This window comes from Balaenoptera musculus, chromosome 5 (genome assembly GCF_009873245.2).
Source record: "Balaenoptera musculus isolate JJ_BM4_2016_0621 chromosome 5, mBalMus1.pri.v3, whole genome shotgun sequence".
NCBI classification, from domain to species: Eukaryota; Metazoa; Chordata; class Mammalia; order Artiodactyla; family Balaenopteridae; genus Balaenoptera; species Balaenoptera musculus.
This window is the reverse complement of record NC_045789.1, coordinates 66,314,018-66,386,106: the sequence shown is the minus strand read 5'-3', so window position 1 is coordinate 66,386,106 and position 72,089 is coordinate 66,314,018. Positions and strand designations below refer to the sequence as shown.

Here is a 72,089-nt window from a genome sequence, read left to right as displayed (position 1 = left end):
GTCATACGTTTCCCCAGTCCATTCACTCTCCTGTTCCCCCAGAGGACAAGTTCATACCTTCCTCTCTCCCCTTTGTCTCAGCTGATTACTTTGCTTCCTACTTCTCTAAGACATTTGAGAGAACCGGAGAAAACCCCCAGAGACTGCCACAGCCACATCTACCCACCTACCAACAGCTGCATGCCTGTTCTCTGCCTCTTTGCCTGTTACCATAGAAGAATTCAATTCTCTGTGCATCCACATAGACACAGTTACTTTTCTCCCTCTCCAAGCCACTGTAGCTTCTTCTTCTTTTTTTTTTTGACTTATAACAACATGAATTTATTATCTCGGTGTTCAGGAAGACTGAAATCGGTTCCACTGGGCTAAAGTCAAGGTGCCGGCAGGGTTTGTTCTTTAATAACTAGAATCTGTTTCCTTGCCTTTTTCAGTTTCTACTGGCCACCAACATTTCTTGGCTTGTGGCCCCTTCTTCTGTCTTCAAAGTGCATCACAGTAGCTTCTTTATTCTTTGCTCTCAAACATACCTGGTGTACTCCTGCCCTCTGGCCTTTGTACTGGCTTCCCTTTGCCTAGAACATACTGTCTCTAGATACCCAGAGGGCTTACACCCTAACCACTCTAATTTTTGCTCAAGCATCACCTTCTCAAAGAGACCCACCCTGTCTACCCTTGTCTACCCTCTATAAAATTGCAAGCCACTCCCACACTCCCATATCCCCCAACACTGCCTTTGGAACTCTTACCCTGCACTACTATTCTCTTAGCACATAGAACTTCTAACATATCATATGTTTATTTTACTACTTATGGCTTTTGTTTGCCTTCCATCCCCCTACCCTTGCTAGACAACAAGGATCACAACGTCAAAGATCTTTATTCTGTTCATATATCCCAAACATGTTGAATTACATCCACCACAAATAAACCACCGTCTAGTGCCACAGCACTGTATTATGTTCCATTGGGGTACTTGACAGTTTGGTAGCTTTGATCTAAGATCAGATGCTACACATTTACTTTCTTACTCCAGAAGGAAACAGGCTGAAAGCCAGTCAAAGGGATTGGTTTTCATTCATGTATCCACTCATTCATTCAACGTATATTTGTTGAGCACCAACGTACTGAGTCCACACTGAGTGAGGATTGTTGATCTGGATGCAGTCAGTACGCCAAATTTCTCCCTTGATCCCTAAGGAAAAAAAATGCCCCCATCATTTTTGGAACTAAATTCACGGATGAAAGATGATCTTTTCTCTAACTGCATCAGAACTAATGGCCCTCCCCTCTGCCTAGGAAGGGCCTCCTGTCTTAGCCCCTGACCTGGGGCCTCCTTTCCAAGGGAAGCGAAAAGGCTAGATTGTGGGGACCAGGCCCAGTGCATCTGCTGAGTTACATGGCTGATGGCTTGCTCATCCTGAATAGCCTGTGCTGGAATTTGGAAGGAATGTGTGCAGTGCTCAATATGAAGCTCAGTTTGGCTTCAGGGACCATTTTAATTAAATTATCTCTAGAAGAAACACTCAAGCTGTTTAAGCCTAAACAATAGGTACTTGTTCTCATTGCTAATAGGAGCCGCATTGTGCAGAGTTCTCTTGGTGAGCTGAGGACAATATACCACCAGATATTTAAGGCTGGCCCTGTCCTCTTGCTCCTTCTCCCCATTCTCTGTTGCTCTCTCCTCATGCAGAGTGCAGGGGCTTTCAGAGAAGAGGGATGCAGACCCTGTGAGATGTACATGTCCGGAATCTACATAAATGCACTCTAGTGCTTCATTGACTTCCTTAGCTCGTCTATGCTTTGCATTTCAGTTGTGGACAAGTCATACTGTCTTGCTCTACATGGTCTGCATTTCCAGGAAAAAGGGTCCCATTCTTAGTGACCCTTGCTGTTCCCCTAAAGGAATAGGTGTCGCTATTTTTCTATTACATTCTCCCCTGCCCCATTTTCTCCTACTGCTCCCTTGTTTTCAAGAATTCCAGGTTAACTTTTCTTTTAAAATAATATATACCCTGCCTCATTGCAAGACAAACAAACAACAAAAAACAAACAAAAAAAGATTTCATCTGGCTCATTTGTTCTATTCTGTTCTTTTTAAAATTGCAGTGCGAGGAAGTAAAGTAAATCAATACCTCCCCTACCTCAGTCTCTAACAGCCAGCCATGTCCCATAACCTTGTCACTTAGAAAAAGGAGTGTAGGAAGTTGGGGTGGGGGTGGTCCCTGTACCCTCCAAATTCACTCTTCAGAGCTGTGTATTATCTTTCAGGGTGCATCTCTTTGTAGAAAAGCCTTGATATTGTGGGCTTCTGATTCCAATCAAAAGTGAGAATGTTTAAGGCCTTTCTGTGCTGTACTAATAAGCCCTCCTCCCTGAGCCTTCCCTCTTAGAGCTTGATTTACTCTCAGCAGAGCTGTAAATGGCCTCTTCTCTGGTGTCTCTCCCAGAACCCAGTGGACACTGGATGTGGCACACAGCAGAAGCCCTAAAGTCAGTCACTACTGTAGACTGATTGACAATGGCAGTATTAAGTGCCACAAGGGCTGGATTTGCTGGAATAAATGTAAAATAATGACCAGAGCTTGTCAAATTAGCTTCACATAATAATACAACCGGTGTTGGAAGAGATGGCTAAAGCTCAGGCCATGGACTAAACAGGTCCCATTCAGCTTTCACTATCCTAAGTTATTATTTAGCAAGAAGGACTTGGTCAGCAGTATCAGTAGTTAACTTCACTATTCTTGAACTAAAGTGATAAGTAATAAATGACACTCAGGATTACTTTAAACTTGTGTTTGGTATATTCTAATTCATGGGCAAATATTAGAGAAAAGAAGGAAAAAAGGCTTATCTTCCATTGTTACTTAAAGGAATAAAAAATTTTTTGTTGTAATTAAAATCTCATGACTAATTGTTAAAATCTGTTTCTTTTTTTCTTTCTTTTCTTTTCTGGGATGACCCATTCCCAACCTATTTGGTAAAAACTATTGCATTGTTTCGAACATATAGTAAAATTCAAAATCTTTTCAAAATCATTTGTTTACAGATAACAATCAAGTGGGTAGATCAAAAGCAATTGACCAATTTTTAAAGTTTTCCTAATCTGTCTTGGTACCATTTTTATTTTGTACCCTAACATTGTTGACTAGAACACTATCAACATCTACAGGTAAGGAAGCAGAGACCTAGTAAAAGTTAAACAGCAAAAGTGAACACGGTAACAGATTAGATTGAGACAACCCTAAATTCATGAACTGCTAGATTTTATTTTAGCCCATGAGTTGTTTCCTAAGATTAACTATCTTAGGATACAAAAGAGTTTCCATATTTAAAAACAAATTTTGACTAAGGGGAAAGAGATGAGGTAAATAAGAGTAGTAATCTGTTTTCCACCTTTAAATGCTTAGTAAAGTTTACTGGGCACACACACATCCTTACGATAGGAAATACATTTAAATTAAGACTAAATTTCATTGTTTCACTCACTTGAAAAATTAAAAAAAAACAATTTGGAGAAAGATAAACATTATTCTGTGTTTGGAAGACAGAATTGCACCCTTGGGACTATCCTCTAAACTCTGCTTTAGACAAACACAAAAAGGATAGAAATGTTTATGCTGCTTTTCTGTGTTGTTCCTCATAGGATTGTCTATGTGTGGTCTAAAATCAGAGACATATTTTCAAAGTAGACTCAAGCCTTTGTCTCATCTCTCTTTACATCACATAATACTATATTACCTTTTACCAGCTACATCAGGGACGTATATATGTTTATTTAAATCAAGCCAAATACTCAAGTATGTGGGAGATTTCTATGACAGTGTCTCTATTTTTTGTTTTGGCCTATATTGATAATTTACTGATGAACTTCTTTACTGATGTTTATTCAAAGATACTATTGTCCTTCTTTTCATTCTGAAGGAATTTGGAGACTATTTTTAACAGTGTAGGTGAAAAGAGTGACGAACCTTCTCAAAGAAATGAGGTAATGAAATAGAGACACAGATATAGAGAACAAACATATGGTCACCAAGGGGGGAAAGCAGGGGGTGGGATGAACTGGGAGATCGGGATTGACATATATACACTAATATGTATAAAATGGATAACTAATAAGAACCTGCTGTATAGCACAGGGAACTCTAAAAAAGCAAAGCAAAACAAAACAAAACCAAAAAACTCCTGGGGATTAGGGTGTGAATATCTTTAAGGACCATTATTCTGCCTATCACAGGTTCTGACCTTAGGTTCTCAGGCAAAGCAGGGATGCAGACCTAGTTCCAGGTTAAAAAAAAAAAAAGAAAGAAAGAAAAAAAAAGAAAGAAATGAGGTAATGAAGCCATGAACACACAGAGCCATGGGAGAAATGAGGCACGTTTTCCTAGGGTCAAAGTTGTGGGGGTGAAATTTAAACATATATTTTTTATGGATTTTTTCAAAGTAAAAATCTAAAACATAAGAAAAATCTACTCACATAGAAAAGGAGCAGGCCAATAGGGTAGGTCGAAATATATAACATGGTTATATATTTATTTATGTATTCAACAAATTTATTGAGTACTTAGCATGTGACAGGCAATGTTCTTAGTGCTGGGAATATAGTGGTAAGGGCCCCAATTTGTGGGGCTGGTACCCTAATAGAAGACATACCAAATGACAAAACTATGAACAAGATCAACGCAGACAGTGAAAAGTACAGTCAAGAGAATACAGTAGGATACTGACTGGATGGTTGGGAAAGGTTTCACTGATGAAGGGACACTTGTGCTGAGACCTGAATGACAGGAGTTAGTCATTCCAAGCAGAGAAAGACCCCAAAGGAGGACTACACTTCGTCCTTTTGAGTAAGACCGTTCAGCAGTGGGATTGCAGTGGGTGAGACTGGGTGCCGGGTGGTAGGAAATGTCAAAAGGTAGGCAAGAGCCAGATTAGGAAGGAGGCTAAAGAATAGTTAAGAGTCTATCATAATAATTCAGATAAGAACTGACATAAGATAATGGAAGCTTAGACACAAGTGAAAGCAATGGATACAGAGAGAAATGTACTGAGCATGTATTCTCAAGGTAGAGTACGGGGAGTATGGGAAATGGAGGGAAAAGGACAATTGCTGGGTTCTTGTCTTGAATATCTGAGTGAAAGGAGGTGCCATATACTGAGGTTAGGAAGAATGAAAAAAGAAGTTTTGCAGGGCTTCCCTGGTGGCACAGTGGTTGAGAATCTGCCTGCCAATGCAGGGGACACGGGTTCGAGCCCTGGTCTGGGAAGATCCCACATGCCACGGAGCAACCGGGCCCGTGAGCCACAACTACTGAGCCTGCGCTCCGCAACAAGAGAGGCCGCGATAGTGAGAGGCCCACGCACTGCGATGAAGAGTGGCCCCCGCTCGCCGCAAACAGAGAAAGCCCTCGCACAGAAACGAAGACCCAACACAGCCAAAAATAAATAAATAAATAAATAAATTTATAAAAAAAAAAAAAGAAGTTTTCACAGGGAGAAAACCAAGAAAACCAAGAAGTGTGAAATGCCCATTTGTTATTCAAGGAGAGAAGTGTAAAGTCGGCATCTAGATATCTAAATTTATAGCTCAGTGGAAAGGTCAGAGCTGGCAATATAAATTTGCATACAGAGGGTATCTAAAGAGTGGGATTAGATGAGACTGGGTAGAAAAAGAGAAGAGCTGAAGTTAAGTCCTAGACCTGAGCCCTGGAGCACTCCAACATTTAAAGGTGAAGAGGAGCTGGAGCCAATGGATGGAACAAGGACCAAAAAACTGGGAGAGCATACTGTCAGGGAAGACAAGAAGAGGAGGTGTATGAACAGGATGCAGTGGTCAACTGAGTAAATGCTTTTACACAGAGGAGTGACTACTGACTTGGCAAAGTGGAAGTGTTTGGTAATCTTGACAAGAGCAGCTTCAGGGGAGTGGGTAACCAAAACCTAGTAAGGGTCAGTAGAGGTAAGTTGAAATGTGAGGAAGCTTTTGAGAAGCTTTCTGTGAGGTGTGAGAGACATGGCAGAAGGAAATATGAGGTCCAGGGAGGGTTATTATTTGTTTAAAGATAGGAGGTAAAAGAGAATGTTCGTATGCTGATGGAAAGATCCAGTAGTAAGAGAAGGCTGGTGTTGAACATTTGCGGTGGGAAGTGAAGGTATGACAAAGTAATTTTGGAGAGTAAGAGAACAAACGTATTTGTGAAGTATGGTAAGATATTTGGGTGGTGACTATTTGACATTTGTGATAATGAACTGAAAATGAAATGAGCACTGGTTGTAGGTTTTTCTCCAGCCCCATTCAGCTGTTAGGTGCCAGCACAGAGTAGGGGGACAGCTGTGTTTAAAACAAGTTGAGACTCCCAGCTGACTGTGACAGAGGGAGAGTAGCTGAAGGAGCTGATGTAATTACAAAGCAGCAATCGCTAATGATAGGCTTTGATAAATTCAATTCCCAGTGCAATACAAGATGAGTGTTTATTAAATGTTTGATGCATGACACAGGTCTGGAATCAAGCTTTATTTATCACTTTCTAGAAGAACAAGTTACTTATCTTCAGCTTAGGTCAAAGTTTCCTTTGCAGAATAGACATACTAACCTTTATATCCAGAATTTCCTTATAACTTTTGCAACCTGCCTAAAATAGGACCTGGCATTGAGTAACCGCTCAAAATATTTTAGTTTCAGTTCTGCTTCCCAAACACAATTTCTTTTCTCCTCCTCCTTCAGTTATTCAACAACCATTTCTTCAACACTTACTGTGTGCCAGGCATTGCACTTAGTGCTAGAGATAAGACAACACAAGACTAACAGGTTTCATGGTATATAATGGAACACAGATATTATACAAATAACTACACTTGGTAAATAAAGTTCAGTCATGAGAAACACTATAAAGGTTGACCAGTGTTATACTTACATAAAATGAAGATGTTGGAATGGTTATATTTTTAAATTTTTAAACCTTTATAAAAATGTTCAGAGAATCTGTTGTTAGAAGTTTAACATTCTGGGGACTTCCCTAGTGGTGCAGTAGTTAAGAATCCGCCTGCCAATGCAGGGGACACAGGTTCGATCCCTGGTCTGGGAAGATCCCACATGCCACGGAGCAACGAAGCCCATGCGCCACAACTACTGAGCCTGCACTCTAGAGCCCGTGAGCTACAACTACTGAGCCCGCGTGCCACAACTACTGAAGCCCACGCACCTAGAGACCGTGCTCCGCAAGAGAAGCCACCACAATAAGAAGCCCGCGCACCACATCGAAGAGTAGCCCCTCTCGCCGCAACTAGAGAAAGCCCGTGCGCAGCAACGAAGGCCCAACGCAGCCAAAAATAAATAAATTAATTAAAAAAAAAGTTTAACATTCTGATCTGTACTTTTTGAGTATGAAAAATACTAACTCAAAGTAAAAATCTAAAACATAAGAAAAATCTACTCACATAGAAAAGGAGCAGGTCAATAGGGTAGGTCGAAAATAGACCAAACTAAACTAAACTAGGGTCCACTAAATGCTTCAGAGTAACATAAAGGAGTGACTACTGGGTCAGAATGCATTTGAGAGTTGGGTTCAATATTACAATTCCTTAGGAAATAGTTTTTAAGCTTTAAGTTTATGATAGGCATGCTGAGTGATGAGAAGAGAAAAGCAGCCCCCTGGCATCTGGGAACTGGCTTGTTACTATCAGCTAGGTCTTGGTATTCTCTTGTTGAACATAAATCTAATCTCACAGAACATCAATATCAGGCAAGGTCACTCTGTGACCCTGATGAAATAAGACAAACAGGCAAGACCTCTTCATAATTTTGTCTAAGCACAGATAAAAAGCCAAGTCACAGTGCAAAGCACAAAATACCAAATATCCCCCCTTCCACCTAAAACTAGGTGACTGCTGCTTCTTTACCAATTACAGCTTTAACTTCCCTTCATTCTTCCCACCATCTAAACAAGATGCATTAAGATACCCAATCATAAAATGATCCCACTTCCTGAGAGGATGCAATCCAGACCAAACTCTTGCTTCCTTGAACTCTTCCAAATCACCAAACACGAGCCCAAATCTTATAAGGTCTTTTCAGCACCCTCTGATTGTAACAGCTCCGATATCCCATTGTGTGTGCGCTAGTTTCAACAATTAACCCAATTTTGTTCAACTCCTCATGTGTTCCTGGTAATCTTAGGTTGGGTGGCATTGTCAATAGAATATATGCATTACATTATTTAATCCTCACAGCCATTTCTTGAAACAGGTGCTATTATAAATCTATTTTAAAAATGAGAAAACAGAGGCACAAAACTTGAGTAATATTTCCAAGGTCAAATAGCCAGAAAGTGGCAGAGCCAGAATTAAGAGTCCAGGTTTGACTCCAGAGATTCCTTGATAATGTCCCAGGTAATTATCCAGAATTGTCAGAAGGTTAGTCTTTCTGTTAAACAAAAGTCAGATCTGTTTTTCTATATCTTTATTTCTTCCATCTTACCTATTATTTGGTCTTATTGTTAAAATAGTGAGTTCTTCAGTGAGAGATCTGATCGGGTCCAATCACCTAAAAATCCTTCAATAGCTTCAGGTTAGAGTAAAAATTTCAGCATGGTACACATGCCCTTTCTCCCTTTTCTGGCCTTATCTCTTGATGTTTTCCCATAATTCATTAACTTGAGATAATTACTACATACCAGATAGTCTTTCCCTATTTTCCAGTCATGCAGAACCCATTTTTTTTTTTAATTTATTTATTTATTTGGTTGCACCGGGTCTTATTTACTTATTTATTTTTATATTTATTTTTGGCTGTGTTGGGTCTTCGTTTCTGTGCGAGGGCTTTCTCCAGTTGCGGCAAGCGGGGGCCACTCTTCATCGCGGTGCGCGGGCCTCTTCACTATCGCGGCCTCTCTTGTTGCGAAGCACAGGCTCCAGACGCGCAGGCTCAGTAGTTGTGGCTCACGGGCCCAGTTGCTCCGCGGCATGTGGGATCCTCCCAGACCAGGGCTCGAACCCGTGTCCCCTGCACTAGCAGGCAGACTCTCAACCACTGCGCCACCAGGGAAGCCCAGAACCCATTTTTTAATGCAACTTATTTATATCCCTCTCTGTCTTTGCACCTGTCCATTTTCAACTGATCCTTCAAAATCATCATGACTATCTCCTCCGAGGACTTCACTGACCTTCTCACCCAATACAAAATTTATTGCTTCTTTGTAGCCCCACCGTACCACGTAATTCCCTTGATTACTGGCACGTATTATACCACATTACGTGTTTATTTCTCCAGCCTAAACTCTTCAGAAGTAGAGTGATATTATTTCCCTTGATAGCCTTTGCACTTGGCATAATGCTGGGGAATAGGCCAAGCTTAACACATATTCTTTACACCCTTCCCTAACCAAACCAATTTAGAGTATGTCACTATTAAGGAGAACAAGTCAAACGTCTCCAATTTCATTAGTAACATATGTTTAGCTCTGTTACCTGGTACTAAAGAAATCTACATTAATGATTTAGTAATCTGCACATTACCCATGATGGTGGACAACTGGTATTCAGACTATTTTCCTAGATCTATTGTGGATTGGAAGATATTAACTGGATTATTTTTCTCACCCAGGAACAGAAGTTCAACAGGTCTTTACGTTACAGCAGTGTCTTATCTTGGAACTAAACATATATATATATATATATATATATTTTTTTTTTAAAAGGTTGTTTCATTTGAATTTTTTTTTTTTAATTTTATTTATTTATTTTTTGGCTGTGTTGGGTCCTCGTTTCTGTGCGAGGGCTTTCTCCAGTTGCGGCAAGCGGGGGCCACTCTTCATCACGGTGCGCGGGCCTCTCACTGTCGTGGCCTCTCTTGTTGCGGAGCACAGGCTCCAGACGCGCAGGCTCAGCAGTTGTGGCTCACGGGCCCAGTAGCTCCGTGGCATGTGGGATCTTCCCAGACCAGGGCTCGAACCCGTGTTCCCTGCATTGGCAGGCAGACTCTCAACCACTGCGCCACCAGGGAAGCCCTAAACATATATTTTTTATGGAAGTTTTCATCTGCTATTCCAGGATTAGCAGTTAACATGATTTGGGAACATACTGCAGAAATAAATCTCTTTGATAACTAAAAGGAAAATAAATACTAACAAAAATAAAACCAAAAAGACTCACCATAGAACGGTCACTTTGTGGAAGCAAACTGAAGAGAATAGAAACTAGCTACCACTGTCTTTTGTACCTTCTGAATTTTGAATTGATGCAAAAAAAATTGATAAAAGTATTCCTTAAAGCTAAAGTTGTAATTGTTGAAAGTAATGAAAATAAAGTCATATAGCTAGTATAAAATAATTAAGAGGCAACTTATTTACCTACTTAAACGTGATGGACAATCCTATGAAGAAAAGTGTATTAACAGGGCAGCTTTTAAAAGTAGATTTTAAAAGTTGAGCTGGATTCCTTTTTTGTTGAAGGAAAAAGGATTACCATCATCTATTTTAAAATTGTAAAGAATAAAATTGGGGTCAAAACATATGCTTAAAGTGGCACTAAAATGACAATAAATTTTAAAAATTTGTTTTCCCCTTTTGTTTTTAAGAGGTATCTTTGAAATGCCATTTTGTGAGTAAACAGATTTGCTATAATAGTAAATTCTATCCTGTTTGAAATATATTTGACATTCTCTTTATTTCTACAGTGTTTGTTTTAAAAACTTATTACATCTAGCAGTTTCAAAAAGTTCAAAGTCTTAAACACTCTTGTGAAGAAAGCAAGATAACCTTTTTGTAAAAAATCAAAACATAAAAATAAAACTCAAATTTTGAAATCTAAGCATTATTTCAAGGCAGAACTACCACTGACTTTCTATCTCTGGCCAATACTTTGAATTATTTAAAAGCAAACATTATTTTTCTTTTATTCCTTTTGTTTTAAGCTATTTAAATATTACCCCAAAAGCATACTTAAAACAAATTTTAACATACTATTTAAGAATCTAGGTTTCAACATTGCTAACTCCTGTACTTCATCTTCTTAATTAAAAACATTCTCCAGTTGATTTTGAATGGTTTAATAAATTTCATTTGTGACCCTGATACAAATTCATTTCAAGAATGCAATTTTGATGAGTAAATCAGTGTAGTTCGATGGGGAAACAAAGGAGATAACCAAGAAATTGTTCATAGTTACACTTTCATGTTTGAAAATGTGGCATTTAAGAATCAGATCATTTGAAAAAAAAAAATCATAGCACATTTGAAGCATAGTTATAGGGACTCCATACTGCTAGAAGAAGACAGCATAAGAAAGGTAACTGTCAAGAGTTCAGTAATCCTGCAGTATCAATATTCTTCACTAATGGCTGCTTCCTTGAGAACTCCAAAACTATGTAATTTCTGAGAGTGCTCCAAACATTCAATAAATGAAAAAACACATTCATAAAAGTAGTAAACATTTTGTGATTTTTAAAGTATATTTTACAGTTTTCCTTTATCAAAAATATATCTAAAGCTAATTTTTTTTTTAAGCTGCTAAAATTTCAAACTGCGCAAGAACAAGTTCTTAAATGAGAGATTCTGGTCGAAGGGCTTTCAGTCATTAAAAAATTTTAGACATTGTAACTTCCTGCAGTTGAACAGTTAACACACTTTAAATTCATGATACACTACTTTACTCTCAGAAAATATCTTCTTCAATCATGGCCTAAAGCCATAATGTCATTATTATTGATGCCAATAACTAAAAATAGGCCTTTCCTGTCGTTTTTTCAGGCACCTGCTTGTCAATTACTCTCAACTGGCAGCCTGCTGGACAGACAGCTCCCTTGAGCACAATTCCTAGTTCCAACATTTCAATTCATTACATAGTTAGCCACCATTTCCTCTGTAACCCTTTCAGATTCTTTGTAATTTCACAGACTTTCCCAAAGCATAAATTTCCCAAAAACATATTTGAAAGAATGGCAACTGGAGCTGAACTCTATCCTATCTAGTGAAAGTTCATCATCAAATATTACATTTTCATATTGTCATTCACTATCAAGAGAGTTGATTTCTATTCATGTGGATGCAGAACTAGAATGGCAAGTCTGTGGAGAACTGGTTTACTACATAGCTGAGCAATGATGCTCAGAGTACCCTTCATTATCCCGAAGAAGCATTTATTACATAAGGGAACATTACAGAGCTTACGTGCATAGATCCATAGATCAACGTAAAGTACGGCTCACTGAAATTAATGTTACTACACATTACAGTTAGCTTACACTTTAAAATAAAAAGGGAAATTAATGGTAAGGAAACAGAATATAGTTAGCATTACATTATTCACCATTTGCTTGGAAAATGCAATGAGAACACACATGCACACAAATCGGTATTTGTAGACCTGCCTTTGTAATTTAAAATGTTAATGAAATGTAAATTTTTTCTGTGCAAAATTCATGAATGTTCACCTCTAGGCTGCATTGTGTCCAACCTTGCTGGAGTCCTTTTTAAATTTTATTAGTACCAAAAGTCCCTCATTGTCCATTTCTCTTCTATCTCACCACCACCAAGGAAAATACTTCTGACAATCACAAATAGAACGGTGGCAGTAAAACATAAAATAATTTTAACTTAGAAAACAACACACCCCTTGCATTTTTTTGTAAGGAAATCAAGTTTTTGGGTTCCAAGCTATTCATCATGAAGAGAATGTGTTTAATCTGATGTGAAGTTGGCTACCCAGCAGTCTAGTCAGGCTGTAGAATGTTTAACTCAGGGTCTGGTAGGCTGCCAGCCAGCCATTCTAAATGTTTTCACACGGACCAGCTATAAATAATTAAATGTTTAAGTCACAGTTCTCAGGTTGGACAGTAGATAGAGCTAGAATTTCACCACTTAGCGAGATAAGCAATTTTGGGTTGTTTCTCTTCAACAATTTGCCTTTAGGTGCTCTAGGCATAGGTGATAGTCTTTCAGTTGCAAAGAATCAATTTTGATAACGCTTTCTGGATTTCAAATGACAGCTTTTAGGATTTCTTTTAAATTGCTAAGTTTGCAAAAAGGAAGATTCTATTTATATTATTTATTGCAGGAAAGTCTCCCCCACCCCCACCCCCCCCATAAGCTCTGTCACTAAGAATCTGTGAGCACAGATAAATGACAAACTCCTTAGGTCATTATAAGGTTAGAATGGGGAAGAACGATGTCATCATAATTGAGAAAAATCTTTCAAAATATACACGTTCTACTTTCCTCCCAATTCTAATGGGGGTGGTAGGGGGTGGGACGGTACAGACAAGTGTATTTGAAAAAAACAAAAACAAAAAACTCCCCAGTTGATTCCAAGGCACATCCCCATTGGGTACCACTGGGGTTTCTTCCAGCTCTGAGATTCTATCTTTTTAAAAATGGATGTGGTCTATATGGCTAAAGAGCAAGACCCTGTGCTGACAGAATTGGAAAAGAAGACAGTGCTTTCCTACACACATACTTTCTGCAAGGCTCTCCTAGTGCAGATTAATTGTCGATGGGTTTGATAGTATTTAAACACACACCATGTATTTATAGATCATCTAACTCATCTTTGCTCTAAACAGTAGATAGAAGAAATATTGGTCAATCTGGGAAGAATGGTTGACTTCTTACACTTACATTCTTTTACAAAAATACCTTCCAGCAGGTATAGAATGTTACAAACAGAAAACTATGAAGAGCTGGTTTTTCAGAGTTCATAAATCTTAGAATGCCTCTGGTAAACTTTACCTATCTTTGGAAAATAGCTTCATTAGTTTTTGTTACATGTTTGATGCTCAGAGTAAAACTATATTGCTTATGCTTTACGTACACAAACAGGTTTGCCTACCTCTTCAGGTCAGTCTTTTCAAGCATAAGTTTGAAGTAATTTAAGTCAGTTTCAATAGATTAAATTCCAACTTGGAAAAAAAAAAAAAAAGCTCTCAATATATAGTACAGAAATATTTGTGTTACTTGTCTCATTATCTTTTACCTATAATACAATTCTTAAATTTAAGATTATACCATGGAAGAATGGTATCATTAATACAGAAATTGACAAATACAGCCAAAAATACCAGGTTGAAAATATAAATTCATCCCTGTATTTTTCAACTTTAGTCTTTAAGCTGTAGTTAATGTTAAAAGCTTTAAAAAAAAATTACAGGGAAAAAAAACGCAGAAGTACAGTACATGAAGATTTTGGGATATATGACAAAAATTCTTACCACATTTAGTCTGAAAACTGGTATTTTAACCATGAAGCACAGTAGCTGACAAGTATCTTTTGGAGAAAAAAACCTACTGAGGAGACACTATAAATACAGGAATTAAAGATTTCCTTTCCAGATGTTTTTATAAATTTCTTATTTCCCACTGGTGGCAGAATGCCTCTGCAATTTATGCTTTTCGACCAGATCATACAACATTAAAGGACTGATAACTTAGACTTTTATTTTGCTGAAGTAATTAATAAATTATTTTGACAGAAACAAGTCATTCTTCACCTCTAAATAATGCAGGCTTGTTCTTTTAACACTTGAGATGCTTTCCTTGTGATCAATTCTTAATTTATTCAGACTTGTGTAGCAATTTTTTTCATAGTTTCTAATATATTGACATTTCTAATTTAAAATGTCTAAAAATTCTTCAGGTTATATCCGTGCAGTATTTGTGCTTTGATTAAAAGACCAACAGAACAAAACCATATGGGTTAACACCAGACTGTGTGAACAATGTAAACCACTAAAAGGTATGACTGGGCCACAAAGGTATTCTTTGGCACCTTCAGATACTACACTGTAAGTAAATCACTGATTTACTTGTCAAGTAAAACATGTCAAGTTGGATTCTCCTTCCATTCACCGCAGAACATTTGAGTTTTTTAAGAAGACGGTCTTTGGAGTCTAGAATATGATACAAAGTAAGAAGCATATAACTAAAACCTTAAATTTAATCTAGTTAACATCCTTCTCACCTACACACACACCAGCAATACTTGAATATGCTAGTCCTCACAATCATCCATAAGGCTTCCTTTAAAGGATAACTTAAAGTCATAATGTATAGGAGGTCTAGCCTCCGTCATGCTCTAGGAAGGACTCAAGAAGAGATTTCTGGGTGAGACAGAATAATCTCTTTGCCACTTCAGAAGAGTTTCTCACTTTTGAAATGGCCCTATATTAGTCAATGAGGTAATCTATGGTATGCCAGCTTGGGCTCCAAAAAGTGGGTGGTCTTTGCAGAGGGAGGTGCTCACTCACTCTACCTATGGCCCGAGCCAGTTCCTGCAGCTGGACCAAAGGCAGCCCACAGACTACACTCAGCACATTTCTTCATTTCTCACTTGAGTGCCCTTCTTTAGTTCCCTTTCAACTGCCCACTTTATATCGGCTTCATTACACCACCGCTCCATTTGTAATGTAAATTGGGAAACTCGGGGAAGTTTTTCTTTTGGCCTTGTCTATGGAAGAATACGGAGAGGTATTCAAAACGTATTAACACAAATCAATGGCACCAATAAAAGCAAAATCTCCTTAGCAACATAATCTTGATTGCAAAAGGAGAACTGAGAGCATTTAGCAGAACAGTGGCCCACATGGAATACGCATTTGTCTGGAAGAATCCAGCACAAAGCCTAAAAGAGAGATTTTGAAAAAATCCAAAATTAACTCACAGGGAACAGTTACTCTTTTTTTCAAAAGTACACAATTGGCTACATTAAATCTATCATGTGCTTTTGGCTCAGCAACATTGTATCACACCACTTTGCAAACTGAAATTACAACACCATGCATGCTTCACATGAGTTACAGGGTGTTTTTTGTTTGTTTTGTTTTTTGGACTTTTTTTCCTTCGTTGATTTCTTTAGTAAAGCAAACAAAAAAGTCTCAAGAAATATTCATCTCACACACAATGTAAAGAAAACTGAATGGCTATCTAACAATATCTAAGACTGTAGGTACAAAAGGTTGGGCTATCTTTTGGGCTTTCTGTGATGGATTCTAAGATAGTAACTAATGCAAGCAGTAATGGCATTTTTGCTTAGGTCTCCACCTGTGAAAAGGGAAACTTCATTTACTTCTGAGAACTCTTGCATTTTTCTTGTCAGGATGAAAAAAAAAAAATAAGTAGAAGAATAAAAACTCAGAAAATAAGAAATCAATTCTTTTAAAACTACAATATTGAGATGATTCAAGGAAACATAAAAATAATCCACAAACACAAAATTTCCCTTAGTTTTTAAATGTTTCAAATAGAATCAATTGTCATTTTAACTATAGCAATCCAGGTGATGGAGTTTTAAAAGCATCTCTATTGCCTACTGCAGAAATGTCTTAGTGTTAAAAGCATCTCTACTGCCTACTGCAGAAATGTCTTAGTGAATTTCTTAGTTATAATGTCTTAGTTATAATTACTTTATCTTAGAATTGTGTGTGTATATATGCACACACATACACTTTTTTCCACATATATGGAACTGTTTTTTTTAAAGGTTTGCACTGGAACCTGGGTCAATCAAGTAAGATGAAAAAAATAAGAGTCTGTATGACAAACAGTCATTTGATACAATGCAACAGATAAACTTTAGCTAAATGCTAAATGTGTATATTTACAGGGATAGTGATTAGAATTATCTGCTTCCCCCTAAAAACTGAAAAACCAATGCTAAACCTTAATAGCTGTATTGGCTTTAAAAATTTAGGGACAACTTAAATAAGATCTTTGGAGGAAAAAAAAGGTAATACGTAAGTTGTATTTTTTCCTCTTCTTTGTTCCAACTCTAAAGCAAGTTCATGAACACAATAATATAAAATTTTCTTTAGTAAGTTTATTGCTCCTAGTTCCTAAACTCATATTCATAACGTCAAATATTTTATCCCCAGATACTTGTAAAGGTTGTGTCTACAGAAGGAATATGTGTATGTATATTCATTCACATGGTCATTTCAACAGACATTATTAAGTTTGGTCAATTTCTTTTAAAGTGATTTGATCTCTAAATTCCAGACTCCCTTTTCCAACTTCACCTAAATTGGCTTAAAATTTTATTTGACATATTATAGTCTTCAGAGACCAAATGCTGTGAATTAGCCCATATTTCAGTTTTGAGCATGTAATCATGTGTTGAAGTCATGTGTTACAACAGACTCACTTACGAACAATGAAAACTCAACTAGGCAAAGCAAGCAAGCAAAGTAAAAGTTAAAAACAAAACAAAACAAAAATCCCCTAGCTCAAATTAGGTCTCCATTTGTTTACTAGGAAAACCATGTCAGTGAAGGCTTAATTTTGCAAGACTAAATATACTGCAACCTACACTGGAACAAAAACTAAGCCACCTTAAATACAGATTTCCTCACAATTATAAAAGCCAACAAATTTTTATCTAACCAAAAGAAAAATCTCATCTTAACAAAAACAGATGATATTCGTTTGACAATGGCTTTAATTTCTCAATAATGAAAGAAAAATATAATACACACCTTTAAAATTCAACTGCATATTTTACCAAAATTGTATTCATTTTTTTTTTAATGTTACTAGACTTAGCTGAATGTAATTAGAATTACCTGAAAGCATAATTAATAGGGACCTCTTGGGTCTGCATAACTGCTCACCCATCAAAAATTTCTGATGAATTATTGATATTTTATTTGTAAACTATTCCATGCTCATCAAGGACATAGGAACAAATTCCTAAAATCCTTTATTTGGTACTTTTTAAAATTGTTTGTCACACTTAAATTATAAAAAATAAATAGAAGAATACTGTATTCAAGGTAGCCTCCTATCTTCTCAAAGGACATTATATAGCAGGGGAAAACTCTATCTAGAACAATATTTTTCTTTCAAAAAATAATTTCCATTGTAATACATAAAGCTGTGGGCAATTCTTGGCCATTGCATAACTTGCCCCTTTGTAAACCAAACTGTAGGATAACAATGCAGTTATTTCTCTCCAACAGTAGATTTCAGCATATTGCTTTCCAAATCATGTCTACCTTGCTTTCCACTGCCAGTTTTACAATGCTTAACTCTTCTGAGAGGTCAAAATGTCACTAGCCCTAACAAATGTAAAAAGAAAGAGACTTTAAAGGGATTTGACAACTTCAGTTAAAACAAACTCCTGTTTATGAAGACTTCATGGTAATGCAATGAGATTGTAGTAATTACCTAGTTAAACAAGCTGCTATTGGAAGAAAAGGAAGAGGTGGTGGTCTTTTATTTAGTACAAAAGGTTTCTTGAGGAACTAGAATGTGCTTTTCTTCTAAAACATTTTAAATCGATATAGCATTTATATTGAGAAGAACTGGAACCAGTTTTACTAAATTAAGAACCAGTAGGAAAAATAATAAGAGAGAAAAATCTGCAGTTTGAGGGTACATCATGGTCCAGTAGAGGAGAGCAGCCAAAACACCAACCTGTTACTTATCTTCTCTTGAAGGCTGGTCGACATTATGGTTCTTTAAAAAAAAAAAAAAAAGGAATAGATAGCTTATCTGCCAAAATTAAGTATTACCTGGTATAGTTAGTTCACTGAAATATTTCTGAGATAAAGCGCTAAGAAAGCAATATACTATCTATTTTTCATGAGGAGAAAAAAGCAGTCAATTCTCAAATTCAGAGCACCATTTTTATGAAGTAAAGGAAATGTTAAAAAACAAACCAAAAGAAAGGTGTAATTTTACTTTAATATTGGAGGTGTAACTATATTTTAAAAGGTCTTATTAGAAACTTTTCTCAAATATTATATTTAATGTTTACCTGACTTTTAAACAAGCAAAGCATTACTATAAGTATATATAGGGAGTACTCACTCTCTTTAATTTTAAAAGCAAAATTTGATAATAACTCAAGTTTCTGCTGATATTGTAAATAAGTCAGAAAAGCTACTCAGTCATTACTATTAAACATCTAGCTACTTACTTCTATATAGGACTTAATAACAGCAAAATAAATGATTAAAAAATATGAGGTAGTCATAGTATCCTCCTTTTGTGGAGATGAAAAGCAAAGATGCCAAGTAACTTGATGATCTTGCAGAACATCAGAAATCAATTCAAAATCAGGATCAGCAATCTGAATTTCTGTTTTCATTACTGTCTATTAAGGCTACAAACAACCTCTGCTGTTTTAATTTACCATGGGGAGGTGGCAGGGGTAGGGGGCTATTGCTCCCTCTAACAGAAACAAGTACACAAAATTATGACTAATAATGTAAACAATATTTAAGTTTCTCCTAAATTACCATCTAAAAATCTTTGTAAAAGTACAGAACAAGGTAACTCAAGATTTAAAGACAAATCTCCTTCAAATCTCAGCTTATATAAAAGGTATGATCCTAAAAACATAAAGTTGGCTATTATATCCATGGAAAATTAAGAGTTGCTTTATTTATTTAAACACAAACTATTATGGGATAACCAATAGTTTGGTTTGGGATTGGTCTTGAGCCTATTCTTTCCACCCTAATACTAACATAAATCAGCTTTCTTCAGAAATAGTGGTTTGAGAAGCCCCATATGCAACCATTTCTATTACTCCCTTCCTGGAAAGTCCAGACTGATAGGGTCTATTGAAAAGGAAAACACCAATTGTACCATTGTACCAATTGGAAATCTAAGTTAAAAAATTCCCTTTTAAAAATGCAAGTACCACTTTAGCAGAATTCAGTGTGTCAGCCATTCATCACTTAATGTGACTGACTCACTTTAACTGGCTTTCTAAACACCTAGCTAAGAGTGCCAAAAAATTAACATTCTTACTGGGAGCTTTGGGGAAGGAAGATAGAAAGGCAATTTTGAACTATGTCCACACCTGGGTGAAGACTCTGGACATCAGGAGGGCAGCAAAAGGACCCACAGTACTTCAGTGGGATAGGAGAAGGAAATAGAGTCCAGGACTAGATGCTGGAATTCAGTCAAAGACAGTTTCAAACACAAGGTACTTTTGATTTAGTACTACTGACCAAGAGCTGAGCCAAAGCAAATATTTACAGTGAAACATCAGGCAAGCAGCTAATGGTTATAACTGTGAAGCAAATACCATAAAAGTTGAAACACTTTATATACGAAATATTAAACCAGTATAGTTTGAACTCATGCAACTATGGATCCAACTGTACATGTTACTATTTATTATCATTTTTTATAACCAAGATTGATAGGGAATGCTGTCAAGATTTTATATACGGTTAGCCTGTGTCTATTAACATAAAGAAGCAATCAGAAGCTCTCTACATACAACACTGAAAATACAACCATGGAGAAAGTTGTTACAAAACTAGTTTCTCTAGTAAGAAAAGGATATCATTGTTTACTAGTATTCAAGGTTGAACACTTGTTGATTTTAGGCCAAAATTACATGTTTATATTTTAAGTGGATGAAACCTAGTCATTAAAAAGTCTTAAAAAAGCATCTGATGACCATTTGATATAGGTGAAGTTGTGAGAGACCGGCATATCTACCTTTATTAAAAGCTAAATGTGTCACTTCAGTTTTACTGTAGTCATTGGGTTTTGGAGTATATATTTTAACTCAGGTATATAAAAGTCATGTACTAAAGTATAATAAAGTTTGCAAAGTACATTATTTGATAAAGGAATGTTTCTACAAAGGAATACTGGACTAATTGTAAAATGCCAGTAATATATGAACAAAGATCATAAGTAAAATCTAAACATTAGATTTTCTGCTAATACCTTTCCTTGGCCAGTTTTACAAGTACTATGGTTCATGTCTCACAAACTTTAAGTCAGAAAACAGAAACTAAAGATCATCATTTAAAACACTTTCTTTGGACTAATGTTCACATAACACAGGCATCTCTGACATTCCTAATTTCCAGTAAAACATGGGCACTTAAATTCATGATTCAAGAAAGGGTAAACCAGAGGGCTTACACTGGGGGGTACTGATGAAAACCCAAGCGTGAAAATCTAACTCCTCACAGCATCACTGGCTTATGGTAATGCCACATATTAAGCATTCACAGCTCTTCTCTATATATTCATTAGAAATATAAGAGGGCCCATTTCTAGGGAATCTTTAAGCAACTGACATGTTGATACTTCTCAATAAAATTAGGAAAGTTTTAAAAAATCCTATACTTAACATTATCAAGTATGAAAACTATCTTACTGTTACAATATTCTTATGGGAATATAATAATGTCAAAATTACAATTTAAAGAAGAATAACAGGAGAAAAAATTATGCCTAAATAGGTATAGTTCTCCTATAAAGCTGATGAATATGGTGCTTTACAAATTTACAAAATTTTAGATTTGGAAAACTGTGTTGCATAGTCTACACAGTCATCATATTTTTCTGTTCTTTCGGAATCCTGAGGCAGAATTAGCATTCTCCATACAATAATCTGTCACAGGGAAACCACAGAGGAATACTAGAGTTTCCGAACAGCATTACCTTTTAATTTGCACTACTTTAAGGTGATAGGACACACCCAAGACACAAGGTAAATAAAGTGAGAAGTGTATGAATCCTTTGTACTTTGAGCTTTTCATAGGAAAAGTGTTTTATAAATTCAAGTTGGTGTTTTGGGAGGCAAAGGAAACAAATAAATCTCAGACCAAAAAAAAAAAAAAAATGTCCTGGTTTTTAAGACAGTTCCTAATGTCCAATATAGGATATAAGATACTGGCATTCAACTATCCAAATTTACATAGAATTGTAGTACTTTGGAGAAGTATAAATAAATACTTTCTAAAAATACAGGTATATAAATTAATGAAACTGGTATTTAAAAGATTTAATACAAGGAAAAAAAAGTATTATATAGTGGTACCAATTCTTAATACAAATTAAGCATAGTTTATATAATTTCAAAAGTTATTCACATTATTGCTCGATACCACAGTTGTACGGAACAAGTTCTTGACACACACAAAATTTGTATAATTTCAGGTTTATAAAAACAAAAATTTATACATAGGCCATTCAGAAATTTAGAAAGTTTTAAAATGCATGGAGATATGTACAACCAAAAGGAGAAAAAAGTGTATGTCTGTACATATTTGAAAGAAACGAACTGATCTGACTCAAACTTGTATGTCACACTCTCAATCAAAAAAGTATACATAACTGGACTGAAAGCAAACTAGTGGACTAAAACAGTACTAAATATGCCCTTCATTTCTTAGTAATAATCTGTTTTAAATATTAGTGGGGTATTAAACACCAGCTTACTTTATTTAATTCTACAACTTTTGCTTTCTTTCAAAAACTTTTCAGAAACACATATCCATTCTACAGTTGTGTTAGACTGGGACAAATATTTTCCTTAGAAATTTTTTAAAGGAGTATTTCTATACTTTTGTATACAAGATTTGATAAACAATAAAAAATAACCCAAATAAGGCCATTATTAATATCATCTTGATCAAAAATATACAGATTGTAATGCTACTATATTTTGTGATCCTGAGCTCTAGTAACCATTAGATGCATGCATACCATTCAGGGATTTGTCTATTCTAATGAAAATAATTTAATCCTGCCTTACTACTTTTGAAGACAGAAATACCTTCAAAACTTTTTGATACGTCTTCATAATGTTACAGATATTTCTGCTGTAAACAGAGCATTAGGAATTGTATGAGAAAGAATATGTTAGGGTTCAAAAAGCTATGAAAGAAAATTTACTATTTTAAAATAATGACAATAAATTTAAAAAGCAAGAAAAGTAATACAAAGAGGGTGCTTGCTAGAATAGATAAGTAGAGCCTTACAAAGGTCTTTTTCTATATTAAGGAATTAATAAATAAAGGACTGTGTGTACCTTGGTGGTAAAATAAAAAAGGCTGGCCACTTTTTATGCTAAGTTCAAATGTATTTTTTTGATAATACAAAAAAGTAATCCTTGAAAATCAGAATATATAACATAAAAGAGCACAATAACTTAAGTATTAAACATCTGTATGAAATAACTGTTGCGAAGTCTGACAAAAATGCACACTTAGAACATGCGGTTATTTAAAAAAACAAAAACGGAAAAAAACACCACACGATTCTGTAGAACCAATGTTATGTCACCACCAGGAGAGCACCAAGCAAGGCACCATTGGAAAGACAACATACTTGGAAAGTCTCTATAAATAAAGTAAATGCTAATCTGGTCGAAAAATCGGTGTCTTTGGTAAAAATTCTATGAGGATGACCTGTAGAAGGAGAAAAAAAAGTTTTAAAAAAAATTTTACCTTAAAAAAACTTCAGTTATATTCCATCACTTAAAATGATTTTGCTAGTGCCTCTGACAGACAGAAGGAGAATGCATGCATGAATGAAGAGAAAAGGAAGCTAGCATTTACTGAGAACTAACTACATACCAAGTGTTTCATACTATATGGATCTATTTAATCCTAACAATTTTCTGTGAGGTAAGTATTGCCACACTCATTTTATAGATGAGAAAACTGATGATCCGAGAAGTGTAACACCACGGATTGTGGAGTCAGTATTTGAACAAAGGACTGTCTTAACTCCAAAGCCTTGCCCTTTCTACTGCCCTATGGTGGCTGTAGCTGACCCAATATTCACTTCCTCAGGCTTCCTCCCTTTTACCTAGAGTTGGTCTCATTTTACTGTACCAGGATATGTGATCTCTAGAAAAAGAGTTGGTTCTCTTTCTCTTAATTTTTTTAAAAGTCTTTTTTTTTTTAGGTTAGCAAAATTAAAGGTTAAAATTTGTTCCAAAAGACTTTTTACAAGAAAACTAAAGGAAAATCAAGAAATACTAAACACAGTAAGTAACACAGAAAGACACAAGTTAACCAGAGCTGATTTTTATTCTAAACTTGGAACTGTCTTAAATTACAACCAATTCTTCCTCTTGTTCCAACTCTATATGGAATAGATGCTAAACAAAAAATTATTTGATTTGAACAGTTTCCAAGTTTGATGAACTCCTCATTCTTTTTCAGAAACTGTGTCTTGATATGACCTCCACGTTTGGATACTCTTCTACATTTAGCCATCTGGGCCGGAAACCTTCATTTTCACTCTTCAGTTCTGGCTTTTGATCTGTCTCAATAAAGAAGGTATTCCCATACGTGGCTCCAAAATATTCCTCTCCTAGTTGACTTATCCTTTGGTGCCCCCTGGGCCACTCTCCTGACCTGTTATTTGCCTACAAAATATTTATTAGCTTCCTATCCAGCTTCTTTATTTGAGCTAGATTCCTCTGTTTCTCAGTTTCCTCATCTATAAAATAAAGGGATTGGAGAGATGACAAGATTCTTTGTAGCTCTAAAATCTGATGATTAAATTACATTTTACAGTATATACTACGTAATGAATAATAAAAGCTATCTTTGACTATACTTGAATTATTACTAGTTTTTAAAGAATATATCTTACAAACTTTTCCCTTCAGAAGCCACACATAAAAATTAACCACTTGTCTCATTTCTTCTAGATCATACTGCTCTGCCATATCTGAATAAAAAAAAGTTCATATCAAGTTGGTATTTTTCATAGATTTACTCCAATATTCAAAATATAATCGAGGAGAATTACTTCCCTTTAACTAACAAATGAAATTTCTGTAAGTTAAATAAAATTTGAGGTCAAATAGATATACATGGTAGATTATTCACTATCTTAACTTTTCAAAACTATTTTTAGGGGGTTTTTAAAATTATGTTTTTCCCCCATTCAACTATCACAAACATATACATATACATACACATATACACACACACACACTCTCTCCAAGAAAACTTAGAAAAATACATTTTTTAAGCAATTCCTATTTTTTTTTAAACTACTCTTTCACCAGAAGTGTTTATCTAAAAATTTATGATAATTAAAGGAAACTATTTTACAAACAGAGCACATAAGTTCAGAATGTTTTGGAAGGTTAAATGAAATTATTTTATTTTAATTAATAATAGAACATCGTAAAAATAAACATGAACATAATATGCATATTTTATGAATGAATGACATTCTTATAGTTCTATCTGGAAATAATAGTATTGGGAATAACTTTTATGTTTTGCTTTCCAAAGTAAATGTAGAAATGTGCAAAATAAATAAATAAATAAATAAAAAGCTCCATTTTAAGCTTAGTGTTTGGGTTTATAAATATAGCAAATATTTTTTTCACAAAATCCTTTAAATCTCTTACATATCCATCCCTCCTCACAAAGTACATAAACTCTCTCACCATCTATGATGAAAATATAAGACTAGCATTTCCATAGGTCAATCTCAAAACAAGTTATTTGAGTGTGCTTTTATTATTATAAAGAAGTATCAAGTGCCTTTTTATCATCATAAATTAACATGCTTAATATAATAGATAATGATAAAATCTACATTATTTGGTTCACTGAATAGAGCCGTTCTATGAAAGAAGAGACATTTTAAAGATATCTTTTATGTTCAAGGCTAGAAATGGGATTTGATTGTGTGCTAATGAAAGAAAGAGAAAATGCTACAGAGAAAAAAATTTTATGATAATTTCCAACTATTTCCAGTATCTAAGCACTGTTTTCATCAATCTTTTATACATACACACACACACACACACAAAACCTATGATGTCTATACTGTTTCAAAGAATAGATAAAATTTGTCAGAAATGATGTATCAGGTACTTAACTCTTCCTCAGATCTTTTTATTTTTGTATATTACCTTTCCATATTTAAAATAAAACACCCAAGCTCGAGGGAGAATAAATAAAGATTCATAATTTTCTATAGTATTCTGAACTTTTCAAAAGGAGAAAAACTGTTCAAGTAAATCAAGCAGTCCGTAAATTAAATCCCATTCTAAGCTCTAAAATTCATTGTATATACATGCCCATTAGATATCTTTTAAAGAATAAACACAGGATAAGCAACATCTCATCTCTTGTTTACTTTTAAGATAATTTTTACAAAATAATATTCCAATAACACTTTAAAAGACTCTTTAAAGGCCACTGAGGTATGGGCAGTTAAAATCTATAAAGGCTAAAGTTTTCTTAAGCTCCAGCGGCTTGACTGAAAGGTTTTCTTCCATACTTGGAAACCTGATTAGCATTATATAAAAAAGCCATATCTGACTTGCTGCGTAACCAAAGTTGTGGTTATTCTTTATACAGCATCTAAAATTTCACACTCCATCAACACATGTTCAGCCTATTTTATCTTGGCAATTAATTTATTATTTTTCAGAACACAGTGAAGCCTTGTTTTCAAGTCATTCATAACTTTATAAATCAGTCTTGCACATGAAACCATGCATCTGTGAACCGTAGAAAATCCTTGCGCTCAGGAGATTAAGCTCCTGACACCTTTGCTGATTAATAATCATGGAAAGAATAAGATCAGAAGCAAAATAAATGATCATTTAATAGAGAAACTCACAAAACAGCCCTTTAACTTACATATTCCATCATGTTATTCGTTTCACATTTCCTTTTGCTCAGTCTCCAGTGCAAGCACAGCTAGACAAGAAGGAGAGTAAAAGAAGAAAAATGAGCTCTATTTTATTGCAGCACACAGACTAACCCATTTGTCCACCTTTCATATTTTTAGTTCAACAAAAGCATCTGTTTCCATACTGTGCAATTCAGACCCCAACGGTACGAAGCTGCTCCCTGTGGTACTCACCTTGTGGTATAACCTATTGTTTTCCCATTCTAATAACTTCTCAATCGATCTTCGTGTCTGGAAGACAAATGAGAAAAAAGTTTACTCTTGACTGGTTTTAGAAAAACTTTGTTTTGCAGCTGCTTTTTGTGTGAAAAGGAAAGAGGTATAAGACAGTGACTGAGTATAGGGTGGTCTATAACACTATCAATATTCAAGCACTAAATTGTAGCCTGAACAGAAATAGTACTCTATTTTGATAAAGATATGGTTTTGTTTTTTGGCATTGTATTTTTTAACTGTTTCGAACTTACTAGCCTCTGATTAAAACTATCAAAGTCTAAACAGCTAATGCTATCTACCAAATGATACAAATTTAAATCCCCATTTCTTTCAAAAATATCGTTGTAATACTTAAGTAGTAAAACAAGAATACCTTAATATATATATTTTAAAACAAAGGTTATTTACACATTAGTTATCAAAATGAAAAGGGCCTTTATAGTAAATTTAATAAGGAAATAATTAAACGTTAATAAAAAAATCAATTTGCTAACAAATTAAACTAATTTTTACCTCATACTTAAAAATAATGTCCAAATTTAAAAGCTAGTTTATTATTCCACAGATAAAGATTTTCAAACAGAGGCAAAACTGCATTTAAACCAATCATTTTTGTTGGTTTTCAAACAAAATTGGTTTTATTTGAAAATCAAACTCTTTATTCAATACTACTGTTAAAGGAATCAACTAAGAAATTTATATTTAAGATCACTTGATTTTTGCAATATATACTATGCAGCATGAAATGTTTCTTGCTTGGGAGGAATAAAGGGGAGGATAATTCATGGTGCCAGGTGTTAGGATGAGACTGACACGCTGCAGGTGCAAACAGGACAGTGTTGCCACAAGAAGCAACTGCAACTTGCTGCAGCTGCAGCTTCCTTGCAAGGAAAGGAAAAAAGCATACAGCTCCATTAATGTGGCACAACTAAATAAGTAAGTACTAAGCATCAAATATGAAAATCTTCATGTCAAACAAGGACGAGCTAGGTGAAAAACTGTTAGGATCAAGCTGGTTTTGAATACCTGAATGTTACATAACAAAATGTTTAATATTTATTTAAAGTACCTACTACAATCTAGTTACCATATTACCTCTTAGCATGTTAAACATGCTAAAGACACACCACAGTCAGAGGTGCCAATTATAATTCATAACTACTACTTACTGCCTTACATTTTCTAAGCTTATGTCATAAAAATCAGAAAATCAACTAACTCCCTGGATAATAATATGCCAATGACTAATTTATTACATTACTTTTTTTGAACAGTTTTTTGGCAAGAATTTTAAAGGAAAAAAGTGCCCTTGTTAACAATGATCAGCAAACCTCACTTGTTTCTTTGTAAAGATAGCCTTTTAGAGGCAGCTCTCCTTTTAAATGAAAATAGGGCAGCAGTTATGGTCACACTTTTTGTTAATTTAGTTGCCAGTCAGCCCCAAATCAAAAGAAAATAAGGCTGCAGAGTGTAATTAACATTCAGTTCAGTCGTTTTGTCCCTTGTCTAGCCCCCAAGCTTTGTTAAAATTGCCATCTGAATGCTGAAGGCTGTAGGGAAATCGATTTGATTCTAATCGCACCATGAAAAGAACATGATCTAACTGCTTTCAGCCCTCCGTAAATCTGTACTAGGTCTTTAGCACAATGCAACTTCCAATTTAAAAAGCACTGAATGTCTCGTCAATGACTTTGTGAAGAAAAAAGAACAAGGAGCAGACATAAAAATTCCAATAGTTGTTTAAGCATTAAAGTTCATTTGCATCACAGCGAACCTGAAAAGGGCTGACCTCTCAAACCGCCTCTCAGGTCTATGAAGTTGTAGCCTTGACAAGCTCACATTGACAGAGCTCATTGACTCTGAAAGGCTACTCTATCAATGGTGAAAAATGGCAATAGGTTCTACTCTGAGCAGGCATCTGCCTGCCCACCCGCTGCTAAACCAATGGCAAAACCGATTCAAAACCTGAATCTACCTTGTAATCTTCCTTTCTAGGACCTTTTAATAATAGATTAAGATTACTATACAATTTGAGGTTTTACTTTTTACTGATGGTTTAAAAAGGGGGCAGGCGGTATGAAAGAAGTAGGGTAGGGAGAACAAGCTTTCCAAGTCTCTTGTTTCATATTAATGTATAAAAATTAAAAGTTTAACATTACATTCTGCAAATATTCATTACTCACAGAAAAAAGTGTAGTTACCACAATCATCGTTTCATCACAACTTTAAACCTATACTATATTATAACAAGAAGAAATCTCATTATGAATGGATCTCATGGTGTATATGATACATACACACACACAAATTTAGAAACTTAAATATTTACTTTAAATAAATCAACTACCAGCATTTGAATAAAAGATAATTATAAAGTATGAGCCTTAAATTCCAAAATATTTATGTAGGAATTCTGAATTTATCCTTTGCCTCTAATTGGAAGTTTAATGACAAGGTTTGATATAATAATTATATCTTACAATATTTAAGAATTCTAAACCAAACAAACGGTAGTATGTCATATTCTAAGTAAGCATCTAAATATAAAATATTTTTACACACTTGACAGTCTGGAGTAATAGCTGTGAATTAGCACCATCTAATCTTGCTATAAGACTTCTTTCCTGCTTGACAGGTGAAAAAAAAAAAGCACATGCACGTGCAGCTTAATTAATCATTGCACTTGACATCTCAATGATTTACAGTGAGGAGCAGGTGAGAACATACAAAACCAGAAAGGAACCCTTCATCTGAGTGGAACATTTCTAGCACACTAAGGTGACAAGTATATAGATTGTAACAGTCATTAAAAAAAAAAAAAAAAGAAAGAAAAGAAAGAAAGAAAGAAAAGAAACTGTGCCACAAATTATTTGTTAGTAACAACAAAAGCTCAAATTAAATGGGGAAAAAAAAAAGCTTTAACTACTGAGAATGTTTAATACTTTGCAATTATTTTAGTTAACAAAATCAAAATATATTTTCACAATTAAATACAATACCAATTTGGCAGATATTGAAAAAATATATGACACTTCAGCATTTATAAAAGCTATTTAAAGCCTTTAAACATGAAAAGAAAGTACCTTATTATTGCAGTAATCTAGAAATAAAAGTTAAGAGTTTATGTCCACAGGGTTGTCAGATAGCTATTTCTAATGAAATATAAGATTTAACATTGCCAAACTCTGTAATTACTACTGGACAAACAAACTTAACCATATAAAAATCTGTCCTTGATTTTTAAAAGTTTGTATCGATCACCAAATTCAATGTAAATTAACGCAAACTAATATGCATCAGAAAAAAAAACCAATAGTATAGGGTCTGTCAACATGAAGTACCAAAAAAAAAAAATCATCTTTCCGTATTCTAGGCCAGTGGATCTAAAAATAAGTCATCTTAATTTTCTTAAAAGAATTTGGTGCTTGTGAAAAGCACCAGATTGACAGTCATGGGAACTAAAAATCTTCTATTTAACTGAAAGAACAGGGGAAAGGGCAATGCAGGCTTCAGTGCAAGCTTCCCTACAGTGGGCCTTAATCCTTTTCAGAGCTCACACCCTGGGGGTGAGAGGACAGGTTAGTGGTTCTTAACCAATGAATCCTCAGTCCTTCTGCATAAGATGATCAATACGAAATCTAATTTTATCATGGATTCTTATCCTTAATTAAAAGGACCAAGATCACCAACTCATACCATGTAATCAAAACAAGTTTTTTATGAGAATAACATCATGTCAACTAACCTGGTTGGGAAAAGGACTGCTCCAAGCATCTGGATTCCTACCCATCTCCCTCATCACAGAGCTCTCGCTTTAACTTTTTTCTTTTACACATTTCCTCATTTCAGCACCTTGCTAATTATAATTATATTTTTCTCACTGGTGAACTAGTTCTAATATAGCTGTTCAGCAATGTTAAAGTAAAAAATAATAGAGGTTTAAAAACATCATTTCAATTATAAATAGATTTATTTATTAAAAGACTCAACTTGAGTAGTAAGTAGTAATAACAGAAGGATAGAAATTTTGGCTTCTACTCCTTTGGTTCCTTTAAATTTTTGGTAGAATTGTGGAAATAAGTCAAAACATGCAAACTGCAAAAGAGGTAAAATAGCCTGGATAATTCACATAAAAGGCTAATTAAATAATGATTAATCAACAATTAATATTAGGTATGATATAGCCCTATCAATTTCCAAAGAAGCATCTAGAGTAAGCTTACTATAGAAAAATACATATGAAACACCTAGATATAGTTAAGTTACTGCAATTGAAAATTAGGATTTCCTGAAAATTCAAATTTCACTTATTATTAGAAGAAACATTTTTGTAATTTTTTTCTAATATCATACTTTCTAAGGAATATGTTATTATTCCCTATAAACAAATTATGTGCCACTAGATACAAATAAGTCTTTCAGGACAGCAAGAAATCATTTAGAAAATCTTCAATGTATTACTTCCCTACTTTGTTACCACTATTACTTAACAGTATACTCACTACCAACGATTCATTTACTCACAATCAGTTGTTTGAAAAAATGGTTTTTCAAAGAAGTAGTTTTCTAGAACTTGCTAATAAAATCAATAGAAATCTCATAGATTTTAAAGTACTTAAAATCAAAGGAAAAATGTTTAATGTGGAAGCTGTAACAAAATTTCTCTCAATTTTTCTCAAAGAAATGGCATTCTTATCAGTCTTTAGAACAGAAGATGCTAAGATATGTTAACAAAATGTATAAATAGGGTAGCTCACTAATAACTATTTGTAAAAGTTCAACTATTTAAAATTAACTTATTTGAATAGGATTTATTCATAACATCACAGAAGGTCAAAGTGCAATTTCAAATGTTCAATGTCTTATTTAAAACAAGTTTTAGTTTTAAACTCCTAAGTTTATAATGCATTAATTAAGCTTTAGCTAGAATAATGCTTTGAATGTATTCATAATTTTTTAAACTTTTAAGTATTTTCAAATAAGAACTATACTTATCTTTTGACATCTGTGCAAATTCAAATCATTAAAATAAGTGAAACAAAAATGTTCTTAGTTATAAGTCATTAGAAAGAAACCATACAAAATTTTAAATAATTATTTTAACTTAAGAGAAAATTACCTGATTCACCTCTGTCTGTTCTGGATTAATATAAATCTTATACTGCAGTTATGTGTAGAAAATTAAATGGCATATCTCAGTATTAATGATACATGAAAAATCTACATTCACCAAAAGACAAACTAGAATATGATTAGATTCCTCAAAAGGATTTTTAAACAAATTCCCTTCCTGTACTTAAAGGCCGCTTTTAAAAATTTTATGTGAATATTAACTTTTAAGTAACCTAGATAAACTAACTATCCACTAAAGTATATTCAGAACAATCCTTTTCATACTGTTTGTTAAAAGTACTATTTTTAGATGAAGATAAACTAAACAATTGCAAATATTTTGTGTATCAAAAATGCCCTTTTAACTTAGTACTGAGCAGTGACTTACAGGTACTAATCTTAAACAAGGTATGCTTAAATACAGTTTAATCAAGAGTATATGACTAGGGCTTCCCTGCTGGCGCAGTGGTTAAGAATCCACCTGCCAATGCAGGGGACACGGGCTCGAGCCCTAGTCCGGGAAGATCCCACATGCCTCGGAGCAACTAAGCCCGTGCGCCACAACTACCAAGCCTGCGCTCTAGAGCCTGTGAGCCACAACTACTGAAGCCAGAGAGCCTAGAGCCTGTGCTCCGCAACAAGAGAAGCCACCACAGTGAGAAGCCCTCACACCCCAACAAAGAGTAGCCCCCGCTCGCTGCAACTAGAGAAAGCCCGCGCGCAGCCAGAAGACCCAACACAGCCAAAAATAAATAAATAAATAAATTTATATTAAAAAAAAAAAAGAGCGTATGACTAGGCTTGTGGTTCTTAACTTTTTAAGGTTACTCTGACTACTTTGTGAATGATGAAAAAGGCATTTATGCACCAATATGTAAAATGTTGCACACAATTTTAAGGGGTTATCCACAAACCTCTGATAACTTTTCAGAAAATACTGGTAACATCTCAAAAAACTAAAACTGAGTTTCGATTGACAGCAGAAAATTAGAAAAATTATTCATAAGACAAATGAATTTCACTAAGCTAATATAGTCAAACGTATTACTATCAGGGATTTTAAAAATCTATATAACTACACAAGGAAGAATCACTCACTGGCTAGAACCAACAGGTGGGGTAAAAAAAAATTACTGCTGATTAATTATAATGGACAACTGGAGAAACAGAAACAAAAAGGAGTAAGGAATAGTATTTGTTGATCCTCACTTCGGATGTGACCCCATGCTATGTGTCTTCCCTTTGTTGCCTTATTTAATCTTCACGATAAACCTAGAAGGCAGCTTGTATAACTTTTATTTTACATATGAAAACTGTGTCTTAGTGGGGTTAAGAAACTTAAAGCTACACTAGGAAATGGTGGAGCTGCAATTTGAAACCGGGATTGTATGGCTTTCAACATCATGCTCTCTCCATTAGTCAACGAACTATGAATTTGTAAAGAATTTGTAACTTGTTGAATAACATGTCTATGACACACAAGGTATCTTAAGCCACTAACTAGGTTATCGGCCTTGAACAGCCAACTTAAGCTAAAACTAAATTTTCTCCAGCTCTAAGGTCTAGGAAGTACTCATTCTACTTTATTCTTAAGTCTCAATGAGATTTATCCAAAATGTATTTTGTTTTTGTTTATATCTTGCTTTGTGCAACAAAACATGAATTGAGGTATATTATTATTTTATAGATTAAGTACACAGGCTTACAGAAGTTAAATAGTTTGCCCAAGGTCACACAACCAGTAAGGGTAATGACAGGATTAAAACTCAGATCTCTAAACTTTAAACCCAACATTCTTTTTACTTGGGCTCAGCAAGCATAACTATTTTTACTTGCATCTGAATTAAGAGACATCAATTTATAAATCCTCCCATTCAAGGCACAAACAAAATGAATACAATGTCCTTAAAATACGATTTCTTCAATTCCAAATATGAAGAAATTTCAAACAAAATGTTAAAAAACAAGATAGTGATAATCACACCATTCTTTCCTTCCCAACATGCAAAGAATAGCATAATCTTTATGTAAAGTCAAGGTAACTAGAGACATATTTCTGTGTAGGATGTCAAACTCAAGCCAACACTCCCATCACAAATAGAAATGGATAAATTGAAAAGGAAAAAAACCCATTATTTTTAAAACATCAGAAAATTCTGGAAGCAACAAGGACTAGATGAAATAAAATCCAGAGAAGTAAAGAGCCCTTTCTAAATCATTTGATGATTATGTACTGGCCATTTTCTTTCTTTGTTGATTAGAGAGGTCAGCTGAGGATTAGGCTTGGCACCAGTGGGACTCTACTAGGGAAAAGGGAAATCAACAGGGCTTTTGTAGGTTGTACAGCCTGGCCCAATGGACTGGAAATTAGATGTACCCTAAAATGCAAAGCCAGTTTTCCCTAGAGACACTGCTGAATTCTGGGGCAGCATGGAAGGATGGGGGACCAAGACAAAAAGGCAGAGAAAAATTACTCATAGTCTCCTAGTATTTAGGAGACAAAATTCTGCTAGACGGAGGAGGATCTGCAACAAACTCATGATTGGTCTCCCCCTCAAAACACCTGAACCTGCATAAGATGGAAAGCTAAACTCAAAATATCCAAAGGATACAACCTTCTGAGGAGAGGAGACAAAGACCTGCCAGGCCTCAATCAAAAGTCTGGAAGGGCCATACCCAAGAAACAGAAAACCAGAGATGGACTGAATCTACTAAACTTGCAACCCAGCCCAACCCACCTCAATCTCTGATTAGATCAAAGTGATCCTTCTCCTCAAGCTATCTGCCTAACACAGGACAGATGGGACCCTTGATTTTGGAAGATTTTTTCTGGAGTTTCTACTTCATTCTGTTTATAACATCTAGCATAAAATTAAAAACTGTAAGAGCCAGGAAAAAATGACCAATAATCAAAAGAAAAAACCCACAGAAACAGATCCACAGATAATCCAAGTATTGGTATTAGTCGACAGGAATTTAAATTAACTATGATTAGTACATTCAATTAAATAGAGAGAAAAGATGGACAAAATGGGTGAAAAGATGAAGAATTTCAAAAGAGGACTAGCCTCTATAAAAACATCAAATGGACCTTCTAGAACTGAAAAATACACTATCTGAAATTAAGAACTCATGGCATGGGGTAACAGCAGACTGGACACTGAAGAAGATGAGCAAATCTTTCCATAAACCACCACACCAATACTATGTTCTAAATGTTCAGAGGGAACTGAATGTCAGCCAGCTCTAGGCAAAACACATTTTAAAGGAGTCTAACACATCTTTAAAGTCCCAGTGCCATCTCTGCACATTTAAGACTCAAAGTTTACACTTCTTTCTTGCATATCCTCTTTCATAATGAGAATTTAATTTAGTAACATGTTTTTACTCCAGCTAAAAACAAATCGTCAGTGCCATTCACACTAACAGCAGTAATTTATTTAGTTTATGTAAGAATCAGTTTCCTAAGTTTCAAGCCTAAAGTATTCTTTAAAATGAAACAGCAATAAATATATTCTTCTGGTCCTAAGAAATTTTTTACATGAGATCCTTTTTCCACAGCAATTGAAGTAAGGTTTGAAAGAGGTTAAACCTATTTCTTTATCCTTATAATGTGGGAGATACTGAAGAAGAGGCAAGAAACTGCAAACTGAACACCTAAGGTTAGATGGGTGTTAGAATACCAGACTCTACCTTCAGTGCGAGTCCCTGTCCCTCCTACTTTGCATTAACTCCTTACATGACATTCTCAGTCTCTCTAAGAGTAAATACACAAGTTTTAAGGAAGGGTGTAATATTATAAAAAAAAAAAAACTTTACCAGAAATAATGAAATAATGTGTACTTATTTATTAGGGAGTGAGAACCTGATAATTTTTCAAAGACAGGGATGTTGATTTTTGTTTTTATAACAGTAAAATAGAAGCAAAAGGAATATATCAACTCTCAGTTGTCCAACTGGAACTTTGTATAAAATCTGATTAAAGTATACTGTTTTCCTGCATCTTTACCTCCTTTATGGCCTCCTTCCTTTACTGTTAGTTTGTATTTTCAAGAAATACAAATTTGTTTAAATATTAGGGAAAAAATAATTGGAAAGCTAAGTCTGCTGAAAAACTAAAGTACTGCAAAAGCTAATATAAAATGCTTGAACATTGTTACCATTTATAAATCAACTGGATAAACTTACAACACTCAGTGGGCCTGAATCTCCTATCTTGTGAAATAATGATCTTTTAAACTCCCCCTGCTTCCATGTATAAAATTAAATTATGATAAGTAATAAAAAATAGCTTGATTTTGTATCCTTATCAAAGAGTGAAAAAAAAGCATATCTGAGGCTTTAAGCGTGGGTTCAAATTATTGGCCTAGCTTTGTAGACTGTGGGATCTCAAATAGATTACTTAACTTCTGAGCCTCAGTTTTCTCATCCTTAAAATAAGAATAATATGAATGCCTACTCTTGGAATTTGGGGAAGATTGAATGACACAGTACAAGTAAATTGATTAACTCAATGACCCTGGCATAAAGTGAACACTCAAGATTAGAAGAGAACATATGGGTTTTGCAATATATATGTGTATCAGATCATCATGTTGTACACTTTAAACTTACGCAATGTTATGTGTCAATTACATCTCAGTAAAGCTGGGGGTGGGGGAAGAATGCATGGGGTAGATCTTATGTTAAATGTTCTCGTCACACCTACACACACAAAAAAAGAGGAAGGAAAGGAGTGAATTATTAGAGGTGATGGTTGGGTTTATGGCATCACTTATAATGTTGGTTTCACAGACGTACACTTATCTTGAACATATGAAAGCCCTTATAAATATGTTATATTTATAGAAATAAAGCAATTGGATAGCATTCGTTAAAAAAAAGTTAGCACTGGTTTTCCTATACTTTCAATTAATAATAATGACTGTCATAAGAATACATTTAATTCATCATCTCTTGCTTACCAGAAACTTTTCAAGATCGCCCTTCACTAAAATTTCATTACGATGTTTTTAAGTTTGTTTTGCTTTCATTACCTGAAACATGTTAGAAGCATTTTTCTTTATCTAATTCTTCAACCAAATGTTCACAGACGTTCTCATCTTATGATTCAGAGTTACTGAACACAAATGCTCAAATCTCAAACACAGAGTAAATTAGAGTTCTAAAAGTTTTGGGTAACTTTTAATACTGTTAGTATAACTGAGTAAGTATACTTCAAATTCCTCTCATATACAAATATTTGCAGCTCTTTGGTTATGATTGTCCTAGGTTCACTTTCCCTTGAGTTTTTTTAAGTCTTACAGGGCTGCATTCTCACTCAAAACCCTCTATATATATTCCTTTTGCTTCTACCTCTTCCATTTGGATTTTCCACCCCTTCTATACCCCAACCAAAGTAACTCACAATTATTGGATAACTAAACTTGAGGTTGAGAGAAAAGATATCTAGAAGTAAATCTAAGCATACTACAACTTAAAGTAAAAGAAATACAGTTAGATTAGATACAGGCCTATACAGGCCATTTTTTTTTTTTTAATCAAAGTTTCAAAACTAAATAGCAATTATCCAAAAAAACTCAGAGAAGCCAAGAAAGTAAAAGAAAAACTAAAAAAAAAGAAAGAAAGAAAATATTTTACTAAAATGTTAATTCTTTAGATTTGAAATAAAAATCAATATTGAGAACTTCTTTACTTAGAAATAGCGATGTTTTGTAGACCTACACAGCTCAATTTCACAGGATTATAGATTTTTAGGGCTGGAAAGTACCTAGAGAGATCAGTCAGCCTCTCTTCTTCTGAGATTAAAAGAAAAAGAAGGTGGGGGGCGGGTGGTGAAAGTCCAGGCTCAGAGGGGTTTTAAGCGACTCTCTCAAAGTCACTCAGCTTCAAACACTGATTTACTATTGTTTATACTTTATCACACTGCTCCTGGAGAAAAAAAAAAATGTTATTTACTCTAAAAGACAAGATGCTTTTATTTACTTAGGAATCTTATTTTGAATAGTGAGGACTATATCTTCTGAAATGTTACGTTCTTACTACTCAAGAATTTCAAAAGCCAAAAGGTATATTCATTCAGCAAATACTTATTGAACATAAAGTAGATGAGAGGCACTGTGAGAGGCACTGGGGATATAGTAGTTAGCAAGACAAACACTGGGAAGAATAATAATAAAATGATATTAATAGCAACTGCCATTAACTAAGTACACACTATAGCCAAAATACTATACTAAGTACTCTACATGCACTTGCTCTAATTTTTAAAACAACACTACAAAGAAGAGATTAACGCCATCTTACAGAGGTAAAAACTGAGGTTTAGAGAGAGTGAACTGATTAGTCATTCTGAGTAAGTACCACTTTCCAAACCAGTTCCTCTAGCACCAAAGTGCAGGTCCCAGCTACCACATGTTGCAGCCTATTTCCCTATTCCTAAAGAAATGATTCCCTGATATAGGACGACATACAAATAAAAGTATAAAGGGAATGGAAAGATACACTATTTACAACAAATCCATATAGAGAGCACTTTTAGAAAGTCACACAATTTTGGTCATCATATGTAAGAGAGAGATTAAAGCACTAAAAAAAGGAGGTAAGACAACTCATAAGATTAAGAACTTGGTGTATAAACATTCTAAAACTTAAAGAGTTCTTCAGTCAGAAAGGATAATGGCTGAGAGCATATATAAACAAAGTCTATAAAACCACTAAATGTGGGATATTTTATATATATATGCAAAATCTTAGAAGACTGAAACTAATAGTTACTTTAGGATGGAAAACAAACTAAAACAAAAAATACTGTAACACAATGTACAGTAAAATTATGAAACTTGTTTCCTCAATAAATGAGCCAGGCTGAAAGCAAAACAAGTCATAAAGAGTTCACTTACTTAGACATCAATTTTCAAAACTATAATATTACAATTAAGGCACAATCAAAAAGCAAAGTATAATCACAAGTATCAACAAAAATAAGCTTTTGCAAAGTAAAGGTCATAAAATCTATTTAATGAAGCTGAAGCATTTTATTTGCTTGTAAGCTCCTCAAGCTCTTACAAAGAACACCAAAAGGCTGAGGTTTTCTGTTTTATTGTCTTCCAAGCACTTATCACTGTTTGTAATTACCTCATTGCTTTTTGTCTATTTTTTAAGTCTACAAGAGGAAACATATAACCTCTAAACAGTACCTAAACAGCATCTTAAACAGTACCAAGCCCACAGTGCAGCTTTAGAAATATTAATTGAATTAATGAATAAGTAACTTCCAGAGAATGGCATACTAGCAACATAAAGAAGTGGTAGCTAAAACCAGCAATTTCATAAGACAGATATGCTTATATTCTAAGAGTAGCAACTGTATTCAATAAGTCATTTTAAACATTTTCTATTAAAACAAATATATGTTATGTAATAGAATATAAAATTCAGATGAGTGTCTGAGATGTAACACAAGACTTCAAGCATATTTTGTGATTGTAGGTGGTTACTTCATATTTCTAGACCCTAAGGACATATATTTATTGTCTTTTGTTATTAGAGCTACTTCATGAAAAACATGACAAGTACTTACAAACTTAAACTACCTCCGCACTCATCTAGCCAATTCTCCAAATAGACTACATGCTCTTTGGGTATAGCGTTAATATAAATCTTTCAATCCGCAGCACAGTAGTTATTTGTCAAAACACTTCTATAAAAAGAGGACATTCAGACTTTCATTTTCAGCGATGATGCAGCAATAGGCACCAGATTTACCCTCTGGCCTGAAACCACCAAAACAAACAAACAAACAAACAAAAAACCAAAATACCCCTCAAAGCATATAAAACTGTTTTCAAGACAATGGATGACAACGAAAGACCAGAATTCCTGGGAGACCAGAGACAAATGAGAAAGGCCCTATGATTTCCCATGATTACTGATGTCAGAGAGCTTCCAGGCCACAGTGAATGGAGGGAGAGCCCAGACAAAGCCTGGGAACTCCGAGTTAAGGAGACTGAGCTGAGAATCTGAGGAAACCAAGGCAGCTAGAAGCCACAGAACAGAGTACCAGAGAGGAAAGTGCTGCAAAGAACTCCAAAGATCTACGATATTCCCTACTGAGTATTAAGGTGAGTGCTGAGCAGCACATGTGGGTAAGGAAACTACCAAAGGTAGAGCAAAGAACTACTAGAAAGGATTAGAGGAAGAGTATCCAAAACTGACAAAGATCCAGCACAAAGCCTCTTTCCATGAGCCAGACTAGAGAACATCACAATTAACAAGCTACTGAGTAAAGTAACCAGGAAGGTCTTGCCTCACCAGTGCTCAGCCCTAGACTAAACACTGCTCTGGTTCCTCGAGAAGTTAAGCACAAATTGTGATATATATGCATAATGGGATATTATTCAACCATAAAAAAGAATGGAGAATTGATACACATTACAACACAGAGGAACCTTGATGAATGCTCCTAAAATTTAAGGAAGAAATAATGCATATTCTGCACAAACTCATCCAGAAAACTGAAGAGGAGGGAACACTTCCCAACTCATTTTGTGAGGCTATCACTACCCCAATGCCAAAATCAGACATTACGAGAAAAGACTACAGAAAAATATCCCTCATGAACACAGATATAAGACTTCAAAACAAACTTATAGTCTATCAAATCCAACAAAAATATTAAAAGAAAAATAGACAAGACCAAGTGAGGTTCATTCCAGGAATGCAAGGTTGGTTTAACATCCAAAAATCCAATCAATTCCACGTATTTCTAAACTAAAAACGAAAAACCATATAACCACTCTAAAGAAGCAGAAAAGGTATGTGACAAAATCCAACATCTATTCCTGATAAAAACTCTCCACAAACTAGTAGAATAAAACTTACTCAGATGATAAAGGACATCTACAAAACCCTGTAATTAATATGATATGGAATGATGAAAGTGAGAATGCATTCCCCCTAATATCAGGAGCAAGACAAGGACATATGTTCTCACTGCTTCTAATCAGTGTTTTTCTGGAGATTCTAGTCAGTGCAGTTAGAAATAAATAAACAAATTAAATCCAAAGCAAGGAGAAGAAATAATAAAAATAAGAGCAAAAAATCAGTGAAATTGAAAACAGAAAAATAGAGAAAATCAGGCCTAAAGGAGTCTACTCTCATCACTCCTATTCAACATTTTACTGGAAATCCTACTCAGTGAAAAAAGAGAAAAAGAAATAAAAGGTATACAGATTAGAAATCAAGAAATAAAACAACATGGTTATCTATGTAGAAAATCCCATAGAATGTACAAAAACATTCCCGGAATATAATAAGATCACAGGACACAATGTCAATATACAAAAATCTATTGTATTTTTTATGTACTAGCAATGAACAACTGGAAATCAAAAATTTTAAAAATACCATTAATAGCACCAAAACCAAAGAAATAAATACGTATAAAGCTAACAAAATATATGCATGATCTGTATGCTATGTAAAAAATTACAAAATACTGATAAAAAAGAAATCAAAGAAGACCTAAATAAATAGAGAGGTATGCCACATTAATGGTTTAGAAGACTTGTTGTTAAGATGTCAATTTTCTCCATATTCATCTATAATTTCAATCCATCAAAATCTCAGCATATTTTTTTAGACATGACAATCTGATTCTAAAATATATATGAAAAATGAAAGAAATCAGAATAGCCAAAACAATCCTGAAAAAGAAGGATGAAATTTGGAAGACTTGCCCTACCTGATTTCCACACTTACTATGAAGCTATAAGGTACTAAACTATATATATATATATATATATATATATATATACACACACACACACACACACACATATATATATGTATATATATGTATATATATGTATATATATATACACACACACTAGATACTATATATACATATATAGAGATGTATCTTGTTTATAGTACTTTATAGTTTTATAGTAGGTACTACAGCACTATAGCATATATATATACTATATACTATAGAGCTATAAAGTATTATAAATAAGACCACATGGTATTGAAATCAAGATGGACACACAGAAGTCAACAGAACAGAGTCCAGAAATAGATCCACATAAATATGGTTGATTGACTTTTGACAATGTACCAATACAATGGCAATTTAATGGAAAAAGGATAGTCTTTTCAACAAATCATCCTGGAAAACTTGAAGTCATAAGCAAAAAATGAACTTTGATCTATATCTCACACCTATACAAATACTGTCTCAAAATGGGTGATATATCTAAAAGTAAAATGCAGAAGAGATCATAGGAGAAAAATGTTGTGACCCTAATTTAGGCAAAGAATTCTTAGATATGACACCAAATGCACAATCAATTTTTAAAAAATTAACAAATTGGACTTAAGCAAAATAAAAAGCTTTTGCTCTGCCAAAGACAATAAGAGAATGAAAAGACAATTACAGACTGCAAAAATATATTTGCAAGTTATATATCTGACAAGGGATGTCCTTCAATTGGTGAATGGATAACAAATTGTGATACATCCATACAATAGAATGCTACTCAGCAATAAAAAAGAATAAACTATTGATACATGAAACAAAATAGATGACTCTAAAATGCACTACCTGAATGAAAGAAGCCAGATTCAAGTGGCTATATACACTGTATACTTCCATTCATACAACATTCTAGAAAAGGCAGAACCATAGGGATAGAGAACAGATCAGTGTTGCCAGGGTTTAAGAACTGAAGAGGGTGTGACTGCAGTGGGACAGAAAAAGGAAGTTTTTTGAAGTGAAAGAACTGTAATGTATCTTGATTGTGGCAGTAGTTACACAACTCTATGCATTTGTCAAAAATCATAGAACTGTACATCAAAAAGAGAAAATTTTATTGTATATTAAATAATTTTCAAAAATAGGCTAAGGTAATTTTTTTAAAAGGAAAAGGCAGACTTCCCTGGTGGCACAGTGGTTGAGAATCCGCCTGCCAGTGCAGGGCAGGGGACACGGGTTCAAGCCCTGGTCCAGGAAGATCCCACATGTCGCGGAGCAACTAAGCCCGTGTGCCACAACTACTGAGCCTACGCTCTAGAGCCCGCGAGACACAACTACTGAGCCCGCACACCTAGAGCCCATGTCCTGCAACAAGAGAAGCCACTGCAATGAGAAGCCCGCGCACCACAATGAAGAGTAGTCCCCTCTCCCCGCAACTAGAGAAAGCCTGAGCGTGGCAACAAAGACCCAACGCAGCCAAAAAATAAATAAATTTAAAAAAAATTAATTAAAAGGAAAAGGCAATTTGGAAGATCTAAAAATAATAATAATAATAGGACAGATTAAAAACCAGGTCTCTGGAACATGGCCAGGTCATAAAAAGGATCACTCATTTGGGGTTGGGTTTCAAAGGCAAGGCAGAAATCTAGTTATTCAAACTGTTAAGTAACGTTAGGAAGGTGAAAATGCTAAGCTGCATATGGAGTATGCCTTTGGTCCTGATTTGCCTTAGAGTGAGACAATTCTAACCGTATAAGACGATTCCACATCACAAACGAGGACAAAGCAGAGGTTCAGAGGGGTTCAGAGGCTGGCAATCAGGCTGGGTTTTAGCTTTTAATTATACTAGTACCTCTAAATCAAGGGTTCTTAACATGGAATACCTAGATAGAATTCCAGCAGTCTGTGAAAGTGGACAGAACAAAAATTCATCTTTAATTTCACTAACCTCTAACTGAAATGTTACATATGTTACATATGTTACATATGAAATGTTACAAATATTACATATGAAATGTTACATTTCCTTAGGCTATGAATGCATGCAACTAACTGTGGTAGTTTAAATAGGACCTATATATTTATCACTCATAGAAATCACAGATTTTTCCTATCACATCATACTACCATGAGTCCCCTGCTATCTTATTTTGCATGCATTAATAAATATTTATAAATCACACATTTGAGGGGTTTTAGTATTTTGATAACTATGTAATTGGTTTCCTGAATAATCCAATGTATTTGATTTTATACATTTAAGATACATTAAACCTTTCCAAATACAAATAAAACATTATTCTAAGAAAGGGTTCATAGGCTTCCCCAGACTATCAAAGGGGTCTATGATAAATAAAAGGTTAAAAATCCCTGCTCCAAATCATCCTGCCCCCATCTTACAAAGCACCCCTTTTTTCAGGGCCTCTAATACTCTTCATACATGCATGAAGGGTCCCTCTCTCCAATTATAAAATAGTTTAAACCCTCGACAAGAAAATGCACAGTTTTTTAAGCAGTAGTCAAATTTATTATGCCCACTGGACAAAAGAGTCCATATAAAATTAAATCATATAAATACAAGAAAGACCTTATACGTAATAATACACAGTTGAATGAAATGTACTTTCTGAAACTACAGACTGAAATAACCTAAAAAAGTCAATCTAGCTTATGTCTCAAATAAGAAGGAATTTAATGAAAGCATCTGAAATATGATCTTCTTACTAAGAATTCATGGAGAAGGGTAGGAAGTTTACTCTTGTTTTCTAAATCCTACACTGTGTGCACATTGCAATATCTTGTTTACTCATTTAAAAAGTAAAAAACAGAATCTCAAAACCTCAAAAAAATAAAAATAACTAGGTCACAAAGGTTTCTACAGTAATAAAACTCTCTGATTCCTTGGGTTAAATAACAGCAAACGGCCAACCAAGTAAGATATAGCAGTCACTTAAACAATGGAAATGCCCAAACAGTAAGAGGTAGTGAGAGGCTCTAAACTATAAGAGCTACAAATTCAACTGTGGATGCAAGGACAACCATATTTTTTTTCCTTTTAATCTATCGTAGAAAGATAATCTGGTGAGAACTATGGGGGGAAAAAAAAGAAATATTCTTGGAATATAAAAAAGTAAATATTACAAATATTACAGTAAATATTACAATAGTAATTTATTACGAAGGCAATATCTACTCTTCCTATTAATAAAATGCACTAGTTAATATTTTTCAGTAGAAATATACACCTATTATGTAAAACAAAAAGGACAAATAAAATTTGCTTTTCCATATTTCCTATCATGTGATGACAAAATGAAGTGTAGCCACACAAAACTATACATTCAATTTCAATGTAATGGTATTTCATTTTTATACATTTAATTACCACAATTTTTAAAGTTTTTTAACAAAAATGTAACACATTCAATCTATACTAATTTGCCTCATCTCTACCAACATCTTGGAAATTTTTTATTATAAGCAGTCAAATTATTACACTTTAGATCATTTTTTCAGATTACAGGATTACTATGTACTCATCACAGGAAACTTGTAAAATAACAAAAAAATTTCTTTAAATAAAAAAGAAAACAGAATTCCCCATAATTTCACCAAATAAAAATAAGCACTATTACCATTTTATTTCTTCTATGGGTACTATCTTACATATCAGTAATAATGCTATTAATCAATATATATTAGACTCTTACTCTGAGCTCTTCAACTAAAAGCTTTACAAACACTATTTTATTTTATCCTTACAACAGTCCTATTCAAGTAGGGAGGTAAATATTGTCATTTTACAAATATGTCAACTACAGTTTAAAGAGGTTAGGAAGGGACTTTCCTGGTGGCGCAGTGGTTAAGAATCTGCCTGCCAATGCAGGGGACATGGGTTCGAGCCCTGGTCCGGGAAGATCCCGCATGCCACAGAGCAACTAAGCCCGTGCGCCACAACTACTGAGCCTGCCCTCTAGAGTCCACAAGCCACAACTACTGAAGCGCGCGTGCCTAGACCCTGTGCTCTGCAACAAAGAGTAGCCCCAGCTCACCACAAGTAGAGAAAGCCTGCGCAGAGCAACAAAGACCCAATGCAGCAATAAATCAACAAACAAACAAATAAATAAATAGGTTAGGAAACATGCCTAGAAGGTCAGAGATAAGTGGCAGACCTGACCCAAATTTTCAATTACCACCATCAATGTATACATAGAGAACGCTATATTCTACTCTAACGTAATGTCCTATGTCATAAAAATTATGAGTCTAATTTTTAGATTGCTATTTAATATAACAGCATGTGGACATAACTTAATCACTCCTCTATTGGATCAAATTATTTTTGTATAGTATTCAGAATAGTGTGACACATTCAATACAAAAAATAAAAACTAGGTAAATGCAAGATTTGGCTTGTCAACTTCTATATTTAAATTAAAATATAAAATTCAACTTACTCTTTTACTGAGGCAAATAACTGGCCACATACTGCAACCCAGTGTGCAGCAGCAACAAAGGCAGCCACAAAGTAGCCAACGTACATTAACAGGAAGGTTCTTCTTAAGACAACTGTTAACTCTGTTGATGCTGGCTTTAAATTCTTCAGGAGCTACCTAAAGAAAAATTTTAAGAAATAACAACACTGCAATACTAATGTCAATAAACATGTCTCATTAGCATAAATGTTTCTAATTTGTTAGGAAAAGACTTTAGTTTTGAGGCATATAAATAATACCTAAATAATTGACACTCACTTTTCCAGTTAATGAAGAAGGGAATTCTGATTCAAATTTGTTGCTCAGTCCAAATCTATTTTTTAAAAAAAGAAAAATATGTTATTACATGTCATTGTTGCAACAAATACACCTTTAACTTAATCAAAGGTCAAGTAAATAGAGTGCAACTTTATACACAGAATAACAATGGAAGTTTGAGACACACTGTCATCAGCAATTTACGAAATGTAACAAGCAATTTTAGCAGCTGAATCAAAACTTTTATACAAGAGGCTGAGAATATAGAAAGACATGACTTCTTTGGAGCTATCTTTGTGAGCCAAATAGTAATGTGGAAAACAACACAACTGTCCAATTTTGTCAAAATTACTAAGATTCTTCCAATTAAGTAACAGAAAGCTAAAATCTCTGCTATTAATTACTCTTTAGGTCAAGAGCATTTTGTTAACTCTCAAAAAAGTGATAACATGTCTAAGAATGCAAATTACATTTTCTGAGATCAGCATATCTACACTGCTATTACAGCTACAGAATGTTAAAAACACCTGGAACAAAACGGCTACTTCAACTTTCAAATACCAAGACATTTGCTACACATACCCCCAAAGAAATGAAACCAAGGTAGTGCATTTTAACATCTTTAAGCTTTTAAGTGTCTTGAAAGATCATGAGGATTGACTGGGCACTTGACTATTTCTTTGCATAAATTAGTGGGAAAGAATAAAACATTCATAGACAACATTGGTAATAGCAGACTGCACCCTGGAAATAAAATTGAGATGCTTACATATGATGACTTTTACTGGACCCTGGAGCCAAATTTTTTTTCCGGTTTTATTGAGATATACTTGACATTTAACATTGCATTAATTTAAGGTGTACAACCTAATGGTCTGATACATGCATGCATTGTGAAATGATTACCACAGTAAGTTTAGTTCACATCCATCACCTCACGGTTACATTTTTTTTCCTGTGAAGAAAACGCTTAAAATTCACTCTTAGCAACGCTTGAATACACAATACTGCATCTTGGGTAGCTGGCACTGGTAAGAGGGATCCCCTAAGATATTCTGTATGAAACAGCTGGCCAGGTCAAGGGGTTCTAACTCAACCAGCAGTGGAGCTAGAGAGAGAAATCAAATAAGGTAGGCTGTGTGAAGTCAATAAGGAGTGGTGGAGACCAGCCAAGTAGAGGTATACAATTTGTGTGTGTGTGAATGTAATGAGTCAGATCCAGCTGATTACTGTCACACTAGAATGCAGGCCCACCTTTGACAGGTTGTATTTTTCTTCTTCTAAGAGGAGCTGGAAAACCAGATTTCTCTGCAAAATTTCCCACCTTTATAATATTGTGCAAGTCAATCACAACACTTCTGTGGGTCAGGTTGTCGTCTGCATCATGATCTAGACTTCCTTACAACATGTAGATGGTGGCATCTGAGACCATTTTGTCATCATCTTAAGGTACTTTCAAAAATTACTTAATAGCAGCATTGAAATAACATCAATATGTCTTCATAAACAATGGATACTACTTATGAAAAAAAGTTTTGACACTAAACGTAAATTGGCAAACCATTACTGTTTAATATAATTCTGGCATTGGTGATATTCTCTTTACAAGACTCTGAGCTAAACCTGTTTTTTCTGTGGGGGCCTCAGAGCAATGTGGTTCTACTTGAAAATGCCCCTACAGATAACTCACCTACAACTGTAAAGGCCCTAGCATGAGGAAGAGGTATGCAGTGCTCGCTGACAGTTCTATGAGGTCTCTAGATAATGGACTCCCTTTTCATCTATTTCCCTTAAAGGAGATACCATTCAACAAATGTTTATAGAATACTGGACCTTCTAGATTATACATTTCCATCTCTTGTGTTATCTACCTTGGTCTGAAGATCTTCTCCTTCAAGCAATAGGTTTCATTTCAACCATGTTTATTATTGCAATTAACCATCTCCTTCCAACTGGTCCTCAAATTTTTTTAGAAAAGCAACAACCAGATACCTCCAAGTCTCCTAAAGATAAGTATCTTCCCCTTCCATCTTCAGTCATTAAATATTTGGAACAGATTATTTTATCAAATACCTATAGTTTGCCAGTAATATGCTAATTTAGAGGGAGCAATCCAGTATGAGTATAAACCTTAATTTCCTTTCTTTCCAAGCCTGGACAATTCCTTATAATAAGGCTGAGTGTTGATGCTTTGCCCAGGGAGCACTACCAACTAACTGCCCTGCTGTTCCTGCAAGTCAGGGCTCCTTTTAAGTCAGGCTAGTAGTTATTCTTCTGAGTAAGAACTAGCAGTTCCAAGGACATTCTTTAGGCACTCTCCTCTGCAGTCATAATTTTGTTGTGTCTTAACAACAGACAGTAATCCTTTCTCTTTCTTCATCTCACCCCCAAAAGAATGACATGGTTCACAATAGATGGGAGTGCTTAGCTTTGCCACCAGCCTTCTCTTCTTCCCTTTCTTCCTTCCTTCCTTCCTTTATTTATGGCTGCGTTGGGTCTCCGTTGCTGTGCGGGGGCTTTCTTTAGTTGCGGCGAGCAGGGGCTACTCTTTGTTGCATTGCGAGGGCTTCTCATTGCGGTGGCTTCTCTTGTTGCAGAGCATGGGCTCTAGGTGTGCGGGCTTCAGTAGTTGTGGCTCGCGGGCTCTAGAGCACAGGCTCAGTAGTTGTGGTGCACGGGCTCAGCTGCTCCACGCCACGTGGGATCTTCCCGGACCAGGGCTTGAACCTGTGTCCCCTGCATTGGCAGGTGGATTCTTAACCACTGCACCACCAGGGAAGCCCCATTTCCCCTCACTTTTGTTTCCCACCTGCTGAACAAGAATACCTGTAAAGAGGGGCAAGAAGATGCTGCTGTTGAAGGCCTTGGGAGTCTCCCCAGCCCACAGGAGTGAACCCCAACTGCAATCTGCTTTCGCTTTAAAAATGTTTAGACATTTAATATTCAAATCAAGTACTTCATGATTACAGGCAGATTGAGCTATGATACCCAGGCACCCTTTCCTCATTTCCATTTGGAATATAGTACTCTACTATATTCAAACATTTGGGTGAACAAGGGGTGTTCAAACATTTGGTGTCAGGACTTCTTTGGTCTCTTAAATCCTTGAGGACCTCAGTGAGCTTAAGCTTATGTGATTTAGATTTATCACTATTTCTGATTATACATTAGAACTGAGACATCTAAAACATTAAAAATTTTTATTCATTAATGAGCCCAAAATGCTCATTTTTATGCTAACAAAAATAATGTTTTTATGAGAAATATTTCTCAAAACAAAAAATTTTAGTGAGATTTTCACATATCTCTTTAATGTCAGACAATGGAAGACAGCTGAATTCTCACATCTCTTTCTGCATTCAATCTGTAGTGATATGCTCTTTTGGTTAATGTTTATAAAGAAAATTGAGTTTCACCAGATATGTAGTTGGAAATTGTGTATATTCTTTGATACTATAACAAAACTTGATAAGTGCTACCTTATTAAGGATTTCTTGTAAGGAGGAAACAAGCTTTATCAATGAACTTTTAATACTCGATTCAATTAAAATCCACAGTATGTCTTGCATTTTAAATGGATTTATTTTTTCTTACCCATACCTGATTTTATAACTTCATATATTTGTCCCTTGGAAAATATTGGTAGATTGAGTTATGCAGATTTCCAAATGTTGACACACTTCATCGTGTGAGATCAGAATCATCACATTCATTAATATGACCACTGATCTCCTCGTAAGTACTGAGAAGCTATCAAGCTCACAGAGGGCAGATTGTTAAGATTGTTCCCAAATTCCAATTTTCATCTGAAAGCTGGAATTATTGACAACAAATGCTATCAGTTGTTTTACTTGAAGTGATAGTCTTGCTTTACTTAAAAAAAAAAAAATAAGAGGCTGAATGATAACTAACCAGCACTATATAAACAAAAGAAAAAAATGGTTAATTTGAGCTACCACCTATACCTAAAACGAACTTCAAAGCATATTCATTTTAATATTATAGAATGGATAAACACAGGTCCTACTGTATAGCACAGGGAATTATATTCATATCCGGTGATAAACCATAATGGAAAAAAATATGAAAAAGAATGTATATATATGTAGAACTTGACTCTCTTTGCTGTAGAGCAGAAGTTAACAAAACATTGTAAATCAACGATACTATCAATAAAAATAAATTTTTAAAAAAATTAGATGACTTTTTTTCCTAGCTTTGAATGTTACTAATGGAGATAGGCAATGGCTGTGGATTTTAACAGGTGTCCTTGGTATGCATAAGCAATAAAAGCAGGAGAAGGAAAAATACAGGGAAAAGTTGGAAAGGGGAAGTAGAAGGAAAGAGGGAGAGAAGAAATGAAGAAAGTGAGGGTTAGCAAAGTGCTACCAACAACTGTCTTATTTACCATTCAATACCTATTAACTGTCAGTCCATTAGATGCTTGAAAGAAAATGTAGACATGTGCTACATCTACATTTATTCCTATGACCTGAAAGACCTTGTCCTTAATCACTCTTAAAATACTCACATCTTTAGAATTGATAAACGATTTAAACTATTTTCAAAGAATGACATATATGACAAGAAGATAAAACACATTAAACAACCTATTTTACTCTTACCTATTACAAGTTTACTAGTCTACTAGTACTTGGAGAAAAAGAGAAATTCATTCAAATCAAACTATTGAGCACCTTCTATGTAACATTTCATGATCACAAAGTCCTACAACAGAAGGCTTATATACCTTTAAAAAACTTTTTTTAAGAAAGAAAGCATGGGACTTCCCTAGTGGTCCAGTGGTTAAGACTCCGCACTCCCAATACAGGGGGCACGGGTTCAATCCGTGGTCAGGGAACTAGGATCCTGCATGCCGCACAGTGCGGCGGAAAAAAAAAAAAAAAAAAAAAAAGGAAGCAAGCATGTACGAGGCCAAGTTTTACTTTTTTTTTTTTTTTTGCGGGATCTTAGTTTGCCGACCAGGGACTGAACCTGGGCCCTCAGCAGTGAAAGCGCAGAGTGCTAACCACTGGACCGCCAGGGAATTCCCCCAATTTTTACTTTTATATAAATTGAGGTAATTTTCAAAGCTCTTATACCTGGTAAAGCTCTGCAAAGGGACTGCAACTTTACACCTAAATCTAAATGGAATCTTGAAATAGGCTTGTTTTACTCATATCCCACTTACTTCCATTTCACTGTCACCTCGTTCCTAAATCTATAGCCAAAATTCAAAGAGTAAACTAATCTGTTACCCTGCACTCTCATCTTCATCTAATTCAGAACCTCCCTTTCCTGATAGATCCTTCCCCTTCCAAACCTCTTTTAATATTTAACTTTGGAACCCCTGATCTATTGATCTGCTACCTGGATACCTATTTACATCTTCTCTTTAAAAAAAATTTTTTTTTCTTCACTTTAATCAAAAATCCTGTTGAAATGACACTCTTTCCTTAGAAATTCTCAACTATAGCTCATTCCCTGGAGTTCATCTTCCAGACTCCATCTTCCACGTCCTCATAATACTTGACCATATTCTCTCTTGCATAGTCCTTATCATATCTCATTATAATTATGTCATAAGCCTAACTCCCTACCCTGATAGTCAGTGAGTTGGTTACAGGTAGGTACGGTATCTTAATAATCTTTATATCCTAAATGTCTGGTCCAATGCCTGATAAATATTCATGAAATATTTGCTAAATAATTTCCAAGCAAGAAGAAATGTCTACATTCCACTACCTCCTCATTGCAAACTTCCACACCACTGCTCTCTCTTCCTCTGATGCACATGATTTCCACATTGTTCCAAGCCCAACCATCATTTTCAGCCTTCCAGGTCACTCCCTCTGTGTTGGGGGTCCCCAAGGCCACCCTCAGGTTTGATGATTCACTAGGAGGACTCACAGGACTCAGTATACAGTCCTGTGAGTATAAATCTATACTCACAGCTAGATTTACTACAGCAAAAGGATACAAAGCAAAATCAGCAAAGGGATAAGGCATATGGGGTGAAATCCAGAGGAAACCAGAAGCGTGCAAGAGTCTCTTCTCAGTGAAGAACACAGGATGTGCTCAATTCCTCCAGCAACTAGTTTTCACAACATGTGTATAATGTTGTCTACCAGGAAAGCTCATTAGAGAAGTCAGTGCCAAAGCTTTTACCATGGACTAGTCACGTAGGCCCCCTCTACTTAGCATGTACCAAAATTCCAGACTCCCAGAAGGAAAGCAGGTGTTCAGTATACACCATACTGTTTGTACAAACAGTTTAGGCACAGTGAGCCATTCTTATCAATTCTGGGCATACTGGGAACGCTTCCAAAGTCCAAGTTCTCAGACAACCAACCAAAAGCCGACACAGTAAGCAAGGCTTTTTAAGGATAGCAGTCTCAAGTCTGCTGCGCTCTTTTTTGCACAACTTCACACTCTCTAATGACACAGACATTCACATCACAGTTTTTTCTTTCTACAAGAACTCTTGTCTTCATCCCAAATAATTCAATACTCAGCACCAAAACCTAACTGATTAACTGACCTCATCTATTCTGAGAAAATTCACCTCTATTTATTCAGCAACCCACGCCATCATTTGGAACGGTATTACCTCTGAAATTCTGAACTGTAAATTTCTCCTCTTACCACTACCATCAATCATTTCATTTCTCCCACCCTTATCAAATTTGTTTTTTTGTCTCTGGTTGTAACCTACTCCTTACCACTCCTCCTTGCTTTTCTACTCCAGATCTGCTCCCTATGACTCCACTTCCTCCTTTATCTGCCAGAACTACACATTTAACCATACTCCAACAAAACCCTTTATTTTCTGCACCTCTAGAGTGTCTCCTGTCAATCCAATTCAATTGAAATGTTTACTTTCTTCACTTCAATTCCCACTGCCTGCAGCTACAATAGAAAAAAATCACACAAATTATTTCTAATTTCAGTTAGATTAATTCTATAGCAATCTTTATTCATTCCTAATCAACTCCCTTTTCCATACTTCACAATTGCTCCTCTAGGTGCTCAGCCTTATCCTCCCAACCCACTTTTTTGCAGATAACCATGGTTCCTTAACTCCAACCAGAGGAAACAAGATCAAGAACATAAACTGCTTTGCCTTCTCTCCCTTTCATTTTTAGATTTACCTATGTCTTCAGTATCTTTACCATCTTTCTCAATGGAGGCAAACTAATCATTTGCTCCTGGTTGCATCTCCTTCAGTCTCCTCTGCAATCCACTCGTTTCTCCCTCTCTCTGGCTCCTTACACATAGCTTACAATCCTGCATAAGTCTACCCAGCCTGAGAATCTGAACCCCTATTTTCTTCTCCCTCAAGGTATAATGGCATCCATCTCTTCTCCATCCTCATCCAGTGTCTTGAAAGAGTCTTCCACGTTCACCTCTTTATCTCACCTCCCATTCATTATTCAAACCACTACCACCCAGGGTTTAATTCACATTTCTTTACAGATGAGACTGCTCTCAACAGAACAGCTGAAAACACTCTCTTCAGCAAGTCCCACTTCATATAGCATGCTTCCTCCTAGCAAAGAGCTTAAGCACCAGAGGGGCAAATCTTTTACTTGTTATTGGCTACAGCAAATACCTCCTTTGCTGTGCCAACCAAACAATACTGTCAGATAAAGTTTTAACAAAACCATCCTTTTTTATTAAATGGATAAGAAAAGCCACACACTTCATGTTTGTTAATATAACTACAAAATATCATCTTTAATGGTTTTGATGTGATATAAGTTACTTAGTTTTGATACTACCTTAGTTCCAGTTCGGGGGGTGGTGGTGCTGGTTTTTTTTAAGTTTGGCGGGAGGTGGGGTTTGTTAGCAATGAAAATGAGATATATGTTTCAGTTTAACTTGACAGCATTATAAATTACTCCTTTTATCCATTATGTTCCTTCAAGTTTAAAGTTTTTAAATATAATAATAATAATTTATTTTATTCTAAGTCAAAGTACAGTTGGCCCTGGACAGTAATGGAAAGGCCAAATTTCTTAAAATAATAATTTGATATGCTGGAAAGAAGAGTAATGGGTAGGAAGCTGAACTCCCTTCAAACCTAATAAGCTAACATTCTATTAATCCAAAAAACTAGAAGTAGCACTTAATAATTTTAAAAGATATAATACAAGCCGGGTGGCATCTTAGTTATCTACAAAGACTAATAAATGAAATAAAAATAAAAAACACTTTATGTTAGCAAGAAGGTCTTAAGATGGAAAATACTATGTACTGTCGGTGGAACTATAAATTATTACAACCATTCCAGAAATCAATTTGGCATTAAAAATATTTATACCTTTGGCACAGTAATTTCTCCTTTAGGGATCCTGCCTAAAAAATAATCTGAAATGTGAATAAAAATATATGCATAAACAAGTTCCCTGAAACTTTATTCACAATAGAGAAGAATAAAATAAAATAATGGGAATGTTAAGTAAATTACAGTATCTCAGCATAATAGAATATTAGACAACTATTAAAAATGAAGTTTGCAAACTAATAACATGGAAAGTACATATAATATACTGTTAAAAAGAAAATACAAAAACATACATGTAACATATGATCTAGAATGTAAAGGAAAAAAACTTACAAAATGAAAGACCCTTCAAGCGCACAATTTGATAGTATGTAAAAAGAGTCTTAAAAAAAATTCATACCTTTTGACCTAATAATTCTACTTCTAGAAATGTATTAGAAGAAAATAATTACAGTGGCACAGATATGTTCACGAATAATCAAGTATTCTGCAGTGTTATTTTGGTGAGGGAGTATTAAAGACATTTTGTTTCATTTGTTGTTTCTTAAAATAGGATCTGTTTTTCAGCAGATGTACAGTAATTGCTAAGCAAACACATTTTATAATATACAATAACATCAGTATAATTTTTTTTCTACTTGAATCTTTTATTTGGCATTAACTAGGTATGTTATCATAAGTAAACAAGTTTGAGGTTCACTAATCAATAGCTTTCCTGAATGCATTTCAACCTTTTCTATAGTTCTAGTCTACATAATCCCCAGACCTTTTTTTTAACTTCGATTTTTAATTCTTCTGTGTTCCTTGTATCTCCTCATATTAATGTCTCTTAGAATCCACTAATGCATTGTTATTTTGAATTAAAATATGTTTTGAACTCATGGTAAATTTTATCTTTTAAATACAGAAGTACAAGAATCTGATTTCTTCAGCTTTGTTTTGTGCTACGTTTATTTTCCTTGTTTCTGAGTTGCAGCGCTATTTTTAACAGTGAAGGTTTTAAAACAATAGAAAGACTACAATTGTATGAAATTAATTATGATATACCAATTTGAAAGATACTACACAGCTCAAAACCATGTACACTAGAGAGTAGCCTGTTACTCTGCGTGCCTGACTAGGAGCTCCCTAAGCTCTGGTGAATTAGACCACAATCAGGCATCTGCTTTAAGAACAGCTAATTCCTGGGCTGGCTAGCAGCATAGGGGATGGCAGGGCCTACCCAACTTGGACAACATTAACTAACTCAATCTGATCCTCTTTCTTGAGGTATCTGAATAAGAGACAATAGCTGGTAACATGAAGCTTAAGCGGAAGCAGAGATATAGTAAAGTCATGAATAAGTAGAGGTTAAAAAGAATTAAAAAAAAAAAAGAATAAGCTGAAGCCAACAGTAAGCAGAAACTATGAGACAGAGGGGAGAAGCAGTCTGCCAGTTCACGACTGCAACAGCAGAAGCTAGAACTGAAAGAAGGTAAGTCGCTGTGACAGACCACTAGACCAAAGGACACATGCTGCTGAGAAAAATGACAGAATAACTTCATCACCAGAGCTGCACTCAATTATCCAAAATAATAATATTCCAGTCTCCTTGAAGTCTGGCTATACAATGGCAAAGTTTCCTGTCTTCTTTAGTCTCCATGCATTCTTACAAAAAACGTGCACTGCTTAAGGCCCCCTGGGTGGTTCTGTTCTTTGAAATCTAATAGAGCCTAATGTTTCAGACTATGTAAGAACCTGTAATAATATTGGCAAATGTTCCCAATATGTTAAATGAAAAATGCAGAGTACAAAATACTTTATATGTATGGTCTCAATTTTTAATAAAAATATTTATATATACACAGAAAAACAGAAAAAGTTTATCCATCAAAATATTAATAGTGGCTAACCCTAGGCAAAAATATTATGGGTGATATTTCATTTCATAATTTCATGTTTTTCCAAATTTTCAATAATTACATATATTAGTATTTTAACTAAACAAAATTTTAATAAGGACTAGGAACAAACACACCAAAGTATTAAATGACCTTTTCCTCCTGGTGATTACAGATGGTTTATTTCTGCTTCACTGGAATACTACTTCCAATTTTTATAATCTTTATGTTTTTCATTATAATTAGAAAAAGCACTAACCTGAGAAAAGTAGATGATTAAAGGAGTTTGTTTTTACTTTTAACTCAGCCTAAGGAAATATATGTGCAATTGACATGTCTAGATTTCAAGATAAATTCTACTATTTTAAAGTGTATTTTAGAGTATATTTTAAGGATTTTAAAGTATATTTAAATATGTATTAAGTATACTGTAAAGAATTTTAAAATTAAATAGAAAAAATAATTCCTAATTCCACAACAGAATCTCAGAATCTGAGAGCTAGAAAGGACCACAACTATCATTCGTCAAACATTTAATTTACAGATGAAGAAACTGATGCATAAAAGACAAACAGCTGGGTCTCACAGCTAATTAATATGTAGGATCTAGGCTAGAGCCTTATTCTCCTGAACCCAAGCCCGGGCAATTTCTACTCTAGGACCAATGTCCTCTAATAACTTCTCTGTAAGCATAGAAAATGTTTATCTCCTTGAACTAGAAACTCTAAATTGAGAAAATTATTTGAGCATTGGAGGGAAAACACTTTTCCATCAAACAGAAATTATAAAACTAACACATAACAATGTTAAAATTCTCATATGGAATCTAGGGGAAAAATCTGTTTTTGAGATTTTCACATTTGTACCTAAAATCCCAAAATGTATAGATTTTGTTATAAGTGTTTCTGTTGATGAATAATATAGAGAATTCTTAAGTTTGTTGCTCTGGTTCAATAAAATAAAGCACTTAAGCCAACAATACCACTGGAGCCAGACTGCCTTATAGAAATCTTGACTACTGCCTTTTCTAGATGTGTCACTTTGAGCAAGTTTACCTTTTCTGAGCCTCAGTTTCCCTATTTATATACCAGGGATAATAATTGCCCCTAACTCATTAAATGAGTTCATATACATAAAGCACCAACAGTGCACAGCATAAACTCTGTATGTTACCTGCGTTTTATTATTATAAAACAATGTAAATGTATGCTTAGTTTTTATTACGGTTATCATCCTTCTAATAAAGTTGACAATATTATCATTTAATGTCCACTATAGGTAATGCTAAATTAGAGAATGTCCAGATCTCAATGACTTCACAAATATCCTCTTCAAATAGCTTAGCAAATAGAATAGCCAATGATAAAACTGGCTACTGTTAACTGTCAAAGATATTCCAACTTTCTTCTGCCACCTCTTCAAGGTCAGGGGTAATGTGGAGGAAACAGGGTACATAGAGAGGTGCTGGGTTCAGGAAAGCCAGGCAAAATTAAACAGTTGTAGCCATCATGCGCAAGCATGAGGCCAAGAATCCAGGCAGGTGAGACAAAGTTTGAAAAGCACAAAGAAGTTACTGTGGTGAAAATATAAGAGCAACACAATGGAGAGACAGAATGCCTGAGTTCTAACCCTGGTTCAGGTATCAACTAGGTATATTATCTCAACAAAGCAAATCTACCTTCTGGTTTTATTTGCCTCGGGTAAGACAACATGCTTCTCAGGGTCATTTATGGCCCAAAAGTCAAATGCAGTCTCAATGTTTTTTTAAAAAAAAAAAAAGCAATATTTTCTTGCGGTTCACATTTTATAGGTGAACAGCTGCTGTAAAAAAGGAAGAAAGTTTTAAAACTTTATTCTTGTCAAAAAAGTTTGAGAGTTTTCCCCTTTGCAAGAGAAGGTTGTCTAAAGTTTGTACTCTACCAAGCCTGGCTCACCTCACGTTCTGACAGAGGAAGCACTATGAAAAAGAGAAAGCACAGAGTAAGGGGAAGTAGAGAGTTTTAATTTTATGTAGAAAGTAGGGTAGGATGCATTAAGATATTGGTGAAAGATTTGAAAGTGAAGGAGTTAGCCATTTGTGTATCTGGGGGGAATATTCCAGAAAGTGGAACCAGCCAGTGCAAAGCCCTAACCAGAAGTGTGCCTAGAATACTCAGGGAATGGAAAGGAGGCTTGTGTGCCTAGACTGGGGGTAACAAATGAAAGAATGGTAGAAGTCAGAGAAATGGGCCAGATCAGGTAGGGTCTTACAGGCCATTAAAAGGAACTTTAATTCTGAAGACGGGAGCTTCAGGGAGTCCTGATACAGAAAAGAGATGTGATCTGACTTATGTTTTAAAAGAATCACTGTGGCAGATGTACCAAAGAGACTGTAAAGGTTGAGAGGCAAAGGTGGGAGCAGGGGGAAGAAAAGTATTGAGTACAAGGCAGAAGAGAGAAATGATAACTCACACCAGCAGTACAGATGGTAAAAAGTGGTCAGATTTTGGATATATTCTGAAGACAGAGCCAAGAGATTGATTTCTTGACAGATTAGAGGCAGTGAAAGAGAAACAGGGACATCAAGAATGTGTCAAAGATTTTTTTAGTCTAAGCAAATAGGATGCCGGTCTGCCATCAACTGGAAAAGGGGAGGGCTTGCACTTGAAGCTGATTTGGGAGGAAGATTATAAATTCAGTTTTGGATATTTTGGACTCTGAGACACTTGACCTGTACAATCTATAGACTAGAGAATTTATCTTCCTGTCGATATGACAACACATATGAACTAGAAATTTCAGATTCAACCTGAACACATGGGTTATGCAAATGGGAAGTGAAGACAACGCTTATTTCCTAATGCTGAACTCTGAGCTCAATGGAATCAGCTTTTTCGCTATTTTGGGAGATGAAGTCATAACCATAGAAGAAATTAACAGATTTCAATGCATAAAAATCACGCTTTAAATTCATCTGTCTGCCTTAATACACATTTGAATATCAATGTGGCTCATGGAAGGATAGAACTGAAAGTGTACTATATTTACCCAGAAGATACAGAACCCCTGGAGTTGGGAGACATATATATGTCTCATAATATAACTCTAAAAATTTTAACTGTGTGACTAAATTCTATACATTTGGGTTCAAACCAGCTCTGTGAAAGTATAATCTCATTCATAAACTAGTGAAATCAAAAATTTATTTAAATCATGTATTACAATCACTCTATCATAACCTCATAATTATACACAGTTCTATAATATTCTAGCATTAGAATTTTACTAATTTTCAATTATTAAGATTATATTTTCAAGTATTAAGAGATGATTACATATGTTAAGCAATAAAGTTATGTAAATGTATACTGATTAAACTTCATGGTATTAATGTCTGATGATATAGAGATTCAACTAATCCAACTCAACTACCTTACATTATCTGTACCAGACCAAGGAAAAAAGACTTTATATATCTAATTTATATATATTCTAGAATATTCTTCATATTTATATAAATACTATGAGCAATACAATGATAAATTAGTTCATTTAAGAAATAATATATAGTTGAATTGGTTTATAGTACAGACTACCAACATATCTATTTCAAGTAACATTTATAACTGAATAGTTTAGAAAGGGCAGAGAAAGAAGGCTGGATACACAAGAACTCCTTCACCGAACTAATCAAGGACTCCATTGTAATTATCAATACAATGCAAGATCAAAGAGAATAAAACAAGGTGCTCTTGCAGGAAGCATACAGACAGGCAAGACAGATAGACAAATAGAGATACACACAAACATTCACTTCTTATCAATCAAAACAACAAAGGTAAGTTAACACAAAGTCCAACCAACTCTACCCTAAGTAAACTTCACTTACTAGATGTAGGATGGAAAAGAGCTCAAGAAGAAGAAAATCATTTTTCCAGATCTTTGAGAAAATTTCAATCCTTATGTAAACAATTCAGTTTTAAGTGTAAAAATGTAAAAAGCACAGTGTTTTCCTCAAATCGAATGAACAGATCATTGTCAAACATCACACATCTTGTAGCTAAAGGGTACAAAGGTCCTCACTTCAAAATCCACGATCTTGTGGGAAAGGCCCTCTCCACTTCTGGCTCATGCTGTTCTCTTGGCATACTAGCTGCCCTGTGGCAGCAGAACAGGAAATGTAGGTATGTCATCAAGACAGTCTCCAGTCAACAGTAAGGGCAGCCACAGTTCTTTGACCTCACCCTCCACAAAGCCAAAACAAAAACCAAAAACAAAACAAAAAATACCACAATTGGGGAATGAGATGGTAAAAGTGGCCAATTCGAGTTCTGCCATACCTCATAGGAAAGTTGCTAAATTTGATGGTTTACAGCCAGAACTGAAATACCTCCTTTATCTAAAGTCCATCACCCTAGACTAGGCCACTATCATCTCATCTTTACTGTTCCAAGAGCTCCTACCTACTCTTCCCAGTTTCACTCTAATCTCTCTGCAATCCTTTCTGGCCCCTACCTGAGCTCGCCAATCTCATTTCAAGGCACTATCTCCTTTGTTTCCTACATTCTAGCCACAATGCAGTAGTATCCTTTCAGTTCCTCAGGCAAGCCAAACTTATTTTGCTGTTCTCCAGACCTGCAATGCTCTTCACAGGACTCTTTCACCCTTCCTAAATGTTTCCTTCTCAGAAGCGTTCTCCCTGATCACATTATTTTCTATCAGAGACTCTAATGGTCTCCTTCACAGCAATTTTCTCAGACATAATTTGTCTATTAGTTGTAAGCTCCAGGAGGGCAGAGGAACTATGCATGTTTCATTCGTAACTATATACCCAGAGCCTCACATGATACTTAGCATAAAATTTAATAAATACTTGTTAAATTACTTATCAGGAAACCTCAATGAGACAGTTGATAATGAAGGATTAGTCGAAAATACTCTGAGCAAACAAGTATCTTAAAACCCAAGTATTAAAATTCAAGCATCTAAATCTAGCACTCAGAACCAACTTCTCTTACTTTACACATAGCTCTAATAAGGTTGGTTGTCTCATTTCCAACCTACAACTGATCAATCAGAAAGAAAAGAAGAACATAAACAGAAAGCAAAATCTCTCACATATGAAATTCAAAAGAAAGTGCCATTTAGAGAAGAGCCTCAAACCCCAAAATACCTCAACAGCCTCGAAGAACATCACTGTGTACCAATCTGTTAATATCTTCTTTTGATTAAATGTTTCCCCTACTCAGTCAGATAATTCTGATTTATGCTCAGGATCTTGCTTTAAAGCAGGAAAGCATATGTCACATTTTAGACTGATTTCCAAGAAAACGGTAAAGATTAACCAAAAAATATGCATGAAGGGATAAATATCAAAATATATGGTAATCATTTGCTGAATGCCTACCATGGGTCCAGGTAATCAGATAAATTATTTCTGACTGTCACACCTAATCTCTGAGGTAGATATCCCTTTTGCAGATGAGAAAACTAAAGTTCAGAAAGGTTAATGGTTACAGTTAGGAAGTTTCTCAGAACTGAAATCAATCTGCCTGACATCCAAGACCACACTCTTTCCACAGTACCATCTATTGTTTTCCAAATGCATCTGATGTAAGAATCACCCAAGGTCTTATTAAAAATAAAAATTCCTAGTCTTCCCCTAAAGATTCTGATTGGGGACGTCTTAGGTAAGAACCTGAAATGTATATTTTTTAAAATGTCCTTAGTGATTCTGATAATCAGGCAAGTTTAAAAAATATTGTACTGGGATTAAGCTAGACTGCATGAACATGGAAACACTGGTATAAGATCTGATTTTACAAGTGGATTCTGAACAAATTATGAAAAGTCACCAACAAATCTTACACAGAAGATACTGGAGTAAGGATACCTAACAGCATCTGTTGCTGTTATATTTTAAAGCTTAATTTTATTGAGAATGAAATCTTAAGTAGCTTTATAACAGATTTGAAAGCTAAGCCAGACATAGATACTAGAGAGACTTAAAAGATTCCCTTCTGAGTATATAGTTAGTCTAATATCCTAGGTGTTTAACCTGCTAGGAATATAAACTCAAGTTGGAATTCAAGAGCAGCTCTCATATAACATTATTATTTAGAGTAATGTTATTCAGAATAATAATATTTAGTATTTGATTATTTACCATCATAAATAATTTCATATCATTTATGTCCCACCATTTAGTTCCTATATTCCACTTAGCTAGACACATAAAATCTTAAGTACTAGTTAATTTCACATCTGTTGGCAGGCAGAAATCCCACATTGAACTGTTTGGACTGGAATATCATGTGAATTTCAAATTCAAATACAGTAAAATTTTGAAACTTCAGTTTACTACCATATTTCTCATTTCTTCAAGAAAGTCTACCCATTGAAAATTTTTTGGCAGTTAATCCAGTTAAAACATTTAGCATTTTTTTCTTAATATTATCAGAGATACATTCAATGCTATGTTCTAAATCAAACTAATTTCCTCTCAAACTATAAGGAGTAAGAAAATTCTCTGGGAAAAAAATAGCTACTTTAAGTTGACAATTTCCTCACAGTCACCAAACTTTGTTTTTTAAGAAAAGACATCAGCCTGCCCTGCGAATCATGTGGAGCAAATAGAAGCCCAGACTTAGGCATCAACCCCTATTCTTCTCTGCCTTTGGTATCCTGGCTTCTCAATTCCCTGGCATTCTTATTTTATTGTTATTTTAAAATGATAGGTACATGACATGGGAATTAATTTCCTTTCATTCCTATTTACATTGCTCTTATTTTCTTCCTCTCCTCTTAGGCAATCAATTAAATGTATTTAACATGCATCTTTTCATTTGTATGTGTTTTTACAAAAATGAATAAGTTTGTGCATGGATTTTTAATAAACGAATATATACATTAAAAAAAAAAAGATAAGCCAGAGAATTTCCTGGCAGTCCAGTGGTTAAGACTCTGTGCTTTCACTGCCGAGGGCATGGGTTCAATCCCTGGACAGGGAACTAAGCTCCTGCAAGCCACACAGCACAGCCAATAAATAAATAAATAAAATAAGACAAGCCACTTATCTTATAAATGTGATTTCATAAGAGTTCTATTGTAAAATATTGTTTGCCTTCATTAGTAGGTACAGAAAAAAGAAGAAAACAGTTATTCCTTTGACAATTCTAACAAGATCCAAAGATGTATGCAATCACCTCATTTATTTAGAGAACATTTCAGGACCTATAACATCCCAGACACTATATTAAGCAATGGAGAAATAAAAACCAAGAAGCATAATTCCTGCCCTCAAAGAACTATCCAGCTTTGTGCAGAAATATCAATAAGATCTTCAAAAATCTCCAAAGAAAAAATTTAATCTTTAAAAATGGAATAATTATGTTGGGTGGAAGAAAGGAGGTGGGAGTTATAAAGTTTAAAAAAAACTGTTAAACTAAAGTGACTCTGTTATTCGGGCAAATCATGTTCAGGTCTCTTGTTGTTAACCACAGCATCTAGTAGCAGTCTTGGTCCAATACATTTCAAGACAATTTTTTTTTAACTCTACCATCTGAAAGGTCAATATACACTGAAGTGTTCCTGTGATGTCTCCTATGCAAAGATCCTATTGTATCCCAAAGTGTTCCCATATTTTTTCAAGTCACATTTCTAAATCTTTCAATTTTCCACAGCTTACCTGAGATGAAGACAAAGAGAGCGATGTCCCACAGCCATTGATAAAAACTGGTAAAGGATGAGGAATTATTTGTGGACATGACAGGAAGATTATACCTCAGAAGAAAGTACCCGAAGACACAATAATTTAGTGAAATTAGAAACAAACCTCAGTAAAATAAGTTGGCTCTATGACAGGGCTTATGTTAGAAGTCAAAGATTATACATGCCCTATGAAAGCTCCAAGTTTGATTCTGATATGGGAGGGCATGAAATGAGACAGGAACTAATGTCAGTTATAATGATAGTTTAGATAGGAAATACTGGCCTAAAACTAGTTTTAAATTCTAATTTTTATACTAACACATCGCTATCATCATTGTGAAAAATCAAACTCTTCAACAAATGATCATTATATTTTACACAAATTTACTCTAAGGGGCAAAGAATGCCATAATTTAAAAATATTAACCCATTTGGCCAATACCACCTAATAAGTTAATCACTTTTTTCCCCTCATCTTCATTACACAATGAGAAATACACACAAACACACACAAACACACACACACAAACACACACACACACAGGAAATCTACTTTTAATTGAAGTGGGAGTTCAAGCCTTTTAAATTACATGTACATAAACATTATGCAATAACAGGAACTTATCATTTCCCTCTCTTCCTTCAAATGCCACTTTCCTCAAAACATGCTTCTGCACAAAATTTCTTCCTGTTGGAGCTGCCACCTTGTTTCATATTGCTACATGCAAATCCAAAAATGAAGGAAATTATTATACTCATCTAGAAGAATATCAAGAAAGAATACTGATCTTAATGGAGGTACACAGTTTAAGCCTGATTTGGGGTCAACATGAAAATATTTTATTAGAAACTACATTAAAGCAGGCTTCGTTTAGGCAAATTATACATTTTAAATACTTACGTTCCCAAATTCTGATTATGCCACAAAACTAACCAAGACCTGCCTGTGTAGTAGAAAATGGAAGGTGACTTAATTTCTCACGTCACTATAATGACGTGCCAAATTACATCATATGAGAATATAGTGATGTCTAAAATGAGAGTAATATTATAATACGATGTAGTAAATCATAGGGGGAAAAAAAGAGTAGAAATATTCAACTATAAGGGTCTACTCAAAAGTGAAATCTGTGAAAAACACATATGGATGGATCTAATCTTTTCAGATTGATCTGGATTACAGATGATTCTATACATTACATTATAATTGACTTTCAAGGGAAAAGGGCTCTGAACAGTTCCTTAGTTTAAATAAAGGGGTAGGGGGTAGGGCAGCTGCAGTGATAAGCTTAACTAGTCTTATTATAACTATTTTAATAGCTCTTCCCATTTATACTTAAGATTTTTTTTTTGATGTGGACCATTTTTCAAGTCTTTATTGAATTTGTTACAATATTGCTTCTATTTTATGTTTTGGTTTTTTGGCCGCGAGGCATACGGGATCTTAGCTCCCCAACCAGGGATCGAACCCACACCCCCTGCATTGGAAGGCGAAGTCTTAACCACTGGACCGCCAGAGAAGTCCCCCCATTTATACTTAAAGGCAAGAAAAACTGAATATGCTCAACAGGTATAGCAACATAAACACCAATTTCAAAAACCTTTATAGGTGTTAACTGGGCTCCTATTGGCATAGTATGCCTGTGAATTATGTATGACAGAGTCATGTAAAAAAAGTTTTGCATTACTGTTGCTATATTTATATATGGCACCACAAAACAGGATTAGGTTTTCAATGCAGAAAGATTCTTATTAATCCTCACTGAAATATTTCACACAATAATCTAACCTCATACAAACTGTCTAGAAATGGAAAAACAAGACTAAAGTGAATGACTATTAGGTTTGAAAATGGCAGTTCGGATTTCTTAGTACTGTGCTTTAGACCTATGTTTCTCAAAGTGGAACACTGTGTGTGTGAATGATAATTAATAAAGCCTAATATCTATTGAGCACAGTACCATACAATGTGATGAATTCTTTGCATGTATTTTCTCAATTAATCCTTAATAATTTTAACAGTGAGGGACTATCCCCATCTTAAATGAAGAGTCGTAGATAAATAATTTACCCAAAAAGTGGCAGAGGATAGATCTGAACCCAGAGCCTAGAACCAAGATAAAAGGAAAGAAAGGTAAGTTGCTAAGGGAGATCGCAGAAAAATTAACTCCCCTTGTAGAAAGGCATACTGTTTACCGGTGGCATATAGTTCCTCTTACACTCTGGAATAGTGGTTTTCAATCCTGGGTACATATTTGAATCACCTGTGGAACTTTTTAAACAAACTATGCAAGCCTGGGACACTCACCCAGATAACTGGCTTTCAACTGGGGCAAAGACAAGGCTTTTTTTTTTAAAGCTCCCCAGGTGATTCTAATGGGCAACTAACATTGAGAACCACTAATAATTCTCTCCACTCTGTTAACCTCTCTAAGCAGCCAATTAAAATCAAATTTACTAATCACCTATTTGGTTCTGAGCACTTCGCCTATTATATTTTCCATCATGCCCAAGAAAGTACTTAGCTTTTCTTTTCCTTAAACAGAGGAAACATTATAACTATAGTTGCACCTTTTAAAATAAAATTTTGCCAGCTTTTTTTTTGACAAGAGGAATGTAAGGGGCAGGGTGGGCAGACAACATGATAAAGTTTGAAAACTCTTCTTTAAGCACTCCTTAGGTTTAAAAGAATGTAAAAAGGTCCTAATAGCCAAACAAAACTTAAATGGCAGGCGCTGAAGACTTAAAACTTTCTGTGATCTATGTTAAAAAAAGATTTAATATCCCACTATATTTGGTTATATTTCTTAATTCTGCTGATGATAACAGTTAAAATACTAAGTAACTGTTATTGTGGTGATAAATTCCATTGTCTTCTCATGGCACTGTGACAGCACTTATGCAGCGTTTTCACCCTGATTAAGTCACCTGAATATAAACTAACAGGTGCTAAAGAAATCAAAGCATTACATAAGCACACCCAAACAGCAATATGGCTGGTCACATCATGTACTGAGAAATGCAAGGGTTTTGCTGACTATCTTATATGAGAAGTCTTACTGTTTCACTAAAAGTTACTCACTGCACGACCCACTCACCCTAAACCAAAAATATAATGAAAAGTGTTCCAAGCAGTCTCAGACTTGCTGGCCCTTTTATTTTACTAAAAAGGTGAAGTGGGGAGATATCTGACAAGCATGAAGTTTGACCTAGGATTTGAACAGAGATCTAAAATGAAAAACAGTATAAATACTTCAAGTAGTACAAAACTCTGGACTTCTCAGAGAAACATTACAAAACTTCCTGCTTCCGGACAGCTCATTATTTGGTTCAAGTCTTCACATTCCTTTATTAGTCATGACCTTTCAGAAAGCTCTCCTTCCTTATTGTTTGAATAATATTGCGCTTTTAAAATGTTGCCAATTGGACTTACAGGAACCCTTATCAAATGAAGAAGCCATCCCAGAGTTCATGCCCAAAGGAGGGACTTAGATTACTGAGAACCCTCAGTAACCTGAGCGGTGTGTGCCCATCACATAGATTTTTTTTTTTTAATTATGTGTAAGCATACATCGTTCTGCATCTTAAATATATATGTTCATCTATACTTTTTTTTATCATACACAATTACAGGAACTTGCACTAGTTCCGCAGAAACTGACTCTGCAAGAAACTGGGAAGACCTGTGGGTGTGTGAAATACACAAGGACACGAAACCACTCACTACCGATCGTCACTGGGGTCTCAACAGGCCCAGATCTGGCCTCTGAGCCATATGTCACTAGGCTCAAAGGCACAGACGAGGAGACAGAACCACAGGGTAACTGAATGAGAAAACAGGGGGAGACACCTCAGAAATGCGTATTTCCACCCCAAAGCTGAAGGGGTGGCCGGAAGGGCAGACCCTGAAGAATAACCTTCCTTCTGGGATCCGTCAAGGCGCCCAGGCCCGAAGGGCCTACTAAGAGGGGTGTGGGGGGAGGGAGGGCAGCGTCCATCCCCACTTCAGAGACCGAAACCAATGAAAATAAAGCAAGTTTTCACTTCCTGGTCGCCTACTCCTCCCGCAGGCCTCCGACACCAGACGCACACCGGGGCGAGAGGGCCCCCGCGGAGTAAGGGGCCCGCCCCAGCCCTGCACCTCCCGTCCTCGCCCTCGCCCTCCTCCGGGCCTTACACGGTGACGTGACCGGAGCCGCGGACCACCACCGGGTCCGGCGAGTACTTGAGCAGCTGCTCCTCCAAGGCCCGCTCCTCGTCCTCCTCCTCCTCATAGATCTCGTCGAAATCCGCCATCCTGAGCCTCCGAGGCCCCCTGCCCGAAGGGGCCTGTCCAGGGGCTGAGGCCGGGATACGGGCTGGCAAGGCGGCGGAGGCTGAGGGGAGTCGCTGCCGCGGGCTCCGAGGCCGCGGAGTTCACTCTGGGCTGTCTCGGCGTCGGCTACAGAGGAGACGGGGTCCCGGCCGTCGCCGCCGCCATTACCGTCAGCAATAACAACAACACAATGTCAACATCCGCCCAAGAGCCGACACCTCCACCAGCGCTGCCGCCGCCGCCGCAGCAGCAACTCAGGCAACCACAGCAACAGCCTGCGCCTCCCGCAGCGGGAGCACCGGGCTACGGCATCGCGAGACTTCCCGGGACGGCGGGCGGGCGGGCGAGCGGACGCGCCGGCGCGCGAGCACGCGGGGTGGATGGCGGGAGCGCGCACGTGAGGCTTCGCTCGCTCCCCCAGGTCGCTTTCGTTCCTCCGCTTCCACCCGCCGACGGCTCCTCGGACGCGCGCTCCCGCAGGCGCGGCACCGCCTCTCAGCAGAGGGGTCGCGGACCCACAGGGGGGAGTGTCTCTGGGAGCTGGTGGCGTTGACCCCGACTCAAAGAACAGATCTCTGAGTGTCCAGTGGCGCACTTAGTTCCCCAGAGTAATGTCTAACCGAAACAACAAAAAATAAAAACCCTGGTTGGAATAGAGAATTTATTGTGCATGTGGTTGCCAGTTTATCTAATAATCGAAACTCACTTTTCGTCAGTTTTTTTAGTCTGTGATGAGAACCAGAGTCTGTACTTTTCCAATTTGAGGAACCCAACAGACACACTGCAAATATTTTTTGTCCACTATAATACAGGATTTTCCAAAACATGTCCAAAATCAAACATCTTGTCCCATTATCCCCTTAAATATAGTCCAGTAGATGAAGCCAATTCTGCTGATCTTTTTTTTCCTACAAGAAAACTCATTTTAGTCATGCCATGAAACAAAACTGACAAATTCTCTGGATTCCAGATTAGAAGAAGCAGTTTCCTTCCCCAACTTCTTCACCAGCCATAACCTCTTTTCTCCCTTAAGAACTTAGGGAATCCGTTAAGTTCTTAAGCTCCTCCCAGGAAAGGAAAAGTAAAGGAAGGAGAGGGGAGGTACAGTTTAATGGATTCCCCTTACCAGTCTAGACTACCAGTAAAGGCTTAAGGTTCACATTGGGCACTTGGCTTCATAGTCAAGAACCTGCCCAGGCAAATAGTTCAGGGGCAGGAGTGGGCTCCTAAGAGAGTCCAGGGTAGGGAACATACACTGTGCGGGCAGGAAAGGGTAGTCATACCCAGTGCTGGTGAGAATATTCTCCAAGTACAGTGTTCACTCCTACCAGTTTAGGTGGGTGGTTGTTAAAGTTGAGAAAGTGCAAGGGAGGGCAATTAGGACAGTGAGTGAGAAATGCCAAAGAACCTCCTACTGGTAATAGTTGAAGAAAATGAGCATAGTTAGCCAAGAAAAGATGAAGGAAAAACATAGTAGATAGTATCAGACTTGCTATGTATCTCTCCTGAGTACACTTATTCATTCGACAAACATTTACTGAGCTCCAACCATGTGGCAGGCACTGTGGGGTGTGTGTGTGTGTGTAATCAGATACAGTTCCTGCCTTCCAGTAGCTTATTTATCACGAAGGCAAGCAATCATCATCCTGTCGAGTGCTCCCAGAGGAGTATCAGAGGGTGGTAACAGAGCACACAGGAGGCAGCTTGGTCTGGTGATTAACTGCCTGCCTGACTGCCTGTCTTTGAATCTCAGCTCTGCTACTTACAATGTGACCCTGGACAAGTCATTTAACTTCTCTGTTCCTCATGTGTAAGATGAGGATAATAATAGTACTACCTCATTGGGCTGCTCTGCAGATTAAACAGATTACTACATGTGAAATACGTAGAAAGCCTGGCACACAGTAAATATTGGGCGGCAATAGGAGATCTCTAAGGCCCCATCCAACTAATCAGCTCTATGAGGATCAGCACAATTTTTTGCATTATGTAATGCTTTACTGTTTATGAAGCACAGACATATCATTTAATATTCCCCAAGAACTCTGCGAGGTAATCTAGGATGTAATTTATTCCTTAGTTTCAGAGATGCTATGTGACTGCCCTACAGCCAAATGGCTATCTAAGAGTCAAACTCAGGGCTTCGGTTCAGTGCACTGGGTAGGCCAAGCTCCTGAATTTCTTTCTTGGCAGGAATTAGGAGGCCAAGTGGCTGCACTCAGTTAAAGGAATGGCTGCAAATGGGAGGGTGAGAAAAGGGAACCAGAGGAAGAAAGGTCAGTATGTTCCAGACATGGCCCACACCCTGTGTGCTGTGACTGAGAATTCACCTTTCTGTAGAAATAATGGCAAAGATAAGGGGTTGGTGCCCCAAAGTTTCTAAATCATCACATAGCTGACAACTTCCCAAGGGCAGGGGAAGTCACCCACAGCCCTTTAAATCTCCAGCACTTGCCATAGCTCCTGCTTCAGAGAAGGAGCTCAATAAATGCTTTCTGAATTGAGATATATTGTTACTGGTGCTGTTTCCAGAACATCATGAGTTAATTAGGCTTCTGAGGACTGTGAGAATCTCACCCTTACCTTAACACTGGTTCTGTGTGGGAGAAATGTTCTTATTCTAAGATCTATTCAACAGAGAGAACTTTGTAACTCCCACTGCCTCAGTGTAAGGCGGGGGCTACCTTATTTTTGCTCCTCCTATTTTACGCTTCTTTTTCCTGTTCTGAAAAACCTGTCAGAGCCAGCAAACAGGTGTAGGACCTGGGAACAAGGCCGAGAGGGTGAGGGAAGATGAGTCAAACATTTCCCTGATGATGGTTGACATCATGATCCCAAACTCCATTTCCAGCCCTCCAGGGTCCAGCTTCCTGTCACACTCATTTTCCAGTCTCTTCCTGGGGACAAATCTCCCTCCTCAGTATCTTTTCCCTCAGCATTCAGGTGCTCTCCTGTGCTCTGCAGTATGGACTCCCCTCCATTTGAGCTCCCTCTTACATTCCTGCTTCACACACTTTCACATTTACCCTCACACCAAAAGGCTCAAAACCAAACAGGAAGATGCCTCAGAGGCCTCATGAGGCAGCAAATCTACAGTTGCTTTCAAGGCAAATATCCCTAGATTTGAAAACTTCCAAGTTCTGTCATTACCTACCTGAGTGGTCTTGGGTAGTTTCAACTTTCTAAGCTTCCTTTTCTTCATCCTGAAATGGGACCTATGTCATAGGGTTATCAAGGGTCAAATGAGATAATGCATGTGCTATGAGCTGAATCGTGTCTCCCCAAAATTTATATACGGAAGCCCTAACCCCCACGGGGACGGTATTTGGAGATAGGGCCTTTGGGAGGTAATTAGGTTTAGATGAGATCATGAGGCTGGGGTCCTCAGGACAGGATAAGTGTCCTTATAAGAAGTCACCAGATGCTTTGTGACCACCTAGAGGGGTGGGATAGGGAGGGTGGGAGGGAGGGAGATGCAAGAGGGAAGAGATATGGGAACATATGTATATGTATAACTGATTCACTTTGTTATAAAGCAGAAACTAACACACCATTGTAAAGCAATTATACTTCAATAAAGATGTTTAAAAAAAAAAAAAAAGAAGTCACCAGAGAGCTTTCTCTCCCCACCACCCTTGCCTTGGTGTGAGGACACAGAA

The 72,089-nt window shown here is 35.8% G+C and overlaps 1 protein-coding gene across 2 annotated transcripts; it reads right to left on the bottom strand.

Annotated features, from left to right (window-relative positions):
* Window positions 1-21,729: 21,729 nt before the first annotated feature.
* Window positions 21,730-68,759, bottom strand: CHIC2 (cysteine rich hydrophobic domain 2). Of its 2 annotated transcripts, none has more exons than XM_036852002.1 (6): window positions 68,293-68,759; window positions 46,260-46,314; window positions 45,963-46,118; window positions 26,595-26,651; window positions 26,369-26,428; window positions 21,730-23,152 (listed from the first exon to the last, which is right to left on the bottom strand). In XM_036852002.1, the coding sequence occupies exons 1-6, from the start codon at window positions 68,409-68,411 to the stop codon at window positions 23,102-23,104; spliced, it is 498 nt and encodes a 165-aa protein (XP_036707897.1). In that variant the 5' UTR covers window positions 68,412-68,759; the 3' UTR covers window positions 21,730-23,101. The 2 variants fall into 2 exon arrangements, with proteins under 2 accessions (XP_036707897.1, XP_036707898.1); XM_036852003.1 differs by lacking the exon at window positions 21,730-23,152 and adding an exon at window positions 23,167-24,194 and having other exon boundaries at window positions 68,293-68,447.
* Between the last annotated feature and the right edge of the window lie 3,330 nt (window positions 68,760-72,089).

Coding starts and splice junctions, on each gene's coding strand:
- CHIC2 (XM_036852002.1), bottom strand. CDS start 68,411: ATGGCGGATTTCGACGAGATCTATGAGGAGGAGGAGGACGAGGAGCGG. Junction 46,315..68,292: donor GGCTCCGGTCACGTCACCGT/GTAAGGCCCGGA, acceptor TTTAAAAAATAG/ATTTGGACTGAGCAACAAAT. Junction 26,652..45,962: donor TTATTTGCCTCAGTAAAAGA/GTAAGTTGAATT, acceptor TTTGTCTTCCAG/ACACGAAGATCGATTGAGAA.